The sequence below is a fragment of the Triticum aestivum genome, chromosome 6A, assembly GCF_018294505.1.
Source record: "Triticum aestivum cultivar Chinese Spring chromosome 6A, IWGSC CS RefSeq v2.1, whole genome shotgun sequence".
Lineage (NCBI taxonomy): Eukaryota > Viridiplantae > Streptophyta > Magnoliopsida > Poales > Poaceae > Triticum > Triticum aestivum.
In genome coordinates, this window is record NC_057809.1 from 364,607,448 (window position 1) to 364,679,536 (window position 72,089).

The window sequence follows — 72,089 nt, forward strand, 5'->3', positions numbered from 1 at the left end:
GCAGCCTAGGTGAGGCCGCTCCCTGAGGGGGTCTTGGTCGTTCTCCTCGCGAGGGCTAGCCCCCTCGCGAGGGTCTTGAGCAGACAGTCGATCAGCTGGGCCATACCGGGCCGTACGAGGAACGCGACATGGGCCGCAGACAGGCAAGTCTGGGTACCCTGGTTCCCAGTACGCCGACAGTAGCCCTCGGGCCCAAGGCGCGTGTGGAGTTGTCTTCTAGGCGAAGCCTAGGTGAGGACGATGCGCCACGGGCCCCAAAGACTGCGGGCCAGGCCAGCGCATGACGGTTGGATGGGATGTGTCGACTCCACTCCCCACGCAGCCTTGGTAACCGTGTGACTTGACAACTCCTTGTTGGCACGGGCGACAGAACCGGCATGCCCGCGCGCGAGTGGCTTGTGATTTTCCTTCTCAGTCTATAAATGGGGGACAAAACGCCACCCCCGCTCGTTTGACTGTTCCAGGCCAAAACCCCAGTTCCTCCTCCTCCGGCGAGGGCTTTTCGATGGCACCGATTCGTAGGTTTTCTGCCGTAGAGAAGGGGAACGACCCGGTGGTAGAGCCCGAGCAGCTCCCGCGGAAGAAGAGGCGCCGCGATTCGCTGAGGGCGCCTCGGAGACCGGCGGATGCTCGCACGTGGTGTATGCGGGCGCCACCACGGCTTCCGCCTCGTACGGCCGCCCCGGCGACGGTCGTGCGCGGCGCGGGCGACGGCAACGGGCGCGGCGCAGGTGACCGCCCGGCGGGGCGAGTGACGCCACGCCTCTCACCGCTGCCCCATGTTGAGGATGACGTCCGTGAGTTCGTCATGTGGGTGGGAGCTCCCCCGCACACTTAGATCCTCCTCCACCCGTGTCTTAGGGAGGTGCTTCCGGCCCGCGGACGAGTGACGATGCATCTTTGGCATGATGGATGTCATCTCCCCCATTCGTACGCCGACGTGGAGGTGATTTCCTCCGGCCAGGTCTACATGACCTATGGTTGGGGCGTGGTGCGCCGTGCATGCGCCCCTGCCGGGAGGCACGTTCTTCACTTCAGGCTGGATGGGATGGCTTCACTGACCTTCAAAGTCTTCGGGGAGGATGGCCGGCGACGAGCGTGCAGCGAAGAGAAGGGGCTTGCCGACGACCATTTCCGGTGTTGCCTAGGCGCCGAGGCCTGGGGGAAGTGTTCGCTGTTGGCTCCGCCCCCGACTCCCCTAGTAGCAGCTCCGCTTCTCCTGCGACGGCCTCGAGCTCTGACGAGAGCTACAAGCTGCCGAGCCGCCGCCCTCACCGCCGGAGGGATGCGGCGCCGTCCGACCGTTGTAGCCGCTGGCGGAGCTCGGGCGTCACTCCTCTGGAGGCGGTTTTGTTTTGCTTGGTCCCTGTGAGGCAACCATGAACGGCCCCCCGAGGGTGTGTAAATGTTTGCAACATTTGTTTGCGGTCGAACAAGCGTCATAAACCTGGGTTCCTCATGAGATCTTTTGTTAAAGCAAGACCTACCTTCTCTTCCGTCCCTGCGGTAGCTTAGTTCCCCATGCCTACGAGACCCAGTTTCTAGGCAGGCTTCGGCCGTCACTAGTATGCTAGGTCGTGATACCGTGGTCAAGGCCAGGAGGTGAGCGGCCCAGAATCCGGTAAGAGCCCCCGAGCCCTCAGCCAAGCGGCGATCATGGTGGCGCCCCCTCGTCAGCAGGTGAGATCTGGTCCCGAGGCCTTGGAGGCGGCCTTCGCTGCGCTGAACCAGATCCACGTTGTCTTTCGGAACGGTGATGACCGTGCGGTGGACGCCCACTTGGGCCTACTCTCGGGGTGGCTGCAAGCGGAGGAGTCCGTGCAGGCCACCTGGAGTCAGGCTTCGGCGGCCGCCGCCGAGGGTCGGGAGGAGGCTGCCTCGGCTACACGGGCACGGGAGACCGCGGAAGCCCAGGCAGCGTTCTCCGAGAAGCATCGTCAGGAGGTAGAGGACGAGCTTAAGACCCTTCGTGAGGAGAGCGCGAAGCACACCCTGGAGCTTGAGAGGTTGGAGTAGGAGCTCCAGGGCGAGAAGGCCGAGACATTGCGGTTGCAGGAGGAGCAGCTCACCGACCGTGCGAACCTAGAGAAGCTGAAGACAGAGGCCGAGGAAGCCAAGGCATCCGAAGCCAAGCGCAAGGACGAGCTGAAGGCCAGGGAGGACGCCCTCGCAGCCTCGGAGAAGGCGGCGACGGTGGGCCGTGAGGCCCTCGCCGCCTTCGAGCTCGAGGCCCGCAGGCTGCTGCGGATCGCCTATGAGGAGGGGTTCAAAGAGCCACTGGCCACCCTGGAGGATGGCGCCACCGGGCTCCTAGCTGCACTTGTGAAGGCCCTGGGCGACATGGCATCTGCAATCGGTCAATTAGCTGATACTGAGGGCCGGTCGCTTCTTACCTCTTCCTTGGCGCAGGTGTGCGGCCATTTCTTCCTTCGTGACCCCAGCTTCGACCTGGCCACGCTATCCCAGCCGCTGGCTACGAGCCTGGGGGGCGCGGCTGCTGAGTGTGTGGCGGAGAAGGTCAAAGAGCTGGTGGAGGCGTTCCTTCGGGCTACTGCTGATGTGTCTGAAGAGGCAGAAGCTGATGCCGGCGCGTCCGGCGATGCCTGACCTGTTCCTGCTGAGGAGAATGCGAGTTCCTCGAGGAGGTGTGAGACTTGTTTGAATTTGATGAACTTGAGCTTTATTGTAATATCTAGGCTTTGAATTCTGTGATTTCCGTGCTTGCTTCCATTCATGTTTGCTTAAGTGCTCTGTGTCTGCAGGGCCCAGCCCCGCGCATACCTCGTTCGCCATTGAGCCCTCGGGTCACCAGGGCAGGCTCAACGAATGAGGGGCTACGTGACTAGTGAGGCCCCTGGGTCGCGATGCCCAGGGGTCCCCCTTAACGCTCAAGCGACCCGTTTGCGTTCTGCATCGGCAGGGCCCAGCCCCGCGCATACCTCGACCACCGTTGAGCACCGGGCCCAAGGAGTGAGGCACTACATGACTAGTGAGGCCCCTGGGTCGCGATGTCCAGGGGTCCCCCTTAACGTACGAATGGCTCTCATGAGGGAGAACGAGCAACATACCTTGCTCACGAGCCTTCGCCTAGGATGGGGGCACGAGAAAGCCAGGTGTCTGGGCACCTGGTAGGGTGGGGTCTGCCAGGCGTGACCTGAGCATAGCCCCCGTGCCTAGCCCCCCTCGTGATACCCTTCCAAGGAGTAGTTGTGAGCGTCGTGAGCTGAAAAGCTCCCCGTGGGGGCCGCCCTCAGTTGTTTATAACTAGCGTGGAGCATAGAGCTACCATAGTTGCGTGGAGTGTGGGCATAACCGCTCCTCGGTCGTATTGGCCAGAGCGCGGAGCTTGGTGCTTCCACTGGTTCGTGGGCACAATCGCTCCTCGGTCTTGCCAGCGCGGAGCTAAGCACTTCCACTGGATCGTGGGAGGGGAGCCTCCCACCGGGAGAGACTCCCGGGCGTGTACAACCCGTCCGGACACGTGCCTTGCATGGCGGGATAGCCAAGGGTATATGGGCCCTCCTCTGGCAGAGCTGAACGACTCTGAGAAAGTTCTTGCGAGCTTACGCATCACTCACGAGACCCTACCCTGAGGCGGGTTGTGCCTAAGTCTTCTTCTGCAAAACGTGAAAAGAGATGGGTTGCCTAGATCTAGGCCGAATGCATCTCCAGAGGGCATTGCATGAGAAGGCAGCAGCACCAACGACCCCAGGAGGTGACGTTAGCAGGACCGACCCGTAAGACAAAGCTCAACCGCTGGATTTATCGATGCTGCAGGGACGGACCCGAGCACATACACCATCCCCAGTCTTCTCATGCTATAGTCCAAAATATGAACAACCGGCGCGCGGTTCCCGCGGGAGCGAGGCACCTGCCACGGGCCCCTACTTACCCACCAACGATTAGCCCATGGGTGAACAAGGCACCAAGGACCACGGGAGGTGACGTCACGGGAATGGCTCGCGAGACAGAGCTCAGCCCTTGGGTTTAGCGATGCTGCAGGGACGGACCCGAGCATAGATGTCGTGCCAGTCCTTAATCATGGGGCGGTCGCGGAGGGCTCACAAGGGCTCATGACCTTAGTAGTGGTGAGGGTGCCAACCATATAGATGATGCAAAATGAAGCAACCAGTTCTGATTCATGCGCAAAAAGAGACAACTTTGGGGGGGTAAGACCCTAGCAACTCGAGGATGATGCAGCCCGAGGGGCGCCCTCGACAGAGTACCTGAGACATCACCTGGTAGTTGCCGCTGAAGAGGAGTTGGGGTAGCTAGAGACGCGAGCCATGCAGGTTGCTCCTGAGGAGAACCGAGCTCCCAAGGCCCAGGGGCTCTGGAGGCCCTCAGCGGTCGCGGGGGTCCTGGTCATGCTCCATCAGGACCGCCTGCCACTGAGCCTCCTGGGGCCCCACGGCCTTTGTACGAAGTGCTGGTATGTGGCGACCGCGTTGCGAAGGCTAGAGGGGAAGGCCCTCCTCCAGCCGACCGCCATCGGCTGGAAGAGGCCCTGGGCGGCAGCCCTGTTGAGGCTCGGGATGTCTATGCAGACGCGAAACTGGTTGCTTGGGTCTTGAGTAGGTGGCTAAGGTTCCTTGGTAGCTTGGTCGATAGGGTCCCGAGCCCCCAGCGTTATGAGGCTCAAAGAGGGCTCATGACGACGCGTGGTGGGGCGTACCCGCGAGTGGTGCCCGGGCACCTCCCTCACGACCAGGTCTAGGGTCCCCCTGAGAGGAGCCCCCGAGCCCGTCCTGAGAGGGGCGCCGGGTGCGCCTCCCTATGCAGGGGCGGAGGGTGCCTCGTCAGCAGGCGCGGAGCTTGAAGTGGTGCCGTCGGGAGCCCCCGAGGCCTGAGAGTCGGGCAGTTGCTTCTTCTTCTTAGGGGCGGTCATCACAGCGAAGACGGCTCCGTCTCCGTCGGAGCTCTCGATCGCCGCAGTCTGGTAGGCGCGCTCCAGAGAACGCACTACTTCCTTCTCGTCGCAGGCGATCATGATGACTCCACCGCTTCTAGGCATCTTGAGGACGTTGTAGCCATGATGGGTCGCCGCCATAAACTTGGAGAGGGCCGGGTACCCTAGGATGGCGTTGTACGGGAGGTTGATGTTGGCGACGTCGAAGTCGATGAGCTCGGTGTGGTAGTTGTCACGGTCGTCGAAGGTGATGGGGAGGCGAACCTCCCATCGAGAGGGGTGGACCCATCTGTGACTCCATAAAATGGCTTGGTCAGGTGCAGCTGATCGTAGGGTACTTGAAGAGTCTCGAAGATCTGGACGGAGAGGACGTTGAGCCCTGCCCCACCGTCGATGAGGGTCTTGGTCATGCTGACGTTACTGATGGTCGGGGTGCAGAGCATCGGGAGAGTGCCCAGTGCGGCGGTGCACCTAAGCTGATCCTTGGGGTCAAAGACGATGATCTGCTTGGCCCACCTGAGGTTGCGCGCGGCGTCGGGCCTAGGGAGCGCCGCGTTCACCTCACGAGCGAACTTCTTGAAGATGCAGTGAGAAGCCGGAGCGTCGGCTCCTCCCAAGATGCACGCGACCCCGCCTGGCTCCTGGAAGCCCCCCGCCTCGTCTCCCTGGCGGTCGTTGTTGTTCTGTCTTGGCGATGGCGGGAGCGGAGGCAGGCCTGCGTTGCCCTGAGGGCGACCCTCACGAGGCTGGTCACTCCATGGGGCGTCACGAGGCTGCTCGTGCCAACGGTCTTCACGAGGCTGATCACACCATCCTTGGCGTGAGTTCCTGCCGTCCTATTGTCCTCCGCCACGGCCTCCACCGCGGCCGTAGCCACGGTTGTCGCACTGAGGGCGCTGCCCGCCGCGCATCACCCTAAGCCCTTGGCAGTCGTTGGTGTTATGGCAGTATGGATGGTTATCTCTTGGAGGGTCGTTGTAGCCGCAGCCACGCTTCACTTCTGGTTCCACGGACAGCACGGCTGGTCCCTTGCGCTTTGCTTCCTTGGCCCTGGTCTTCTTGTCGTCGGCCTCCGCCTCAGGCAGTTCCATGAGGGAGAGGCGGCCTTCCTCTGCCCTGGCGCACTTCGCCGCGAGATTGAACATCTCGAGGGCCGTGCACAGGTCCTCGTGGATGGCAAGCTCCTCCTTCATCCTGACGTCATGGACACCGTCAAAGAACGCCGAGATGATGGCCTCGTCGGAGACCCTGGGTATCTTGAGGAGCACGGTGTTCAAGTGTTGGATGTACTTCTGCAGGGTCTCCCCAGGCTGCTGCTTCACGCGGCGCAGGTCTGCGGCCGCCGGAGCTCGGTCGCGGGTACCTTGGAAGTTGGCGATCAAGCGCTCGCGAAGCTCCTCCCAGAAGGAGATGGATCCTGGAGGAAGGTTCAGGAGCCAGGAGCGTGCACCATCCTTGAGGGCCATGGGGAACCAATTCGCCATGACCTGCTCGGTGCCGTTCGCCGCCTCGATGTTGAGCTCGTAGAGCTGGAGGAACTCCGCCGGGTTGGCGGTGCCATCATAACACGGATGCAGATCCGGCTTGAACTTGCCGGGCCAGACAAGGGACGTAGCTCAGGAGCTAGGGCGCGGCATCCGGCCACGCTCATGATTGCTGGCGCCCCTTGCGCCTGCGGTGCTGGATCTTGGGGTGTGGGCGCCACCACCTCCTGTGGGGCGCGGTTCTGGTGCTGCTGAGCGGGGAGCACACGCGCTTCTGCTTCGAGGCGCGGGACCACCTGGCAGCTCTCCTCGTCGCGCGCAGGGGCCCTGCGGGGTTGTTCACGCTGTGGAGGCTCGCGCCTAAGCCCCTGGCCGGCGCCGCGCGGTGGAGGTGGGGGCGGAGCGCCATGGTCCTCGTTCCCCGCCATGGGCGACGGAGGGAGAGAGGAATGGGTCAGTGCGGGTGCCTCTCCGGCGGAATTAACAAGCTGGGTGATGCGGTGGAGCCACTCATCGTAGAGGTCGTCCGCCGGACGGTAGCGTAGGAGCTCCCGCACCATCAGTAGTGCAGGCTGCTTGTAGACCGGCCCGCGGCGGACCAGCGAGGACGACGCCACGGCCGGCGAAGGTGACGGGGTCACCGTGCGGCCTTCGCGCCACACGGACAACGGCAGCGACGAGTCCTGCTGCTCGTGAACGGCCGGGTCCGTGGCCGCGTTGGCGACCGGCGAGTTAGGGTGGAGTGGTGCGCCGTTACCCGCGGGCACCGTCTGAGCGACGTTGGCGGCGTGGCGGGCGGCACGTGCTCGGCGAGTGTCCACCATGGCGGTGAAACGAGGTCGACAGAGAAGAGCGGAGCAAGGTCGTCGGAGAAGCGAGATTTCGACACGCCCCCTGCCTGGCGCGCCAAATGTCGGATTTCGGGCTCCGCAAAACCCTTAAGATTCGAACACAGGGCCGTGACGAAGATCTCTCCCACTACACGTCTACCTAGCGCCTCGCTCTTCTCCTGGTGGTGGGAATGGAATGCAAGCCAGCAAACAAGTAGAGCACACAAGAGTTTACCCAGGTTCATGCCACCTTGCGGTGTAAAACCCTACGTCCTACTTTAGTGGATTACCTCACTAGGGCTCGAGTATGAACAAGTACAGTGGTTTCCTGAGCTCTGGAGGCGAGCTCAAGAAGGGTGAGGAGGCGGATGTTCTTGCTCCTTTGCTAGTCTAAGTCCCAATGGGTCGATCCTCTATGATGGAACCCTAGCTACTTATATAGGCGGCCAGGGTCCTCTTCCCCCCGAAATGTTTAGGCGGGAAGGGAATCCCACAACAGCCATTTGAGCAGGAACACAAGGACGCTCCTATCCTGACAAAAGGTAGTCTTCGCCTTCAAAGAGGGCATGCGTTGACGCAGTAGTGGGCTCGGTGATGACATCCTTCCTGCCGTCCTTGCGGTCTTCGGTCTTGTTGCACCAAAGGGGAAACCTTTGTCTCGCCCCTCGGGAACCTGCGCCTGTGCGGTCTCCTTTGCACCGATATGGAAACTGCGCCCGCTGGCGCGCGCTAGAGCCCGCTGGTACGGTTCGTCATGGCTTGCGTCACTGCCTCCTCCTGAGGTAGCCCTTGCCTTGAGATCTCCGCCCTCCTGAAGCAGCCTAGCCGAATCCACTCTAGGGAGTGGTCTTAGTCGCCCCTCCGGAGCAGCCTAGGTGAGGCTGCTCCCTGAGGGGGTCTTGGTCGTTCTCCTCGCGAGGGCTGGCCCCCTCGCGAGGGTCTTGAGCAGACGGTCGATCAGTTGGGCCCTTCCGGGCCGTACCAGGAATGCGACGTGGGCCACAGACAGGCAAGTCTGGGTACCCTGGTTCCCAGTACGCCGACACCTGGACCTAAAGGTGTCATCACCATTAACAGTAACACTGAGCGCTTGCTCCTAACTAAGGAGCATAGAATAGCACTAGCAGCCGAAGTACAGGCCGGCAAAGGGGCATCAAAAACCAAGGCTCACAGCAAGGCACTAGATGCACACAAACGAGCCTGAGCTAAAACACCACTTCTAGAGCCTTCAAATGCTCACCCTAAATAGGGATACGCCCCCCACAGCATGCACTGGTGCGCGTTGGTCCTAAACAAATGGTTTTTAACCACTTTCCACGATGGCATATGGAACCTTCGCCAAGTGAGTGTGGGCGATAGGGGGGTCCTTCCCACACAACCCAGAAATCATCGGGGATAGGCCCTCCTGGGACACAGGCTAGGGCCGTGTGCGATCGGGTGAGGCATCAAAACCCAATCATTTTTGTTCGTATGTACATCCCACACGGTAATCCGGGAAAATCATTTCCGTAGGTATGTACATCCCACACGGTGAATCCCAGAAAACATTTCCGTACGTATGTATATCACACACAGTCAATCCAAGGAATACGTTTCCGTTCTTATGTACATCCCACATAGTCAATCCAGGGAAAACATTTTCGTTCATATGTACATCCCACATAGTTTTATTTGTAGGCTCGTGTGTGAAAGGTGTAACTATCACACAGGGTCTGCCTTGGTTAACTATTTGCTTTTATCAACTATATCACACACGACTTGATGAAGAAAACTGTGTGTCATTGGGCTATCCATCGCAAGCGCTTTTACTGCTAGAACCGTTTGCAATGGTCCATGACATTTAGCAAGTTTATTAGTTTTCAATTCATAATTCTAGTATTACATAAATTCACATTTCATATCGAATAGTTGTTTGCCAATTTCATATCAGGCTCATAAATATATTATAACATCACAGTGCGGTAGCTACATGAAAACAGCACGGTACTGAAGGAAATATGCCCTAGAGGCAATAATAAAGTTATTATTTATTTCCTTATATCATGATAAATGTTTATTATTCATGCTAGAATTGTATTAACCGGAAACATAATACATGTGTGAATACATAGACAAACTTAGTGTCACTAGTATGCCTCTACTTAACTAGCTCGTTAATCAAAGATGGTTATGTTTCCTAACCATGAACAAAGTGTTGTTATTTGATTAACGAGGTCACATCATTAGTTGAATGATCTGATTGACATGACCCATTCCATTAGCTTAGCACCCGATCGTTTAGTATGTTGCTATTGCTTTCTTCATGACATATACATGTTCCTATGACTATGAGATTATGCAACTCCCGTTTGCCGGAGGAACACTTTGGGTGCTACCAAACGTCACAACGTAACTGGGTGATTATAAAGGAGCATTACAGGTGTCTCCAAAGGTAGATGTTGGGTTGGCGTATTTCGAGATTAGGATTTGTCACTCCGATTGTCGGAGAGGTATCTCTGGGCCCTCTCGGTAATGCACATCACATAAGCCTTGCAAGCATTGCAACTAATGAGGTAGTTGCGAGATGTTGTATTACGGAATGAGTAAAGAGACTTGCCGGTAACGAGATTGAACTAGGTATTGGAATACCGACGATTGAATCTTGGGCAAGTAACATACCGATGACAAAGGGAACAACGTATGCTGTTATGCGGTCTGACCGATAAAGATCTTCGTAGAATATGTAGGAGCCAATATGGGCATCCAGGTCCCGCTATTGGTTATTGACCGGAGACGTGTCTCGGTCATGTCTACATTGTTCTCGAACCCGTAGGGTCCGCACGCTTAAGGTTACGATGATAGTTATATTATGAGTTTATGCATTTTGATGTACCGAAGGTTGTTCGGAGTCCCGGATGTGATCACGGACATGACGAGGAGTCTCGAAATGGTCGAGACATAAAGATTGATATATTGGAAGCCTATGTTTGGATATCGGAAGTGTTCCGGGTGAAATCGGGATTTTACCGGAGTACCGGGAGGTTATGGGAACCCCCCGAGGAGCTATATGGGCCTTAGTGGGCCTTAGTGGAAAAGAGAAGGGGCTGCCCTAGATGGGCTGCGCGCCACCCTCCCTCCCCTAGTCCTATTAGGACAAGGAGAGGTGGCCGGCCCCCCCTCTCTCTTTTCCCCCTCCGCGAATCCTATTCCAACTAGGATTGGGGGGGGGGGGAATCCTACTCCCAGAGGGAGTAGGACTCTCCTGGCGCGCCAAGCTTGGCCGGCCAGCCTCCCCCCTCTAGTCCTTTATATACTGAGGCAGAGGCACCCCAGAAACACACAAGTTGATCCACGTGATCTATTCCTTAGCCGTGTGCGGTGCCCCAGCCACCATATTCCTCAATAATACTGTAGCGGAGTTTAGGCGAAGCCCTGCTGCTGTAGTGCATCAAGATCGTCACCACGCCGTCGTGCTGACGGAACTCTTCCCCGACACTTTGCTGGATTGTAGTCCGGGGATCGTCATCGAGCTGAACGTGTGCTCGAACTCGGAGGTGCCGTAGTTTCGGTGCTTGATCGGTCGGATCGGGAAGACGTACGACTACTTCCTCTACATTGCGTCAACGCTTCCGCAGTCGGTCTGCGTGGGTACGTAGACAGCACTCTCCCCTCTCATTGCTATGCATCACATGATCTTGCGTGAGCGTAGGAATTTTTTTGAAATTACTATGAATCCCAACAGTGGCATCAGAGCCTAGGTTATTTATGTTGATGTTATATGCACGAGTAGAACACAAGTGAGTTGTGGGCGATATAAGTCATACTGCCTACCACCATGTCATACTTTGGTTCGGCGGCATTGTTGGATGGGACGACCCGGACCAACATTATGCGTACGCTTACGCGAGACCGGTTCCCCCGACGTGCTTTGCACATAGGTGGCTTGCGGGCGACAGTCTCTCCAACTTTAGTTGAACCAAGTGTGGCTACGCCCGGTCCTTGCGAAGGTTAAAATGGAGTCTATTTGACAAACTATCGTTGTGGTTTTGATGCGTAGGTGAGATTGGTTCTTGCTTAAGCCCGTAGCAGCCACGTAAAACTTGCAACAACAAAGTAGAGGATGTCTAACTTGTTTTTGCAGGGCATGTTGTGATGTGATATGGTCAAGACATGATGCTGAATTTTATTGTATGAGTTGATCATGTTTTGTAACCGAGTTATCGGCAACTGGCAGGAGCCTTATGGTTGTCGCTTTATTGTATGCAATGAAATCGCGATGTAATGCTTTACTTTATCACTAAGCGGTAGCGATAGTCATGGAAGCACAAACTTGGCGAGACGCCAACGATGCTACAATGGAGATCAAGGTGTCACGCCGGTGACGATGGTGATCACAACGGTGCTTCGGAGATGGAGATCACAAGCACAAGATGATGATGGCCATATCATATCACTTATATTGATTGCATGTGATGTTTATCCTTTTGTGCATCTTATCTTGCTTTGATTGATGGTAGCATTATAAGATGATCTCTCACTAAATTATCAAGAAGTGTTCTCCCTGAGTATGCACCGTTGCTAAAGTTCTTCGTGCTGAGACACCACGTGATGATCGGGTGTGATAGGTTCTACGTTCAAATACAACGGGTGCAAAACAGTTGCACACGCGGAATACTCAGGTTATACTTGACGAGCCAAGCATATACAGATATGGCCTCGGAACACGGAGACCGAAAGGTCGAGCATCAATCATATAGTAGATATGATCAACATAACGATGTTCACCATTGAAAACTACTCCATCTCACGTGATGATCGGTTATAGTTTAGTTAATTTGGATCACGTAATCACTTAGAGGATTAGAGGGATGTCTATCTAAGTGGGAGTTCTTAAGTAATATGATTAATTGAACTTAAATTTATCATGAACTTAGTACCTGATAATATCTTGCTTGTTTATGTTGATTGTAGATAGATGGCTCGTGCTGTTGTTCCGTTGAATTTTAATGCGTTCCTTGAGAAAGCAAAGTTGAAAGATGATGGTAGCAATTACATGGACTGGGTCCGTAACTTGAGGATTATCCTCATTGCTGCACAGAAGAATTACGTCCTCGATGCACCGCTGGGTGCCAGGCCTGCTGCAGGAGCAACGCCGGATGTTATGAACGTCTGGCAGAGCAAAGCTGATGACTACTCGATAGTTCAGTGTGCCATGCTTTACGGCTTAGAATCGGGACTTCAACGACATTTTGAACGTCATGCAGCATATGAGATGTTCCAGGAGTTGAAGTTAATATTTCAAGCAAATGCTCAGATTGAGAGATATGAAGTCTCCAATAAGTTCTATAGCTGCAAGATGGAGGAGAACAGTTATGTCAGTGAGCATATACTCAAAATGTCTCGGTATAATAATCACTTGATTCAATTGGGAGTTAATCTTCCAGATGATTGCGTCATTGACAGAATTCTTCAATCACTGCCACCAAGCTACAAGAGCTTCGTGATGAACTATAATATGCAAGGGATGAACAAGACTATTCCTGAGCTCTTCGCGATGCTGTAAGCTGCGGAGGTAGAAATCAAAAAGGAGCATCAAGTGTTGATGGTCAACAAGACCACTAGTTTCAAGAAAAAGGGCAAAGGAAAGAAGAAGGGGAACTTCAAGAAGAATGGCAAGATAGTTGCTTCTCAAGAGAAGAAACCCAAGTCTGGACCTAAGCCTGAAACTGAGTGCTTCTACTGTAAGTAGACTGGTCACTGGAAGTGGAACTGCCCCAAGTATTTGGCGGATAAGAAGGATGGCAAAGTGAACAAAGGTATATGTGATATACATGTTATTGATGTGTACCTTACTAATGCTCGCAGTAGCACCTGGGTATTTGATACTGGTTCTGTTGCTAATATTTGCAACTCGAAAAAGGGGCTACGGATTAAGCGAAGATTGGCTAAGGACGAGGTGACGATGCGCATGGGAAACGGTTCCAAAGTCGATGTGATCGCGGTCGGCACGCTACCTCTACATCTACCTTCGGGATTAATATTAGACCTAAATAATTGTTATTTGGTGCCAGCGTTGAGCATGAACATTATATCTGGATCTTGTTTAATGCGAGACGGTTATTCATTTAAATCAGAGAATAATGGTTGTTCTATTTATATGAGTAATATCTTTTATGGTCATGCACCCTTGAAGAGTGGTCTATTCTTATTGAATCTCGATAGTAGTAACACACATATTCATAATGTTGAAGCCAAAAGATGCAGAGTTGATAATGAGAGTGCAACTTATTTGTGGCACTGCCGTTTAGGTCATATCGGTGTAAAGCGCATGAAGAAACTCCATACTGATGGACTTTTGGAACCACTTGATTATGAATCACTTGGTACTTGCGAACCGTGCCTCATGGGCAAGATGACTAAAACACCGTTCTCCGGTACTATGGAGAGAGCAACAGACTTGTTGGAAATCATACATACAGATGTATGTGGTCCGATGAATATTGAGGCTCGTGGCGGATATCGTTATTTTCTCACCTTCACAGATGATTTAAGCAGATATGGGTATACCTACTTAATGAAACATAAGTCTGAAACATTTGAAAAGTTCAAGGAATTTCAGAGTGAAGTTGAAAATCATCGTAACAAGAAAATAAAGTTTCTACGATCTGATCATGGAGGAGAATATTTGAGTTACGAGTTTGGTGTACATTTGAAAAATTGTGGAATAGTTTCGCAACTCACGCCACCCGGAACACCTTAGCGTAATGGTGTGTCCGAACGTCGTAATCGTACTTTACTGGATATGGTGCGATCTATGATGTCTCTTACTGATTTACCGCTATCGTTTTGGGGATACGCTCTAGAGACGGCCGCATTCACGTTAAATAGGGCACCATCAAAATCCGTTGAGATGACACCTTATGAACTATGGTTTTACAAGAAACCAAAGTTGTCGTTTCTAAAGGTTTGGGGCTGCGATGCTTATGTGAAAAAGCTTCAACCTGATAAGCTCAAACCCAAATCGGAGAAATGTGTCTTCATAGGATATCCAAAGGAAACTATTGGATACACCTTCTATCACAGATCCAAAGGCAAGACTTTTGTTGCTAAATTCGGAAACTTTCTAGAGAAGGAGTTTCTCTCGAAAGAAGTGAGTGGGAGGAAAGTAGAACTTGACGAGGTAACTGTACCTGCTCCCTTATTGGAAAGTAGTACATCACAGAAAACTGTTCCTGTGACACCTACACCAGTTAGTGAGGAAGTTAATGATAATGATTGTGAAACTTCAGAACAAGATACTACTGAACCTCGTAGATCAACCAGAGTAAGATCCGCGCTAGAGTGGTACGGTAATCCCGTTCTGGAAGTCATGATGCTTGATCATGATGAACCTACGAACTATGAAGAAGCAATGGTGAGCCCAGATTCCGCAAAGTGGCTTGAAGCCATGAAATCTGAGATGGGATCCATGTATTAGAACAAAGTATGGACTTTGGTTAACTTGCCCGATGATCGGCATGCAACTGAGAATAAATGGATCTTCAAGAAGAAGACTGATGCTGACGGTAATATTACTGTCTACAAAGCTCGACTTGTCGCAAAAGGTTTTCGGCAAGTTCAAGGGATTGACTACGATGAGACCTTCTCACCCGTAGCGATGCTTAAGTCTGTCCGAATCATGTTAGCAATTGCCGCATTTTATGATTATGAAATTTGGCAGATGGATGTCAAAACTGCATTCCTGAATGGATTTCTGGAAGAAGAGTTGTATATGATGCAACCAGAAGGTTTTGTCGATCCAAAGGGAGCTAACAAAGTGTGCAAGCTCCAGCAATCCATTTATGGACTGGTGCAAGCCTCTCGGAGTTGGCATAACCGTTTTGATAGTGTGATCAAAGCATTTGGTTTTATACAGACTTTTGGAGAAGCCTGTATTTACAAGAAAGTGAGTGGGAGCTCTGTAGCATTTCTGATATTATATGTGGATGACATATTATTAATTGGAAATGATATAGAATTTCTGGATAGCATAAAGGGATACTTGAATAAGAGTTTTTCAATGAAAGACCTCGGTGAAGCTGCTTACATATTAGGCATTAAGATCTATAGAGATAGATCAAGACGCTTAATTGGACTTTCACAAACAACATACCTTGACAAAATTTTGAAGAAGTTCAAAATGGATCAAGCAAAGAAAGGATTCTTGCCTGTGTTACAAGGTGTGAAATTGAGTAAGACTCAATGCCCGACCACTGCAGAAGATAGAGAGAATATGAAAGATGTTCCCTATGCATCAGCAATAGGATCTATCATGTATGCAATGCTGTGTACCAGACCTGATGTGTGCCTTGCTATAAGTCTAGCAGGGAGGTACCAAAGTAATCCAGGAGTGGATCACTGGACAGCGGTCAAGAACATCCTGAAATACCTGAAAAGGACTAAGGATATGCTTCTCGTATATGGAGGTGACAAAGAGCTCGTCGTAAATGGTTACGTTGATGCAAGCTTTGACACTGATCCGGACGATTCTAAATCGCAAACCGAATACGTGTTTACATTAAACGGTGGAGCTGTCAGTTGGTGCAGTTCTAAACAAAGCGTCGTAGCGGGATCTACATGTGAAGCGGAGTACATAGCTGCTTCGGAAGCAGCAAATGAAGGAGTCTGGATGAAGGAGTTCATATCCGATCTAGGTGTCATACCTAGTGCATCGGGTCCAATGAAAATCTTTTGTGACAATACTGGTGCAATTGCCTTGGCAAAGGAATCCAGATTTCACAAGAGAACCAAGCACATCAAGAGACGCTTCAATTCCATCTGGGATCTAGTCCAGGTGGGAGACATAGAGATTTGCAAGATACATACGGATCTGAATGTTGCAGACCCGTTGACTAAGCCTCTTCCACGAGCAAAACATGATCAGCACCAAGGCTCCATGGGTGTTAGAATCATTACTGTGTAATCTAGATTATTGACTCTAGTGCAAGTGGGAGACTGAAGGAAATATGCCCTAGAGGCAATAATAAAGTTATTATTTATTTCCTTATATCATGATAAATGTTTATTATTCATGCTAGAATTGTATTAACCGGAAACATAATACATATGTGAATACATAGACAAACTTAGTGTCACTAGTATGCCTCTACTTGACTAGCTCGTTAATCAAAGATGGTTATGTTTCCTAACCATGAACAAAGTGTTGTTATTTGATTAACGAGGTCACATCATTAGTTGAATGATCTGATTGACATGACCCATTCCATTAGCTTAGCACCCGATCATTTAGTATGTTGCTATTGCTTTCTTCATGACATATACATGTTCCTATGACTATGAGATTATGCAACTCCCGTTTGCCGGAGGAACACTTTGGGTGCTACCAAACGTCACAACGTAACTGGGTGATTATAAAGGAGCATTACAGGTGTCTCCAAAGGTAGATGTTGGGTTGGCATATTTCGAGATTAGGATTTGTCACTCCGATTATCGGAGAGGTATCTCTGGGCCCTCTCGGTAATGCACATCACATAAGCCTTGCAAGCATTGCAACTAATGAGGTAGTTGCGAGATGATGTATTACGGAACGAGTAAAGAGACTTGCTGGTAACGAGATTGAACTAGGTATTGGAATACCGACGATCGAATCTCGGGCAAGTAACATACCGATGACAAAGGGAACAACGTATGTTTTTATGCGGTCTGACCGATAAAGATCTTCGTAGAATATGTAGGAGCCAATATGGGCATCCAGGTCCCGCTATTGGTTATTGACCGGAGACGTGTCTCGGTCATGTCTACATTGTTCTCGAACCCGTAGGGTCCGCACGCTTAAGGTTACGATGACAGTTATATTATGAGTTTATGCATTTTGATGTACCGAAGGTTGTTCGGAGTCCCGGATGTGATCACGGACATGACGAGGAGTCTCGAAATGGTCGAGACATAAAGATTGATATATTGGAAGCCTATGTTTGGATATCGGAAGTGTTCCGGGTGAAATCAGGATTTTACCGGAGTACCGGGAGGTTACCGGAACCCCCCGGGGAGCTATATGGGCCTTAATGGGCCTTAGTGGAAAAGAGAAGGGGCTGCCCTAGATGGGCTACGCGCCACCCTCCCTCCCCTAGTCCTATTAGGACAAGGAGAGGTGGCCGGCCCCCCCTCTCTCTTTTCCCCCTCCGCGAATCCTATTCCAACTAGGATTGGGGGGGGGGGAATCCTACTCCCAGAGGGAGTAGGACTCTCCTGGCGCGCCAAGCTTGGCCGGCCAGCCTCCCCCCCTCTAGTCCTGTATATACTGAGGCAGAGGCACCCCAGAAACACACAAGTTGATCCACGTGATCTATTCCTTAGCCGTGTGCGGTGCCCCAGCCACCATATTCCTCGATAATACTGTAGCGGAGTTTAGGCGAAGCCCTGCTGCTGTAGTGCATCAAGATCGTCACCACGCCGTCGTGCTGACGGAACTCTTCCCCGACACTTTGCTGGATCGGAGTCCGGGGATCGTCATCGAGCTGAACGTGTGCTCGAACTCAGAGGTGCCGTAGTTTTGGTGTTTGATCGGTCGGATCGGGAAGACGTACGACTACTTCCTCTACATTGCGTCAACGCTTCCGTAGTCGATCTGCGTGGGTATGTAGACAGCACTCTCCCCTCTCGTTGCTATGCATCACATGCTCTTGCGTGAGCGTAGGAAATTTTTTGAAATTACTACGAATCCCAACAGGTACAACATATAGCTAGTTCAACTTCATAAGAACAATATATTCATTTCCCTAATCAAGATCATTTAGGCTTGTGTCATCCACCTGTTTTGCACGGGCCAACTGGGAAAGTGCCTCCTCCTTCGCCAACACCATCTTAGCAAAGTCTGATTTAAAAAATCTGAGCTCATTCTCCACCTTCAACTTTTTATCCCGCATCTTCAAATATTCTTCAGCATTGACAATAGTTTCTCTAAGCCTACGTCTGTTCTCTTCCTCATACATGCTCCAGAGATTCCCTAGGCACATCTTCAAAGACCGTGGCCACTCTTGATCAACCCACTCCAAGTAAGAATGCTTCCGTTCATCCTATAATATTTAAAACTAGATCAGTAACAATTGTAGGGGAAATGGGTTTATAGAAACATAGAAAATCACCAATGCTTATTTTGAAAAACTGAAGAAACATGTTAATTATGACATACCTTCTCAAAAAGATCAATGTGCAAATGAAATGATTGGTACTGAGACAACAACCAAATTCTGGAACATCAGAACTATAATTAACTACAACGACACTACAAGTTCTTACTCATGTACAATAAATAACAAATTGAACATTTTATGAGGAAGGTAAATATAACTGCAACAGTATAGCGACAGTGTTTGGATGACAGCAAATTGATACTAACAAGTGTGTATATGCACAATTTTAGTAACATAGAACTAATAACACTAAGGCCATCCACTATGTATGCCAAAACTGGGGTAAAGACAACTGTTGCTACATCTCGCACCGGTGCCATGCACTAGCGAGCCAATGAAGTGGGAAAAAATAGGGACCTGGACTCCAGAGCACGTAGTTGCTCCGATGCCCAATTCCTTCATGCCACAAAGATTTAGTATTTTACTGCTTGGCTGATCGGATGTGTGGACCAAAGTTGGCGGCACAAGCTGCTGAAGCAGTGCCAAATAATTTTCTAATGGCACCATCGATAAGATGGCAACAATTTAAGATACTAGGTACAAAGGATGACACTGTCTTAGGATGCGTTTGGTTCAAGGTGTGGTATGAATGGGTTGGGACTGTGACAGTGTCTCAATCACATCTAATAAATGATTTGTCACAACGAAAGAGGGTCTAACCTTCTCTACACTTGCCAGAAACTTCCCCCCACTGTCCATAGAATCAAACGCAACTAGCTTCATGCATGGAGATTGATGGTGACAATGAGCGGATAGATCTTTAGCCACTGATGGTCCTAGGGAGCCACAAGAGGAAGAAATGACTCAAATCGACCACCGGGTAAAAATCATTCATTCCAAGTCATAGCCCGAGAGAGAGAAGAGAGGCATGCCCGGGTGGTGAAGGAGTCGTCGCCGGAGGAGGAACCGCTGGAGAGGTCTTTGAAGAAGACCATGGCGACCCCAATGGTAGGATGCGAGACGGCGAGAGCGAGGAAGCAACTATAGCTTAGGAAGGAACGAAGGAAGGAAGGAAGGAGGAAACATGGGAAATGTGAGTTGTGGCCGGGGAGAAAAAGGGGGTGGGGAAGGGGGAAAGGGGCGGGGGTAGATATTTCGGCGGTAGAACAAAATTTTGGAAATGTGGAGGAAAACTTTGCGTACGGTACCGCCGGAGCTTTCACTTTGAACGATTGTGTGCATCACAAACGACTCTTCTGCTTTACGCACATGGGATGAGTTTGATAATTCAAATTTTTGTTGAAATTTCCCCGGGTACGTCATTGCATAATTTAACATCGCTTGCTAATTTGGGCACACAAAAGAGCGTACAACAGATAGACCACACTTACTGAATCGACCAATTTTAGTAATTAAACAGAGCCAATTGACCTAAACATTACTCTACAAAAGACCAGCATTAAAAACATAGCCCAAGTACACATAATTTTAACAAATCGGCCACCGTGGCGGCCTATGCATCGCCGGTGTGAGATGAGACGTCGATTACTTGTCCTGGCGACATGCCGCCGTTGGTGGACTCTGCGTCCCCCTGCTGAAGTCGACCTCATCCTCGTCCTCGTCCTCGGTGCTGCCGTCAAAGTTGTAGTACTCGTAGTAGTGGCTGCGCCAGAGCTCGCGTTGGTACTCCACCGCTCGACGAACAGACTCTTCGCTACCTCGACATCGGCCACGCGCAACTCCTCCTCCCGGCACTCCTCGATCTCTGCCGCCTCCTACATCTCCAACTCCCACTCGGTGACCTCATGAGGAAGCAGGTGCTCCATGACCACCGCCGCCTCAGACGTGGGTTGCATGCTGGAGTCCAAGGTGTCCTGGAATATCTTGGCGTGTGCAAACTTGATCTTGGCATGGATAGCCTCGGCCTGGGCCAGGGCGACATCGGCGGCATGGACAGCAGCTCGAGCGCTCTCGGCATTTGCTACCGCCGTTGCAGTAGCAGCTGCAGCTGTAACACCCTCGATGCGACTATATCTCCCACGTGTCGAGGCACGACTTAGAGGCATAATCGCATTGAAGGCATATGTCGCAAGTGAGGTAATCTTCACACAACCCATGTAATACAATAAGGGAAAGAGATGCATAGTTGGCTTACAATCGCCACTTCACACAATTACATGAATAAAGCATTACATCATCCAGATACAATCAAGGTCCGACTACGGAACCAAAATAAAAGAAGAACCCCAAATGCGACAAAGGTCCCCGATCGACCCCAACTGGGCTCACAACACAAAGGGCAAGATCTTCATCGAGCTCCTCCTGAGCTTGGTTGCGTCAACTGCACAAACTCATCGGCACCTGCAAACTGGTTTTGGAAGTATCTGTGAGCCACAGAGACTCAGCAATCTCGCACCCGCGAGATCAAGACTATTTAAGCTTATAGGAAGGCTAGGGTAATAAGGTGGAGCTGCAGCAAGCGACTAGCATATATGGTGGCTAACATACGCAAATGAGAGCGAGAAGAGAAGGCAAAGCACGGTCGATAAAAGTATGATCAAGAAGTGATCCTATAGAAACCTACGTCAAGCATAACTCCAACAACCATGTTCACTTCCCGGACCCCGCCGGAAAGAGACCATCATGGTTACACACGCGGTTGATGTATTTTAATTAAGGTCAACTTCGGGTTTTCTACAACCGGACGTTAACAAATTCCCATCTGCCCATAACCGCGGGCACGGCTTTCAAAAGATAATACCCTGCAGGGGTGTCCCAACTTAGCCCATCACAAGCTCTCACGGTCAACGAAGGAATAGACCTCCACCCGAGACACTCCGATCAGACTCGGTATCCCGGTACAACAAGACATTTCGACAGGGTAAAACTAAACCAGCAACACCGCCCGAATGTGCCGACAAATCCCGATAGGAGCTGCACATATCTCTTTCTCAGGGCACACTCAGATTGTCTTAGGTACGGGTAGGCCAACCCAGAGTTGCCCCTGGTGGTCACCGGTAGCTGACAGTTGGACCAACACTCAGAGGAGCACTGGCCCGGGGGGGGTTAAAATAATGATGACCCTTGAGTCCGCGAAACCCAAGGGAAAAAGAGGCTAGGTGGCGAATGGTAAAACCAATGTTGGGCATTGCTGGAAGAGCTTTACTTAAGGCGAACTGTCAAGGGGTTCCCATTATAGCCCAACCGCGTAAGGGACGCAAAATCCGGGAACATAACACCGATATGACGGAAACTAGGGCGGCAAGAGTGGAACAAAACACCAGGCATAAGGCCGAGCCTTCCACCCTTTACCAGTATATAGATGCATTAATTAAATAAGATATATTGTGATATCCCAACAAGTAAACATGTTCCAACAAGGAACAACATCTCCATGTTCCAACAAGGAACAAACTTCAATCTTCACCTGCAACTAACAACGCTATAAGAGGGGCTGAGCAAAGCGGTAACATAGCCAAACAACGGTTTGCTAGGACATGGTGGGTTAGAGGTTTGACATGGCAATTTGGGAGGCTGACAAGCAAATGGTAGGCATCGTAGCATTGGCATGGCAAAAGAGCGAGCAAACTAGCATAGCAAAGATAGTAGTGATTTCGAGGGTATGATCATCTTGCCTGAAATCCCGCAAGGAAGAAGAACGAGTCCATGAAGAAGACAAACGGACGTAGTCGAACGAATCCTCACAACTCCGGAACGAAACCGAAGCTAACAAGAGAAGCAAACCGGAAAGAAGCAAACAACCATGGTAAACACACAAGCATAGTCAAGGCATGATGCACAATCAAGTATGATGCATGTCCAGTTTAATGAAGCATGGCATGGCAAAGTGCACAAGCAGTTCTACAAATTAAGTGGAGATCAATATGCAACGAGTTGCATATTGACGAAACACCACAACAAGTTATTTAGTTTGATCTCGTTTATGTACTCAACAATATTAAATGTTGGTTAACATGGCAAGAGGGTGAAACAAAGTAAAACTACCTATCTAGTCAAGTTTAAATGAGGCCGGAAGCAACAAACAACAATTCCGGAAACTCCCCATATGCATATTTTAGATTAGGTCCTGTTCTGCCCTAAACACAATTTTAGAGTTGTTTAATATGCAAATAAAGGTCACCATGATAAACTAGGCAAAATTCTACCCCATTTACATATAAAGTTTATTAAAATTGGAGTTACGGTTATTTAGTTATGAATTAAATCATTTTAGCATGGCATAGGAGTAAATTAATGCAAACAACATTTTTAACATTTAAAACATGGGTGAAAGTTGGATATTATTAATCTACACAAAATTCTGAGCAAGTTTCATATATAAAACATATTAATCCGATGCACGGTTAGTGAGTTATTAAATGCATGAACTAGAGGGACTATTCTGCAAAACTGGCAATCTCTGGAATAATAGACAAATCGCCGATCTGGAAAAAAAAACGATGCGGGCCGAATCTGGGGCAAGCCCATCAGCAGGGAAGAAAAAACAACAGGGGGCGCTGGGGGGTGGCTCACCCTGGGCCTTGGAGGCGCGGCCCAAAATGAAGAGGACGGAGGCCGAGGCGAGGCCGGTTGGGGAGGTCGGACGCGGGCCAGCTGGAGCCTGGCGTGGCTGGGCTTGGGTCTTGACTCGATCGAACGAGAAGGAGAAGGGGGCACGGTCAACGCTCGAGGACGAGCGGGCGAGCGGGCGCCTCATCCTGGAAGAAGCAGAGGACGCAAGGCAGAGGCAGGTGTTCGGCGGCGCTCCTCCGCGCGGATCGGGACGACGGCGATGGCTTGGCGTGTCTCCGGCGAAGGAGGGAGGCGGATCCCATCGGAGATGGAAGGATCCGGGCGGTGGGGGCCGGATCCCGCCGGATCCGTCGTCGGAGCAGGGCGGCAGCAGGGAGCCAACGACGAACTCCATGGCGGTGGCGGCGAGGAGCACTGCAGGGGAGAGGAGAGAGGTAAGGGAGAGGCAGGGATATGAAGAGGAGGGCGGCGGAGCTGTCCTGAGGCTCGGCAGCGGCGGAGATGACCGGCTGGGCTGCCACTCGGGTTGGCGTGGCAGCGAGGCAAAGGAGCTCGTGCCCCTTGGCGACGGGAGGCTCGGGCACGGCGTCGCTGCACCGACGGGATGCAGGCGTGGCTCGCAGATCGAGGAGGGCCAAGGGGAGCTCCTCGCTCGGGCGTCGGGTGAGCACGGGGATGGAGGTGAGGGGGCCGGCCTGGAGCTTTGCCAGAGACGTCCGGGCACAGCTGCGCTGGATCTGCTGCTGCTTGCGGCACGGGGACGAGGACGAGGGAGCTCGTGCTCCTGCCGGGCTCCGGCGAGGCTGGCTCGTGGTCGCTGCGGGACAGCTGGATCCAGGGCCTCGGTGGGATTGGTTGGCTGGAAATGACTGCGCGAGAGGATTGGGCAGATGGATCGGGATGGATCCCGAGGTGAAAGAGGACTGGCGGCGGCGGCTGGGAGGATGGGACAAGGGCCCTCGGTTTTAGGGTTTTGTCCAAAGAGCACTAGGAGTATATATATAAAAAGGAAAAGGAAGACATTTAGGGGCTAAACCGTCCCTCCAAATAAATCGAGCGGTCGAGAAAAAAATAGGGTAGGAAGTCCAATTAACAAAACGGAGACGTTTTGTAGATGTTTGGAGATGATCCGGACATAGCGGTAACGACTGTCCGAGTCGGGTCCGGGACAACTTTCGGACGCGCGCGCGAGGAGGTCCGCGGGCATACGAGAGAGGTTAGGTAGGGCCTGGTGGTGAGAGGTAGTGAGTTGTGCGGACGGTCTCGGGCTGAGAGAAGAGAAGAGAGGGAGGCCCGGCGACTGTTTCCGGAGACCGAAAACGTCCGACGTTAGACCGGCTATAATGCCGCTATAGTTTAACGGTTGGGCTATCAAACGAACTCCGAACGCGATGAAACTTGGCAGGCGGTCTACCTACACTATAATAAGACCGCACGTCAACTCTCATCCCATTCTGAGAACATTTTCCGGCCACTTATAAAATACTATTTCGGACATGCCGCGGGCGCGTGCAAGTCTGTCTGGGATCAGAACGGATAACGGAAGGAACGAGGAGACCGGGACGGATGCAAGTTTTGAAAACATGATGATGCAATGCACATGATGACATGATGAAATGCAACACGCAAGCCAATGACAAGACAACAACAACGAATAACTGAACGACACCTGGCACATCGGTCTCGGGGCGTTACAACACTCCACCACTACGAGAGGATCTCGTCCCGAGATCTAGAATGACACCGGAGGGAAAACAGAAGAGAAAGAGAAGAGGTAAAACTAAGTTGCTTCTTCGACCAATGAGTGAAACCAAAGAACCTTGAGAGGTTGAAAAGTTGAAATAAAGAACACAACGGAGTTAAACACAATTGAGAGCACTGCAGTAGAAAAGAGAAACAAGGAACACCATGTGAACCTTGGAGGTTGCAAGGCTATGAATGACGAGTATAATGGACAAGAAGGAATTGGAACCACTCTGGTTAAAACAAGATGAGAGGGGAAGAATTTGGGCAGCACTCCGGTTGAAGATGGAAGGAAAGAACATGAATTCAAATTATCAAGAATGACATAATACCGCCTCCAAAATATGGTAGAAAGAATTGCACTCAGGATTACCATATGAAGAAAGCTTGAGCTCCTTAGGAAAGAATCTCGATGAAAACTTTGAGAAGGGAATTAAATCCTTGATGAACTATCATGTAGAACCTCCATGAAGAACTCCGGTAAACAAAAGGAATGAACAGAAAGAGAAATTGAAAACACAAGGTGAATCCTTGCAATGATTTAGATGGATCTCCGTGATAATTAGAGCTTGGAACTCCGGGAAAAAGAGAAGATGAAACAAATGAAACCGAGAATTTGATGAGCCTCAGGAATAAGGAATTAATATCTTGGATGAAACAAGAATAAGGATTACATTATGCTTATCCTTCACCATTTTAAAATTGATGACAAGCAACGGATTTGGCATACTACTTATTCTCGTAGAAAGGATTAAAAGAGATATAGCGTAAACTTGAGAAGGTCTTCAACGAACCACCGGTAGGATTGGAACAACAAATGAATTGATATGATAAGAAAGAAGAAAAAATCTTGAACGAACCATCGTACGAATTGACAATGAATTAAGGGAAGACAAAGAAACACCGGGAAGAATGGAGAAATGAACGAAGATACATGAGACAATCTAGATACATGAGAACGAAGAGAGCACGAGCCGATTAAAGATCACTTGAACAAGGCACCGGTAAGATCGGAGAATGATAACTGCAAACTGAGAATGAATAAATCTTCGATGATGGGCTCCGGATATTCAAACTGAGAAGACTCTTGAATATCTCCTGATGGGTGAAAAAGATTCTCACAATCGAAAACAATTATGAGAGGATGGCAACAAGCTAGCACCATGAATCTTGAAGAGAATAGAGCAAGATTAAAGAGAAACTCTTCTTCGGTCTTGAAATGATGAGAATGACGACGAGAAACACCACCAAGAATTATTGAGGCACACCGGAAGAATCAAAAGCGAAGAGGTTTAGCCAACTATGAAAAGAATTTGAAAGATCTTGGAGAAAAAGCATTTGACTGATGATAACTCATTCTTACGTCAAACTTGGAGAAGAATTTAGGATAGCTCTGGGAAAATAGAAGAGTCAGGTAAGATCCTGGGAAAAAACCTGTGGCTTAGAGCCCACTCAAAAGAACGCCGTTGAAAAGATTTAAAAGAGATGTTGCACCGGTTGAATTAAATGACTTGAATGAGATACCAATCTCGAAAGAGCTTGAACGAATGCAGAGTGGAAACACGAATCTTCGAGATATCTTGAGCACTCCGGAATAACAAATAGCGAGAAGTAGAATGATAATGAGGTGCACCGGTATGAGAAGACATTGAAATGAGGAAAAAGGTATGATCAACAAAACTTGACTTGAATCCACCGGAGAAGAGAAAGGAATGAGGAATGACGAACTACTAGAACATCTTCTTGAGAACCACCGGGTAAGAACATTGACGGAAAAGAATGGAGAAACTTCACAAAAATAAAAGGATACTTGGTAAAGAAATCTTAGTCCTTGAGGAAAAAGGGTGGGTGGGCGGGAAAAAACAAAGGCAACTTGGAGACGGATGAAACAAGCACCGTTGAGAAGAAGTGATAAATGATCTTGCAAATGTTGACGTGAACGGATCCACTTGAAGAGAGACACACTGGTTGAAAAGGACTGGCAAGACAATCTCGATTGTCGAGAAGGATTAGTATTCACATAGCAATATGAGAACACCATTTAGGAAAGGTATGGATTCAACATTTGACTTCGAAGCAACTCGAATACCACAAATAAAACAAAACAAAAGATTGGCTTGCAAAATAAGCCGGAACAAACATATGATAGAGATTTCGTCCGAAGTTTTTGTGGTGGGGCCTACACGGGCTCGATCGTACAGCACCATCATGTACAAGGCAGTGCACATGACATACGAAGCGTCCCCGAGTCGGCATAGCCAAGGACTCTTTAAGACACAACGAGACCACTGTGAAACCAACCGTGAATAGGCGGACCACTAGACGTCGAACCCCAATTTCATATCATACATCCGTCGGAAAGATATCCTAAGAGCTACTTGAATTCCCACCTATGAAACTCCCGAAATTTTCCGGTTATGCAATCAGGTGTTGGGGATACAGGGGAAGCATAATATCTCACCCAAACTAGCAAATCCTACATCCAGCTGTATCCATCCTTCAACACATAACCAAGAAACCTTCGGAAATCGTCTACCTCAACCTTCGAAAAGCATCCGTTATACAAGTTATGGCGATACTCCCGTACTCACCTCAGTACTGGGTTATCGGGGTTATCTCACCAACGAACTGCATAAAAGAGATTTTCGATGTCGGCGTACTAAACTCAGGTATTCCAGAACTGCAACGATAAAATTATGATGACAACACCTCAGAGCTCAACTCCCCGGGACACTTCCACAAAACCCCTGACAGGAGGCACCAAGACAATGATCTCATCATAAAACCATCGGAACGATTCCAAGATACCCGCGTGATCCTAAAAATTTTAGTGAAATTTGAGAAGAGAAAAGTCAAAACTCTACGTCAGGATGCCTTACCAGAGCGATGAAGAGACTGGGGAGTAAAAAGAATTCCTAAGCTCTCCGATATATAATTCCTAAGGACTCAAAACATTTTTCTAGACACAACTCGGCTGCTAAAACGATCAAGCAATGGGGCTCCTAAGGTCGGGGAAGGCTCTGATTACCAACTTGTAACACCCTCGATGCGACTATATCTCCCACGTGTCGAGGCACGACTTAGAGGCATAATCGCATTGAAGGCATATGTCGCAAGTGAGGTAATCTTCACACAACCCATGTAATACAATAAGGGAAAGAGATGCATAGTTGGCTTACAATCGCCACTTCACACAATTACATGAATAAAGCATTACATCATCCAGATACAATCAAGGTCCGACTACGGAACCAAAATAAAAGAAGAACCCCAAATGCGACAAAGGTCCCCGATCGACCCCAACTGGGCTCCACTACTGATCAACTAGAACGAAACAACACAAAGGGCAAGATCTTCATCGAGCTCCTCCTGAGCTTGGTTGCGTCAACTGCACAAACTCATCGGCACCTGCAAACTGGTTTTGGAAGTATCTGTGAGCCACAGAGACTCAGCAATCTCGCACCCACGAGATCAAGACTATTTAAGCTTATAGGAAGGCTAGCGTAATAAGGTGGAGCTGCAGCAAGCGACTAGCATATATGGTGGCTAACATACGCAAATGAGAGCGAGAAGAGAAGGCAAAGCACGGTCGATAAAAGTATGATCAAGAAGTGATCCTATAGCAACCTACGTCAAGCATAACTCCAACAACCATGTTCACTTCCCGGACCCCGCCGGAAAGAGACCATCATGGTTACACACGCGGTTGATGTATTTTAATTAAGGTCAACTTCGGGTTTTCTACAACCGGACGTTAACAAATTCCCATCTGCCCATAACCGCGGGCACGGCTTTCGAAAGATAATACCCTGCAGGGGTGTCCCAACTTAGCCCATCACAAGCTCTCACGGTCAACGAAGGAATAGACCTCCACCCGAGACACTCCGATCAGACTCGGTATCCCGGTACAACAAGACATTTCGACAGGGTAAAACTAAACCAGCAACACCTCCCGAATGTGCCGACAAATCCCGATAGGAGCTGCACATATCTCTTTCTCAGGGCACACTCAGATTGTCTTAGGTACGGGTAGGCCAACCCAGAGTTGCCCCTGGTGGTCACCGGTAGCTGACAGTTGGACCAACACTCAGAGGAGCACTGGCCCGGGGGGGTTAAAATAATGATGACCCTTGAGTCCGCGAAACCCAAGGGAAAAAGAGGCTAGGTGGCGAATGGTAAAACCAATGTTGGGCATTGCTGGAAGAGCTTTACTTAAGGCGAACTGTCAAGGGGTTCCCATTATAGCCCAACCGCGTAAGGGACGCAAAATCCGGGAACATAACACCGATATGACGGAAACTAGGGCGGCAAGAGTGGAACAAAACACCAGGCATAAGGCCGAGCCTTCCACCCTTTACCAGTATATAGATGCATTAATTAAATAAGATATATTGTGATATCCCAACAAGTAACATGTTCCAACAAGGAACAACATCTCCATGTTCCAACAAGGAACAAACTTCAATCTTCACCTGCAACTAACAACGCTATAAGAGGGGCTGAGCAAAGCGGTAACATAGCCAAACAACGGTTTGCTAGGACATGGTGGGTTAGAGGTTTGACATGGCAATTTGGGAGGCTGATAAGCAAATGGTAGGCATCGTAGCATTGGCATGGCAAAAGAGCGAGCAAACTAGCATAGCAAAGATAGTAGTGATTTCGAGGGTATGATCATCTTGCCTGAAATCCCGCAAGGAAGAAGAACGAGTCCATGAAGAAGACAAACGGACGTAGTCGAACGAATCCTCACAACTCCGGAACGAACCGAAGCTAACAAGAGAAGCAAACCGGAAAGAAGCAAACAACCATGGTAAACACACAAGCATAGTCAAGGCATGATGCACAATCAAGTATGATGCATGTCCGGTTTAATGAAGCATGGCATGGCAAAGTGCACAAGCAGTTCTACAAATTAAGTGGAGATCAATATGCAACGAGTTGCATATTGACGAAACACCACAACAAGTTATTTAGTTTGATCTCGTTTATGTACTCAACAATATTAAATGTTGGTTAACATGGCAAGAGGGTGAAACAAAGTAAAACTACCTATCTAGTCAAGTTTAAATGAGGCCGGAAGCAACGAACAACAATTCCGGAAACTCCCCATATGCATATTTTAGATTAGGTCCTGTTCTGCCCTAAACACAATTTTAGAGTTGCTTAATATGCAAATAAAGGTCACCATGATAAACTAGGCAAAATTCTACCCCATTTACATATAAAGTTTATTAAAATTGGAGTTACGGTTATTTAGTTATGAATTAAATCATTTTAGCATGGCATAGGAGTAAATTAATGCAAACAACATTTTTAACATTTAAAACATGGGTGAAAGTTGGATATTATTAATCTACACAAAATTCTGAGCAAGTTTCATATATAAAACATATTAATCCGATGCATGGTTAGTGAGTTATTAAATGCATGAACTAGAGGGACTATTCTGCAAAACTGGCAATCTCTGGAATAATAGACAAATCGCCGATCTGGAAAAAAACGATGCGGGCCGAATCTGGGGCAAGCCCATCAGCAGGGAAGAAAAAAACAACAGGGGGCGCTGGGGGGTGGCTCACCCTGGGCCTTGGAGGCACGGCCCAAAATGAAGAGGACGGAGGCCGAGGCGAGGCCGGTTGGGGAGGTCGGACACGGGCCAGCTGGAGCCTGGCGCGACTGGGCTTGGGTCTTGACTCGATCGAACGAGAAGGAGAAGGGGGCACGGTCAACGCTCGAGGACGAGCGGGCGAGCGGGCGCCTCATCCTGGAAGAAGCAGAGGACGCAGGCAGAGGCAGGTGTTCGGCGGCGCTCCTCCGCGCGGATCGGGACGACGGCGATGGCTTGGCGTGTCTCCGGCGAAGGGGGGAGGCGGATCCCATCGGAGATGGAAGGATCCGGGAGGTGGGGGCCGGATCCCGCCGGATCCGTCGTCGGAGCAGGGCGGCAGCAGGAAGCCAACGACGAACTCCATGGCGGTGGCGGCGAGGAGCACTTCAGGGGAGAGGAGAGAGGTAAGGGAGAGGCAGGGATATGAAGAGGAGGGCGGCGGAGCTGTCCTGAGGCTCGGCAGCGGCGGAGATGACCGGCTGGGCTGCCACTCGGGTTGGCGTGGCAGCGAGGCAAAGGAGCTCGTGCCCCTTGGCGACGGGAGGCTCGGGCACGGCGTCGCTGCACCGACGGGATGCAGGCGTGGCTCGCAGATCGAGGAGGGTCAAGGGGAGCTCCTCGCTCGGGCGTCGGGTGAGCACGGGGATGGAGGTGAGGGGGCCGGCCTGGAGCTTTGCCAGAGACGTCCGGGCACAGCTGCGCTGGATCTGCTGCTGCTTGCGGCACGGGGACGAGGACGAGGGAGCTCGTGCTCCTGCCGGGCTCCGGCGAGGCTGGCTCGTGGTCGCTGCGGGACAGCTGGATCCAGGGCCTCGGTGGGATTGGTTGGCTGGAAATGACTGCGCGAGAGGATTGGGCAGATGGATCGGGATGGATCCCGAGGTGAAAGACGACTGGCGGCGGTGGCTGGGAGGATGGGACAAGGGCCCTCGGTTTTAGGGTTTTGTCCAAAGAGCACTAGGAGTATATATATAAAAAGGAAAAGGAAGACATTTAGGGGCTAAACCGTCCCTCCAAATAAATCGAGCGGTCGAGAAAAAAATAGGGTAGGAAGTCCAATTAACAAAACGGAGACGTTTTGTAGATGTTTGGAGATGATCCGGACATAGCGGTAACGACTGTCCGAGTCGGGTCCGGGACAACTTTCGGACGCGCGCGCGAGGAGGTCCGCGGGCATACGAGAGAGGTTAGGTAGGGCCTGGTGGTGAGAGGTAGTGAGTTGTGCGGACGGTCTCGGGCTGAGAGAAGAGAAGAGAGGGAGGCCCGGCGACTGTTTCCGGAGACCGAAAACGTCCGACGTTAGACCGGCTATAATGCCGCTATAGTTTAACGGTTGGGCTATCAAACGAACTCCGAACGCGATGAAACTTGGCAAGCGGTCTACCTACACTATAATAAGACCGCACGTCAACTCTCATCCCATTCCGAGAACATTTTCCGGCCACTTATAAAATACTATTTCGGACATGCCGCGGGCGCGTGCAAGTGTGTCTGGGCTCAGAACGGACAACGGAAGGAACGAGGAGACCGGGACGGATGCAAGTTTTGAAAACATGATGATGCAATGCACATGATGACATGATGAAATGCAACACGCAAGCCAATGACAAGACAACAACAACGAATAACTGAACGACACCTGGCACATCGGTCTCGGGGCGTTACAGCAGCCGTCTCGGCTGCTGCAGCTGCCCTATCGGCTACCGCAGACGCCCTCTCGGCGGAAGCAGCCACGCTCAATGCGGATGGGGCGGCACTCTCGGCGCAGGCGGCGATGCTCGGGGGGGGGGGGGGACGTGGCCATCGTACGGGCCTTCACGAAGCGTTTCCACGGCGTCATCTTTGCAAGAAGAGGGAGCGGGAATGGGGGTCGGGATTCGTGGATTCGGGGGTTGCTGGCACTGGAGTAGATGAGCCGGCGATGCTTAAGGAGGGATACTTAATTAGACCCCGTATTTTCATCGCAAACGGTTCCTAGAAAAAAACTATGTGCGATGTTGTAGATATTTTTTATTAGCTGTGAAAGACGAATTTGGAGTACAGTGGCAACGGATGGTGTTTTAAATGTACGAGAAATTTTGTAGTACTGATACAACTGTCATGTCAAATTTTTGAAAATTTCAGTGGTCATTTGACCTTTTAAGACATTTAAGTGATTTTCTAGCCATTTAATAACCGTAATTGAAATTTGAACTACATGTACATGCAATAGCTAATGATAACGGTTTGAAAACTCATATTTTGTGTACTTGTGTGTGATTTAATTCCATGTGCAGTAAATTAGAAGGAATTATTAGACATATTGGTCTAACGGCTATGACACAATTAAGCATGGAGTGCCATGGCATTTTAATTCCAAAAAATTAAAAAAAATGATCAAAAAAACATGAAACCTTGGTTGATGTAATGTCATGCGACCAAGATGATGTGGAAAAAAAATTGGCATGTTTGACGAAAGTTTGGACACACACCCCTCACAAACCGGAGAAACTCACTAGAAGGCTCCTGGTTCCGAGAGGGAACAATGCATGTTTGATGAAGAACGGGAGATAGCTTCCTCTTACGGCCTTCAATTTTTTTCTACGTCTCATGTGCACTACTACAACTGTAATGTGATTTTTTTAAAAAATTCTAGGGGTCATTTGACCTTTTAAAGACATTGAAGTGATTTTCTTGCCATTTTATGATCGTAATTCAAATTTGAACTACATCTACATGCAAAGCCTAACCAAAACGGTTTGAAAAATCATATCTGTGTACTTGTGTGCGAGTTAATACCATGTGCAGTAAATTAGAAGGAATTTTCAAACATATTGGTCTCACGACATGGACACATGCATACGTATGCATGGAGTGACATGGCGTTTTAATTCCAAAAAATAAAAAAATGATCAGAAAAACATGAAACCTTGGTTGATGTAATGTCATTCCACCAAGATGATGTGATAAAGAAATTGGCATGTTTGACGAAAGTTTGGACGCACACCCCTCAGAAACTGGAGCAACTCACCAGAAGGCTCGTGGTTCCGAGAGGGAACAATGCATGTTTGATGACAAACGGGAGATAGCTTCCTCTTACGGCCTTCAATTTTTTTTCTATCTCTAACATGCACTACTACAACTGCAATGTGAAAATTTTGGAAATTCTAGGGATCATTTGACCTTTTAAAGACATTTAAGTGAATTTCTACCCATTTAATGATCGTAATTCAAATTTTAACTACATCTACATGCAACGCCTAACCAAAATGTGTGTGCTTGTGTGCGAGTTAATTCCATGTGTAGTAAATTAGAAGGAATTTTCAAACATATTGGTCTCACGACATGGACACATGCATACGTATACATGGAGTGACATGGCATTTTAATTCCAAAAAATAAAAAAAATGATCAGAAAAACATGAAACCTTGGTTGATGTAATGTCATGCCACCAACATGATGTGGTAAAGAAATTGGCATGTTTGACGAAAGTTTGGACACACAGCCCTCACAAACCGGAGCAACTCACTAGAAGGCTCGTGGTTCCGAGAGGGAACAATGCATGTTTGATGACGAACGGGAGATAGCTTCCTCTTACGGCCTTCAATTTTTTTCTACTTCTAACATACAGTACTACAACTATTATGTGATTTTTTTTAAATTCTAGGTGCCATTTGATCTTTTAAAGACATTTAAGTGATTTTCTAGCCATTTAATGCATGTAATTCAAATTTGAAATACATCTACATATGACGCCTAATGAAAACGGTTTGAAAAATCATATTTGCGTACTTGTGTGCGAGTTAATTCCATGTGCAGTAAATTAGAAGGAATTTTCAAAATATTGGTCTCACGACATGGACACATGCATACGTATGCATGGAGTGACATGGCATTTTAATTCCAAAAAATAAAATAAAATGATCGTAAAAACATGAAACCTTGGTTGATGTAATGTCATGCCACCAAGATGATGTGGTAAAAAAATTGGCATGTTTGACGAAAGTTTGGACACACACCCCTCCCAAACCGGAGTAACTCACTAGAAGGCTCGTGGTTCTGACAAGGAACAATGCATGTTTGATGACAAACGGGAGATAGCTTCCTCTTACGCCCTTGAATTTTTTGTTCTACGTCTCACGTGTAGTACTACAACTGTAATATTATTATTTCTTTAAATTCTAAGGGTCATTTGACCTTTTAAAGACATTTAAGTGAATTTCTAGCCATTTAATGACCGTAATTCAAATTTGAACTACATCTACATTCAACGCCTAACCAAAACTATTTGAAAAATCATATTTGTGTACTTGTGTGTGAGTTAATTCCATGTGTAGTAAATTAGAAGGAATTTTCAAACATATCGGTCTCACGACATGGACACAAGCATACGTATGCATGGAGTGACATGGCGTTTTAATTCCAAAAAATAAAAAATATCAGAAAAACATGAAACCTTGGTTGATGTAATGTCATGCCACCAACATGATGTGGTAAAGAAATTGGCATGTTTGACGAAAGTTTGGACACACACCCCTTACAAACCGGAGCAACTCACTAGAAGGCTCGTGGTTCCTAGAGGGAACAATGCATGTTTGATGATGAACGGGAGATAGCTTCCTCTTACGGCCTTCAATTTTTTTCTACGTCTAACATGCACTACTACAACTGTAATGTCATTTTTTTTTGGAAATTATAGGGGTCATTTGACCTTTTAAAGACATTTAAGTGATTTTCTGGCCATTTAATGACCATAATTCAAATTTGAACTACATCTACATGCAACGCCTAACCAAAACGGTTTGAAAAATCATATTTTTGTACTTGTGTGCAATTTTCAAACGTATTGGTCTCACGACATGGACACATGCATATGTATGCATGGAGTGACATGGCATTTTAATTCCAAAAAATTAAAAAATGTTCAGAAAATCATGAAACCATGGTTGATTTAATGTCATGCCACTAAGATGATGTAATAAAAAATTGGCATATTTGACGAAAGTTTGGACACACACACCTCACAAACCGGAGCAACTCAGTAGAAGGTTCGTGGTTCCGAGAGGGAACAATGCATGTTTGATGACGAATGGGAGATATCTTCCTCTTACGGCCTTCAATTTTTGTTCTACGTCTAACATGCGCTAATGCATCTGTCATGTGAATATTTTGAAAATTTCAAGTGTCATTTGACCTTTTAAAGACATTTAAGTGATATTCTAGGCATTTAATTACCGTAATTCAAATTTGAGCTACATCTACATGCAACACCTAACCATAACGGTTTGAAAATTTTAATTTTTGTGTACTTGTGTGCGAGTTAATTCCATGTGCAGTAAAGTAGAAGGAATTTTCAAACATATTGGTCTCAAGGCATGTGCACACATGCATGGAGTGCCATGGCATTTTAGTTCCAAAGAAATTAAAAAATGATCAGAAAACATGAAACCTTGCTTGATTTAATGTCATGCCACCAAGTTGATGTGGTAAAAAAATTGGTCTGTTTGACGAAAGTTTGGACACACATCCCTCACAAACCGGAGCAACTTACTAGAAGGTTCGTGGTTCCGGGAGGGAATAATGCATGTTTGATGACGAATGGGAGATAGCTTCCTCTTACGACCTTCAAATTTTTTTTCTAGGTTTAATGTGCACTAATACAACTGTCATGTGGAAATTTGGAAAGTTTTAGGGGTCATTTGACCTTTTAAAGATAGTTATGTGATTTTCCAACCATTTAATGACCGTAATTCAATTTTGAACTACATCTACATGCAACACCTAACCATAATGGTCGGAAAAAATCATATTTTTGTGTACTTGTGTGCAAGTTAAAAAATCATCAGACGATGTAAATATCTGGTGTTCAAAAAAGAAAATGTAAAGATATGGCAAGACAACCGCACCCATACGATTGGCACTCTATCTCGCGGCTCGAGGTTTGGTAGGTGAGTGGCAGGGATCATTAATCAGACACGGTTCTGCATTGGAAACCGTTAGCTATTATGTTCACATATGGATTTTGGCTATTATGTTCACACACGGATTTTGCTGCGGGAATCGTGCGTAATTCAATCTACAGTACTTGTAAATTCCGGTGACCAGCGTGTGTACTATCCCCGCCGATCTAGATTCCAGCTGCCAATAAATACTACCTTGCTCACGTTGTCCCGCCTGCATTCTCATCTACATCCTCCCCTCGCTAGCCCTCTCTCTCTCATATCACTTCCATGGCACCGCCGGTCTGCCCACGTGCCGACGAGGAGTCACCGCCCCCCGAGGACGCTCGATTAGCAGCGACGAGGACCCCTATGCGCCGCGTGACGAGGTTGCGCCGGCCCCTCAACTTTGGATTGGTTTGGGGCCAGTACAATCTTTGTCTGTGGAAGTCGCTACCGCCGGTGAGAAAGCCAGGCAAGTGGCGTTCAAGAAGGAGATGGCCGAGGAGGAAGCCAGGTACCAGGCAGCCTGTTAAGCCCGTCATGCCGCCTGGAAAAAGGAGGCGGCGGAGCTTTGGGGGCGGGCACGTCGTCATGCCGAGGAAGTGTACCAAAACGGGTACTTTGCGAGGAAAGTCATAGGCGCTGGGCGCCTCGTCACTTCGTGAAGGTGGACCGATAAGCTCAAGCGTGCCACCGACGAGGAGCTCCAGTGGGCACCCAATGAAATGGCAAGATCGGCCGCGCGCGTCCACCAGCAAGAGGCAGCTCGGTACGTGAAGCGCTACGAGGTGGAGGAGGCGGAGTAGTGCCTCCGCACTGGGAAGACGCCGCGCACCAGGGAGCTACTAGCGAGGGGCTGCCGAAATACTAGCCCTAGGAGGGATTATTAGTTTTAGTATTGTTCATTTTCAATTTTATGCATTGTACCTAGTAGTTAAGTATCATCCCATATATGTGATGATATTATATATATATATATATTCTGTGATGATGTAATGAACAATTAATATATATATATATTATGAATTCTATTTTCTATCTGTTTTGTGTACTAATTTGAATCTAGCTGTTATCATCCACATATACATAATGGAAAGTGTATATACACACATTGAAACAGAACATATAAGAATGGAAAAGAGAGTACACACATTGAAACAGAGCAATACTATGATTGCTATGAATACATAGCTATCCACGTCGAAATAACTTTTCAAAATAAAACGTGCCCATGAGACCATGACCAACAGCCCTTGCCTATGGTAGCTCTTGGCTCTTCCTGAACTCGTGCAGGCATTCGTCCAAGCGGTCGACAGGCTCGCGGTACATCTGGAGCGCGATGTCGAGCTCCAAATTGGCAATTTCATCGGAGATCACCAGATCAAGGATGCGACGGCAATGTTCCTCTACCGCGCCCAGGTGGACACCTGGGCGAAGGAGGCGGTCGAGCCTACGGACCAGCGTGTTGGCATCCAGCAGGCCACGGACAAGGCGAACGGTGGCACCCCAGTGAACGGCACGGCGGGCGTCTGGTGCAAGTACGGCGTGGCCGACCTCTGGTGCAAGTACGATGCCGAGGGCCTTTGCCCACTCCTGGCAAGGATTGGGGGTACTGACTGGACGTGTACCTAGCTGCGATGCCGTGTCAACAACAGGCAAGCGTCGATGGATCCTCTCTTGCTGTGCGGCGCGCCACGCCTCTCACTCTACGGTGCTCCAATGGTCTCGCCGTGCGGTGAGCCGCAGCCTATCGGCGTGATGCGCCTAGCTTGCTCTGTGGTGCACCATCGATCATGTTGTGCGGCGAGCTGCAGCCTGCCGGCGCTGACATGCCTATCTTGATCCGCGGCGCTCAAGCGCCATGCGCCAAAGGTCTGCTCAACCCAGGCTATGATGCGCATCACGGCATCATCCATCGCGTTGCCGGGGAGTGCCTCGGCCTCGATGGGTCATGGCGCCTGCTCGTTTTCCAAGTCGACGAGGTTAATGGCAGAGGGCGGCACTTTGGTGGGTTGGCATGCTTAGAAAAGGTGGATGTGCTACAGGTTGTGCTTGTCGCCTCCGTGTGTTGCGCGCCGCCTATGCGCAATATCGCTGGGCGGTGGGAAACAGGTGAGGAAATGGCAGGAGACGGTGGCGTGTTCATAAAACGCCATCAATTAATGGAAACTTAGCATAGAAAGAACGTCGAGCTAGCTCAAGAAGGAGATGATGATCAGATGAACACGGACCACACTAGGGAACCATTTCTGTTATTATTGGCATTCGCACAAATTTCTGATTACAGACCTGTTTGCCGCGTATCACACACTTCTTTTTATATTGAACCGTTTCTGTTCTCTTGTCTCAACACAAACAGTTCATCCGAGTGAACTGCATGCCGTATATCGCACACACCTTCATCTGGCTGCCCATTGCTTTTGTGTTGCCTAATCACAAATAGTTCATCCGAGTGAAGCGTATGCTGTATATCGCACACACCTTCATCTAGCTGCCCGTTTCATTTGTGTTACCCAATCACAAACAGTTCATCCGAGTGAATCGTATATTGTATATCGCACACACCTTCATCTGGCTGCCCATTTCTTTTGTTCCTCCTCATCGCAAATAGTTAATTGAGCTAAACCATATGCCTTGTATCACACACGCAACTAAAATCTGAATCGTGTTTGATGCATCCTCCATCGCAAATGTTTTGCACCTTTTTTGAAGGTTTTTTTACACCACTGTTTGCGATTATGGCATCGCACACAGTTTCGTCGAAGGGTCTCTGATGGTAGTGTTGTGTTAGCAGCAACCTGCAGTAGTGATGGCTTCTTCAGCCACAAAATACGTACCTCAGGTACACCATTTCTAACTTAAAATTCCATGAGCGGCTATGGGGGCAAACCATCAAAGGGTCAAGTATTCGGCTCGACCAAACTATGGCCAAATATGTCTTAGGACCATTACCAGGTACCATCTGGGGCCTGATTAGCGTAAAGCTGATATACTGCGGTAGATTCTCAAGACCCTCTCTCAAGGGCCCGTCCGCCGGTCTCCATTTCTCCTGTCTACGGAACCCTCCCATAGAGCGAAGGCGCAGTAGGGACGTCAAACCACTCATAGAGGGCCTCTGTAAACCTTTCCTATATCATCTATATTTTTACAAAGTATCTGTAATAGTTGCTTCAGCAGTTTGAATTGTATGGTTGGACGTCACACATTCATCAGAAATAAAGACTATCATTACGGGCCCATTGCATACCTTTATGTTGCATATCTCTTTCCGCTCTTTCACGCCGAAAAAACCTTGTTCGATACATGTTTCCTTTAGATGCGATCGGCCAATAAATCAGGGGCTCGACTATAAAACTCGCCCCAAGCATCATTCCGGCACTATCTTACGTGCTCGGCATCTCGGGTATTGCATTATATGAATCGGCTGCGAATTATGTCTTTGCTCAATAGTTGGGTTGCCCAGCTCCTGTGCTTGCCCTTTTATGTTCCACATTGTTTGGCTTGGAGGGTAAAGGGAGAACCACTGCGATTGTACTTCTGCCTCATCTGGTTAAGTACCTCAGTCGAGAAATGGTAGGCGATACGATGACAAGTGTCAAACTAAAAATCGATGGAGGTTATTCCATGTCATATGAAGGGTTGCTGTCATAGAAACCAAGTGATGATGGTGTTAACCCCGACATAGCCGAACATCACGCTCCACTAGGGGCTAGTGATTAGCTCGCTCAGTCAAGCTCCTATTGCTAAGTGAAAGCATTAAAGCCGCATAGTTTCATTGCCTCGTTTCTCCTACACACTACCGCCTATGGGCACCGAGACATCGCTGACAGTTAAAGTGTTAAAGAAGAAACACCCTTTGTAGTATCTACAAAGGGGTTGAAGCCGACAACTGGTAACTTTGAGTTTAAAACGACCTCACATGAGTCAAAATAATTAAACAAGAGCATAGTAAATCATGCCAACTTATTGCATTATAAAGCACAAAAAGTTTCAACTTGCTCGGTTAAACAGCAGTACATTCACTCATAAATTACATCCTTACATCACTGGGCCTCTATCGCCCAAGCACCATCCATCATGACGGGAAAATATTGCTCGGGGTGCCTATGCTCCTTCCCAGAGGCAGCTGCTCGGTGGCCATCTCGGCTGGCTTGATCTTCTGCCAGTGCACCATGCTCTTGCTGAAGGCCATCTGAGCTCCCTCGATGCACAAAGAGTGCTTCCATACGTCAATCTAGGGTGTGGCGTCGCACAACCTCTGCACCATGCCGAAGTAGCTGCTCCGCAGTGACTCCGAAGGCCACAATTTGCCGTAGAGGTCCTTCATCGCGGCTCCGCCGTCCGATGCAACTCCATCAGATGCTTCATCTGGTTGTTGGGGAGGGGAGGGTGCTTGGGGGCTTGAAACTGTGCCCAAAACAACCTCTAGTTGGCGCAACCATGGGACGCGAAGTACTTAGTTGCGTCGGACGCACTCCTCGGGAGATCCTCAAAAGCACATGTGGAAAGCCATACTTGTGTGAGCAAGGCAAACCTGCTACCACCAAAGGAACACTCTAGTAAGTACGACTTACCATCTGCAATAAGCTTGACTTGGCGGAGCTCCTCTTGGCAGCCTCGCGCCTCCACCCGGGCCTCCTGGATCGTCGACCTCAATGTGGTCAGCTCGGAGGCCTGATCCTTGCTCTTTTGCTCAAGGTCCTCACATTTTGTGACGGCATTCTTGAGCTCCTGCTGCACCTTGGCCACTTTGGCCTCGTGGTGCTGGCTGGAGGTTTTCATCTTTGCTAGTCTAGTGACTGCTTGTTCGGTCGCCGCCTTCTGCTCTGCAACCACGTGTTGAGCGTTCTGCAGCTCGGCCTTAAGGCTCTAGACCTTCACGGCGACAGCTACAACAATACCAACTGCAACCATTTCAGGTTACAGTCCAGAAAAAAATTCATCACACACATGAGTATTGTCAATAGCCGAGTTCGGACTCATCTTGCGCATCGTCGAACCACATGTTAATCCGATCGATCTCATCATCATAGCTCTTGACCTTCCAATTGAGCTCGGCCCATTCCTTGTCCTGAGCAGCCACCACCAAAGACGATGCCTACACATTACACTTAACATGTCAGACGCCCGAACATTTGAATGTCGATCCTCTGTTGGCGTTCCCTAAATCCGACCACGGTCTCGGGGGCTTCAGTATGGCTATGATCTATACTCCTAAACTATTCGACCCCCGCATGAGTTTTTTCAAACTCACTCGGGGCCTAGGGGCTACTGTACATATGAACTCATAATCATATAAGCGTAAAAAATAAGAGACAAAGGGTATCACATGGCTTACCTTGAAGCCCGCCAGAAGGCCGCTGAAAGCCTCTTTTAGCCTATTGTCCACAGTTTGGATGCTTTGCAAAACCGTGCCCATCAAGTTACGGTGCTCCTCGGTGACGGTGGAGTTGGTCTGCGCCTCCTCCACCACATCCATCCACCGAATTGGAGCCCGCTCTGAAGCAGACAGGGGTGGCGGAGTTACCTCGGCTCCTCCCACACTGGCGGCTGGAGTATTCGGCTCATGGTGCCTTAGTGGCTCTAGAACCATCTTCGAGGAGAGCTCGGATCGACCAAACTCCCCCTCTTCATTCTCCAGAGGGGTCGTCCCCTCCTGGTTCTTGGCGGTTGAGGTATTCACCTCGACCATAATGTCATCACCCCCGCGCCCCATGTTCGGCCCGAAAGGGGTCTTCCGGGACAACACCTTCCCAGTATCCTCAACGACCAGTGGAGGCATGGTGCATGACGCAGTACCGCACTCTGCTAGCGGAGAATCCCCTGATAACCCACAAGTATAGGGGATCGCAACAGTTTTCAAGGGTAGAGTATTCAACCCAAATTTATTGATTCGACACAAGGGGAGCCATAGAATATTCACGAGTATTAGAAATTGAGTTGTCAATTCAACCACACCTGAAAGACTTAATATCTACAGCAAAGTAATATGGAAGTAGCGGTAACAGTGGAAAAGTAACAGTAGCAATTTTGTAGTGATTGTAACAGTAGAAGCAATGGAAGTAACTGAGCAAAGATTAATATGTGAAAAGCTTGTAGGCAATGGATCGACAATGATAATTATGTTGGAGGATATTCATCCTGTAGCAGTCATAACCTAGGGTCACACAGAACTAGCTCCAATTCATCTATACCAATATAAAAAGAACTAAATGGGCATATCCAATTAATCTCGGCCATCAAATCATGTCAATCCAACGATCTAGACTGCTTTTATGTCGAGCGCTCAACACGTTTAGTGTGTAGTCAATTTCATGCCAAATATAGTGCTAATCACATAATAACACGCAAATAATATCCTACTTAATATCTGAATACACTGAATATACTTCCAAATTAACGTGCATTGCACGTACACATTGACTAGTCAATATAAGTAGTCATGTATTCTTCATATAGTCATATGTGCTTCTGGAAAAGAACTTGCATGACATATTTTGTCCTACCCTCCCAGGGTAGCGGGGTCCAAATGGAAACTAAGGGATATTAAGGCCTACATGTAATAGAGAACCAGACCCAATCATTAGCACTTAGTGAATACATGAATCTTCAAACTACGGTAATCACCGGAAAGAATCCCAATTATTGTCACCTTGGGGTATGCGGATCATAACTCGTAATAGGTTTCTACAACTTGCAAGATAGGATAAAGAACATAAATATATTCATGAAAACATAATAGGTACATATCTGAAATCATGGCACTCGGGCCCTAATGACACACATTAAGCATAGCAAAGCCATAGCAACATCAGTTTCAGAACATAGTGGATACTAGGGATCAAACCCTAACAAAACTAACTCGGTTACATGATAAATCTCATCCAACCCATCACCGTCAAGCAAGCCTACGATGGAATTACTCACGCACGGCGGTGAGCATCATGAAATTGGTCATGGAAGAAGGTTAGTGATGATGATGGAGACAAACTGATAGGTCTCCAATGTATCTATAATTTTTGATTGTTCCATGCTCTTATATTATCAATCTTGGATTTTTTATAACCATTTCATAGTCATTTTATATCATTTTTTGGTACTAACCTATTGACATAGTGTCAAGCGCCAGTTGCTATTTTCTGCATGTTTCTTTCATCACAGGAAATCAATACCAAACAGAGCCCACACACAGCGTAGCTTTTTGGAGATTTATTTGGACCAGAGGACAACCAATGGGCCGAAGAAGCACCTGGGGGGTGCTCCGAGGGGAGCACAACACACCAGGGTATCCCAGGAGGCATAGGCGCACCCTGGTCGGTTGTGCCCACCTCAGGTGGCCCCTGAACCGCCTCTTTGCTTTATAAATACCCCAATATTCCAGAAACCCTAGGGGAGATGAGATAATCAATTCCAGTCGCCGCCGAGTCCAGAACCACCAGATCCATTCTAGACACCATCACAGAGGGGTTCACCACTTCCATTGGTGCCTCTCCAATGATGCATGAGTAGTTCTTTCTAGACCTTCGGGTCCGTATTTAGTAGCTAGATGGCTTCCTCTCTCTCGTTTAATTCTCAATACAATGGTGATGTCGCTTGAAGCTACATCGGTATTTCCCCAGAGATGAAGAGATGATGCAGCACAGTGGCGGTAGGTATTTCCTCAGATGTGAAACCAAGGTTATCGAACCATTAGGAGAACCAAGCAACACAACATAAATAACACCTATACACAAATAACAACTTCTCGCAACCCGACATGTTAAAGGGGTTGTCAATCCCTTCCGGGTACGACGCCTCAAGATAGGCAAACGGACGTGAGGTATATTTGTAGTACATTAATAGATCGAACGCCAAATAAAATAAATAAGAATAAATTACAGCAAAGTATTTTTTTGGTTTTTGGTTTAATAGATATGAAAATAAAAGCAAAGGAAACTAGATTGCAAAGGCAAATAATATGAGAAAGAGACCCGGGGGTTGTAGGTTTCACTAGTGGCTTCTCTCGAGAAAAATAGCAAACGGTGGGTGAACAAATTACTGTTGGGCTTTGATAGAACTTCAAATAATCATGACGATATCTAGGCAATGATCATTACATAGGCATCACGTCCAAGATTAGTAGACTGACTCCTGCCTGCATCTACTACTATTACTCCACACATCGACCGCTATCCAGCATGCATCTAGTGTGTTAAGTTCATGGAGAAACGAAGTAATGCAATAAGAACGATGAAATGATGTAGACAAGATATATCTATGTAGAGATATACCCCATCGTTTTATCCTTAGTTGCAACGATACATACGTGTCGGTTCCCCTTTTGTCACTAGGATCAAGCACCGTAATATCAAACCCACTACAAAGCACCTCTTCCAGTTGCAAGATAGATAGATCAAGTTGGCCATACAAAACCCAAATATCGGAGAAGAAATACGAGGCTATAAGAAATCATGAATAAAAGATATCAAAGAAACTTAAATACTTTCATGGATATAAAAAGATAGATCTGATCATAAACTCAAAGTTCATCGGATCCCAACAAACACACCGCAAAAGAGTTACATCATATGGACCTCCAAGAGACCGTTGTACTAAGAATCAAGAGAGAGAGAGAGAGAGGAAGCCATCTAGCTACTAACTACGGACCTGAAGGTCTACAAAGAACTACTCATGCATCATCGGAGAGCCGCCAATGGAGGTGGTGAACCCCATCCGAGATGGTGTCTAGATTGGATCTGGTGGTTCTGGACTCGGCGGAGGATTTCGTCGACTCCCCTAGGGTTTTGGGAATATTGGGGTATTTATAGAGCAAAGAGGTGGTCCGAGGGGCACCCGAGGTGGGCACAACCCACCAGGGCATGCCTGGGCCTCCTGGTGCGCCCAGGTGGGTTGTGCTCTCCTTCGAGCACCCCCAGGCGCAGTTAGGGCCCATAAAGTTCCTTCTGTTCCAAAAAAATCTCCATAAAGTTCCGTTGCATTCGGACTCCGTTTGTTATTGATTTTATGCGATGTAAAAAACATGGAAAAAACAACAACTCGCACTTGACACTATGCCAATAGGTTAGTACAAAAAATGATATAAAATGATTATAAAACATATAAGATTGATAATATAATAGCATGGAACAATAAAAAATTATAGATACGCTGGAGACGTATCAGCATCCCCAAGCTTAACTCCTACTCGTCCTTGAGTAGGTAAGTGATAAAAATAGAATTTTTGATGTGGAATGCTGCCTAACATGTCATATCATATTCTTTTCCTTATAGCATGGACATTTGGACTTTTATATTGTTCATAGCAATAGTCTAGTTTTGACATGATAATTTAAATACTCAAGCATATCAACAAGCAACCATTTCTTTCAAAATACGAACGCTATAATAAGTTATCCGTAGCCCATGATGCTCAACCATTGATCCATTCATGAAACACACTTGCATATTAGCTACACCCGATACTCAAGTACGATCATATTGCCTCCTAGTTGGTGCTTTTATAAGAGAAGATGGAGAATCAAATTCAAAATAAAAATTGCATAAAGTAAAAGAAAGGCCCTTCGTAGAGGGAAGTTGGGATTTGTAGAGGTGTCAGAGCTCAAAGCAAAAAACTTAGCGATAAAAACATGTTGGGAGGTGTATCCATCCCACCGATGAAAATGACTTAGAGTTCCCAATACTTTCCATGCTTAGATATATCATAGGCGGTTCCCAAATAGAAAAATAAAGTTTATTCCTTTTTCCACTATACTTTCACTTTCCATGGCTAGTCGTATCCACGGTTGCCCTCCATACCAACACTTCCCAAGGAATTTATTATTTGACAACATAAAGTAAATTCATTTTTCATTTTGGGACTGGGCATCCCTAATTCCTTTGCCTTACTATCGTGCAATGACAAGTGAATAAACACTCATCATGAGAATAACACATCTAGCATGGAAAATATTAGCCACCCCTCACCGCTCCCCGAGTGAAACGAACACATAAAAGAGAAGTTTATTTTGAAAATTAGAGATGGCACATGCAAATTTTCTTAGAACGGCAAAAGAATACCGCATATAGGTAGGTATAGTGGACTCATGTGGCAAAACTGCTTTAAAGGATTTTGGATGCACAGGTAGAGATCATGCTTAGTGCAAAATGAAGGCTAGCAAAAGATTGAGAAGCGACCAACCAAGAAATAGATAATCTCGTAAGCAAGGATTAAGCATAATTAACACCGAATAATGCACCACAAGTAGGATATAATTTCATTGCATGACTATTGACTTTTGTGCTTGCCTAGGGAATCACAAACCTTAACACCAATATTCTTACTAAAGCATAATTACTCATCAAGATGACTCACATATCACATCATCATATCTCAAAACTATTACTAAGCATCAAGTTTATTTTGTCCAGTGATCTTCATGAAAGTTTTTATTATATCCTTCTTGGATATCTATCACTTTGGGACTAATTTTCATTTGTTGCTTTTCATAAGCTCAAACAAATATAAGTGAAGATTGTGAGCATAATATTTCTTTTTTCTCTCAAATTAATTAAAGTGAAGCAAGAGAGAATTTCTTGAAAATTTTACTAACTCTCAAATAAATCTAAGTGAAGCAAGACAACATTTCTTCAAAAATACTAAAGCACACTGTGTTCAAAAAGATGTAAGTGAAGCAGTAGAGCAAGTCCATAGCTCATTAAAAATTTAAGTGAAGCATAGAGAGCAATTCTAACAAGTCATGAAATAATTTTGGCTCTCTCAAATAGGTGTGTCCAGCAAGGAATCAAGACTTAAAACACAAAATAAAACAAGAAAAGACTCATATCATACAAGACGCTCCAAGCAAAACACATAGTATGTGACGAATAAAAATATAGTTTTGAGTGAAATACTGATGGTCGTTAGAAGAAAGAGGGGATGCCACCCGGATGCATCCCCAAGCTTAGTTGGTTGCTCAGTTTTGGATACTAGCTTGGGATGCCAGGGCATCCCCAAGCTTAGGCTCTTCTACTCCTTATTCCTTCATCCGTCGTAAGATAACCCAAAACTTGAAAACTTCAATCACACAAAACTCAACAAAACCTTTGTGAGATCCGTTAGTATAAGAAAATAATAAATCACTACTATAAGTGCTCTATAAAACCAATTCATATTTTGTTCTTGCATTATATATAATGTATTCCAACTTTTATATGGCAAAAAATCATGAAAGAAAACCATAGATCCATCAAAACAAGCACACAATGCAAAGAAAACAGAATCTGTTAAAACAGAACAGTCTGTAGCAATCTGACTTTTTCGAATACTTCTGTAACTCCAAAAATTCTAAAAATTAGGAAGACCTGAGAAATTTGTATATAGATCTACTTCAAGTGGCATGGGTATTTTATCGCTCTTTGGTAAAAAATGTGAATTATATTCGTGATCGCAAAAGTTTATATTTTTTCAGCAAGATCAAACAACTATCACCCAAGAAGATCCTAAAGGCTTTACTTGGCACAAACACTAATTAAAACATAAAAAAACACAATCATAATAGTAGCATAATTGTTATGACACTCAAAAACAGGAAGAAAAAACAAAAAATAAATTTTATTCATTGGGTTGCCTCCCAACAAGCGATATCGTTTTGTGCCCCTAGCTAGGCATAAGATTTCAAGGATGCTCACATGGAAGATAGTAATTGAAACACAAAGAGAGCATCATGAAACATGTGAAAAACATATTTAAGTCTAACATACTTCCTATGCATAGGAATTTTATAGGAAAACAAATTGTCAAGACAAGAAATATCTAGCATACGCAAAGGAGAGAAATAAAATATTGACAATCTCAACATAACGAGAGGAAATTTAATAACATGAAAATTTCTACAACATATTTTCTTTCTCATAATAATTATATGTAGAATCATAATCAAATTCAATAATATAGCTATCTCATAAAATTTCCTCTTCACGATCCACATGCATAAAAATTTTACGATCTTCCAGGATAGTGGGATTAACATCAACTAAAGTTATGACCTCTCCAGACCCACTTTATCAAAAAAATTCATAAGATTGAACACTCTCCAAATATGAGGATTATTTTTACCTAAAGTTGACACTCTTCCAAACCCACTTTCAAAATTATTTCAAATAACATAGTCATCATGAGGCTTAAATAAATTTTGAAGATCATAAGAAGAATCACCTCAATCATGATCATCACAATAAATAGTGGTCATAGAAAAATTAGCATCCCCAAGCTTGGGGTTTTGCATATTATTAGCACAATTGTCATTAATATAATTTATAGTAAAATCATTGCAATCATGCTTTTCATTCAAGGAGCTATCATGAATCACTTCATAAAAAAATTCAACACAATTTTCAGATTCATGAATCTCAAGCAAAACTTCATAAAGATAATCTAGTGCACTCAACTCACTAGAAATTGGTTCATCATGATTGGATCTTTTAAAAAGATTAGCAAGTGGATGGGGATCCATATAAATAGATTTTTAGCAAGCGAAGATGCAAGCATATAGAAGGAACATGGCAACACAAGCAAACAAAAGATTTGACAAGAAAAAGACGAATGAAAAAGAGTGCGAATAAAACGGCAAATTTTGTGAAGTGGGGGAGATGAAAACGAGAGGCAAATGGCAAATAATGTAAATTGAGAGGAGATGAGATTTGTGATTAGGAACTTGGTATATGTTGAAGATCCTCCCCGGCAACGGCGCCAGAAATTCCTTTTGATGTCGCTTGAAGCTACGTCGGTATTTCCCTAAAGAGGAAGGGATGATGCAGCACAGCGGCGGTAGGCATTTCCCTCAGATGTGAAACCAAGGTTATCGAACCAGTAGGAGAACCAAGAAACACAATGTAATCAACACATGCACACAAATAACAACTTCTCGCAACCTGACGTGTTAAAAGGGTTATCAATCCCTTCCGGTGTATGGCGCCTCAATATAGGCAAACGGACGTGAGGTAAATTTGTAGTAGATTGATAGATCGAACACAAAATAAAATAAATAAGAATAAATTGCATCAAGGTATTTTTGGGTTTTTGGTTTAATAGGTTTGGAACTAAAAGCAAAGGAAAATAGATCGCAAAGGCAAATAATACGAGAAAGAGACCCGGGGGTCGTAGGTTTCACTAGTGGCTTCTCTCGAGAAAAATAACAAATGGTGGGTGAACAAATATTGTTGGGCAATTGATAGAACTTCAAATAATCATGAAGATATCCAGGCAATGATCACTACATAGGCATCACGTCCAAGATTAGTAGACCGACTCCTGCCTGCATCTACTACTATTACTCCACACATCGACCGCTATCCAGCATGCATCTAGTGTATTTAGTTCATGGAGAAATGGAGTAATGCAATAAGAACGATGACATGATGTATACAAGATCTATCTATGTAGAGATAGACCCCATCGTTTTATCCTTAGCAGCAACGATACATACGTGTCGGTTCCCCTTCTGTCACTGGGATCAAGCACCATAAGATCAAACCCACTACAAAGCATCTCTTCCCATTGCAAGATAAATAGATCAAGTTGGCCAAACAAAACCCAAATATCGGAGAATAAATACGAGGCTATAAGCAATCATGCATGAAAGAGATCAAAGAAACTCAAATACTTTCATGAATATAAGAAGATAGATCTGATCATAAACTCAAAGTTCATCGGATCCCACCAAACACACCGCAAAAGAGTTACATCATATGGATCTCCAAGAGACCATTGTATTGAGAATCAAGAGAGAGAGAGGAAGCCATCTAGCTACTAACTACGGGCCCGAAGGTCTACAAAGAACTACTCATGCATCATCGGAGAGGCACCCATGGAGGTGGTGAACCCCATCCGAGATGGTGTCTAGATTGGATCTGGTGGTTTTGGAATCTGGGCGGCTGGATCAATATTTCGTCGACTCCCATAGGGTTTTGGGATTATTATGGTATTTATAGAGAAAAGAGGCGGTCCAGGAGCAGCGGAGGTGGGCACAACCCACCAGGGCGCGCCTGGGCCTCCTGGCGTGCCCTGGTGGGTTGTGCTCTCCTTGGAGCACCCCCTACGCGCAGCTAGGGCCCATTATGTTCCTTCTTGTCCAAAAAATATCTCCTTAAAGTTTCATTGCGTTCGGACTCCGTTTGTTTTTGATTTTCTGCGATGTAAAAACATGGAAAAACATCAACTGGCACTTGGCACTATGTCAATAGGTTAGTACCAAAAAATGATATAAAATGATTATAAAACATCCAAGATTGATAACATAACAGCATGGAACAATCAAAAATTATAGATATGTTGGAGACGCATCAAATGGTCTCTTGGAGATCCATATGATGTAACACTTTTTGCGATGTGTTTGTTGGGATCGGATGAACTTTGAGTTTATGATCAGATCTATCTTTTTATCCATGAAAGTTATTTGAATCTTCCTTGATCTCTTATATGCATGATTGCTAATAGCCTCGTATTTCTTCTCCGATATTTGGGATTTATTTGGCCAACTTGATCTATTTATCTTGCAATGGGAAGAGGTGCTTTATAGTGGGTTCGATCTTATGGTGCTTGATCCCAGTGACAGAAGAGGAACCCACACGTATCTATTGTTTCTACTAAGGACAAAACGATGGGGTCTATCTCTACATAGATAGATTTTGTCTACATCATGTCATCGTTCTTATTGCATTACTCCATTTCCCCATGAACTTAATACACTAGATGCATGCTGGATAGCGGTCGATGTGTGGAGTAATAGTAGTAGATGCAGGCAGGAATCAGTCTACTAATCTTGGATGTGATGCCTATATAATGATCATTTCCTGGATATCGTCATTACTATTTGAAGTTCTATCAATTGCCAAACAGTAATTTGTTTACCCACCATTTGCTATTTTTCTCGAGAGAAGCCACTAGTGAAACCTACGGCCCCCGGGTATCTTCTTTAATATATTTGCTTTCGCAATCTATTTTATTTGCCTTTTATTTTTAGATCTATGAAACCCAAAAATACAAAAATACCTTGCTGCAATTTATTCTTATTTATTTTATTTGGCATTCGATCTATCAATCTACTACAATTTATTCATGTCCGTTTTGCCAATTTTTGGCACCATTACCCGAAAGGGATTGACAACCCCTTTAATACGTCGGGTTGCGAGTAGTTGTTATTTGTGTGCAGGTGTCGTTTACATGTTTTTGTTTGATTCTCCTACTGGTTCGATAAGCTAGTTTTCATCACTGAGGTAAATACCTACCATCGTTGTGCTGCATCATCCCTTCCTCTTTGGGGAAATACTGTCGTAGCTTCAAGCCGCATCACGAACCCCCTCTCCGGAGCCCTGAACGGACTCCAGACCAGCCCTCCCGAAGAAGAACAGGAGGCGGCGGCGGCTTCGTATCGTTAAACGCGATGAATCCTTCTCCTTGATTTTTTCTCCCTAAGTAGAGTTATATAGAGTTGGAGTCAGGGTCGGAGGAGGTCCAGGGGCCCACAAGCCCTCTAGGCGCGCCCCAGGGGGGCGCCCCTAGGCTTGTGGCCGGTGGGTGGACCCCCTCTGGTTAATTCTTGCGCCAGTATTTTTTATATATTCCACAAATATTCTTTGTAAATTTTAAGGTCAATCCGAGAACTCCTATTTCTGCACAAAAATAACACCATAGCAATTCTGGTGAAAACAGTGTCAGTCCGGGTTAGTTCAAATCAAATCATGCAAATTAGAGTCCAAAACAAGGGCAAAAGAGTTTGGAAAAGTAGATACGATGGAGACGTATCATCCCCCCTCCAAGACTTAATCGGTGGGGAAGTCGCGCGGCGGGCTGCAATAAGGTAGGCATATGGTTAATAATTAACTTAGTTCTCACACACTGGAGAGTCTTCGGATATATACCTCTAGGCTGGGGGCTTGAGCCTGGGGCTCCTTTGGGGAACCTCTTCAGAAGTCTCAAACTCCTCGGCAGAGTCCGAGCTGTCATCGGACAAGGCCACCTTGGCGTTGCATTGCCTCTTCAGGGTGGGAGGAGGTTGATCCTCCTCGGCATCTTCGGACGCTGCCCTCTTCTTTGTTTGGGAGGAGTCAGTCTCCTCACCATCTTCACCCTACCACGGCTCCCCGTTAAGAGAAGATGGGGCCTGGGTTTCCCCGGATCTAGTGCCCAGGGGTCCTCTGGGACGGAGACCTTCTCTGGCCTCCTTCTCCCCTTCTTTCTTCTTCTCCTTCTTCTCCAGCGCCTCGTGCGGCATCACGGCCAGCATCTCTATCAACAAAGCTATCCTGGAGCCCTCGGGTAGCGGGGCCCGAACTTGGGTAAATATTGTCCCCGCATTCACTGTTCCCCATTGATCCAAGATCCACAGCTCGAGACCCCCAACCCGAGATCCACCAGTTTTGACACTGACATTCACCACCCTTCCTGAGTTTACTAAAAGGGGGATGAAGTCTATGAAGCACATATAATAAGTGCTTGTTTGATGAATTATTCTGGAGAGCCTACTTAGTACATTATACATCGAGCTTTCTTGAGAAGTGTTTGTAGTAATATGAATAAAATAAAATAATTACACTTGGAGTATCACATGGATCAAACTCACTTTGATCCAAACTCAACTTAAACTTATTAGTGATTAATTCAAATTCACCTTTATTATGCCATGCTTTGTTATGTTTGTGCAATATGCCATGCCTTGTTTGTTTACCGTATCATTTGCTTGTTTTTGGTTTGGTTCTTATCAATAAAGTCCAAAAACGTTATGGAGTTCAAGGAACCGAGGGACGACTACTCTGAGGAGCAGACCTATAATCAACTTAAGGAGACAACAAGCAAGGATGATCATTACCGTGGATACTATTACTATCTTTGCTTGTTAGATGTCTTGATGCCATTGTTTGATCTCATTACCTACCACATTGTTCAAGCCTTCCAAATTGTGATACAACCTTTAACGTCCACTACCTAGCAAAACCTTTTGATTGGCCATGTAGCTTGCTCAACCCCTTTTATAGATTTGCTAGTTGTAGGTGCAGGTGTTTCCATGTGGCAACATGGATATCTTTGGGATATCATTTTTATTATGCTTAATTGTTTAGTCTTGATTATATACTTCACTAAGGGTGGAAAGCTCAAGCATATGCCCCAGTTATTTTGTTCCACTCTAGTCAACAATAAGCACCGAGTAACTGGTTGTTATGTTCCTTGATTATCGCATCCAACCGTGTTTGGCGGTATCATGCCCCCCTTGAACTCCTTTATCTAGCATTAAGATCTTCTATATGACCCAACATTGGCACAACAAGTTGACATTACACGAGGCATCTTCGAAACAACTTGGGCCAGTTCCCCAAAAGCGTTGGTCGAAACTAAGCAATCTTTGGTGCCACCAGAGGAAATCATGTTTGGCTACCGTATCCTTTGCCCATCTAGCTGGGATCGGATCTAGAGATATGTCGGCTTTGGTTCGGGTGTTGACCCGCCAGAAGGTCTTTTGGATTAGTTTGATGTTATCTAGAGGAACTTGTTGCCTCCGAACTTCCGGATCACATTCGTGTTTACACAGTGGTTCTAAATGCCATGTACCGGTTGGAATTGGCTATGCGTGCGGAATCTATAATGGAAAGCTGGAGCACCCCTGCAAGGCTAAATCCTTCCGAAATTTGTGATCGTGGTTACAGACGACTTCAAAATTTATTATGCCTGTCATAGAAAAATTAAACTAGTAAATGAAACTTGATCAACATGTGTGTACCATGATTATCTCTTCTTGTGGGTATGTAAACAAGAAGAGGACATGGTGAGGTGATGATTGAAATCGTAGGCAAGTGTTAAGGATAACTTAGTGATCAACTAGTCTGCGGCCCCTTTTATGTAGATTGATTTCATCTTGTTCTAAATACTAATAGGACTAGTTGATTTACATTGTTTGGCTGTTTGCTGCAACCTCACCACTTATCGTAGGCAAGTGTTAAGGATAACTTAGTGATCAACTAGTTTTGTGGCCCCTTTTCATCTTAGTAACCTTGATAATGTACTTGCCATGTCCAAAAGACTCACCCTTGCCAGAATAACCTAGATGCAGGTTTCGATGAGACAGGTGATAACCCACAAGTATAGGGGATCGCAACAGTTTTCGAGGGTAGAGTATTGAACCCAAATTTATAGATTCGACACAAGGGGGCCAAAGAATATTTGAAGGTATTAGCAGCTGAGTTGTCAATTCAACCACACCTGGAGATTAATTATCTGCAGCAAAGTGATCAGTAGCAAAGTAGTATGATAGTTTTGATAATAGTAGCAGCAGTAACAGTAACGCTGACGGTAACAGTGAAGATAAAAGTAGTAACTTAGCAAGAACAATATAAGATAAATTCGTAGGCATTGGATCAGTGACTTGTTGGATGATATTCATCATGAGACAGTTATAACCTAGGGCGATAAGGCACTAGCTCCAGTTCATCAATATAATGTAGGCATGTATTCCGTAAATAGTCATACGTGCTTATGGAAAGAACTTACATGACATCTTTTGTCCTACCCTCCCGTGGCAGCGGGGTCCTATTAGAAACTAAGGGATATTAAGGCCTCCTTTTAACAGAGAACCAGAACAAAGCATTAACACATAGTGAATACATGGACTACACAAACTACGGTCATCACCGGGAGTGGTCCCGACTATTGTCACTCTGGGGTTGCCGGATCATAACACGTAGTAGGTGACTATAACTTGCAAGATCGGATCTAGAACATGGATATAATGGTGATAACATAAACGGTTCAGATCTGAAATCATGGCACCCGGGCCCAAAGTGACAAGCATTAAGCATGACAAAATGATTGCAACATCCATCTTAGAACATAGTTGATACTAGGGACCAAGCCCTAACAAAACTAACGCGATTACATGATGAATCTCATCCAACTCCTCACCAACCAGCGAGCCTACGAAGGAATTACTCACTCCAGGTGGGGAGCATCATGGAATTGGCGATGGACAAGGGTTGGTGATGACGAAATGAAGATCCCCCTCTCCGGAGCCCCAAACAGACTCCAGATCTGGCTTCCAGATGAAGAACAGGCGGTGATGGCGGCTGCATCTCATGGATTGCGATAATTCTTTCTCCCCCTTTTCTTCTGGGAAAATAGAATTTTATAGCATCAGTTTCAGGGTCTGCGGGGCCACCAGATGGGGACAACCCACCTGGGCGCGCCGGGAGGGGGTGCACCCTGGTGGGTTGTGCCCACCCAGGTGCCCCCCTCCGGTGGGTCTTGGCTCCATTAATTCTTATTTATTGTATAAAAAATCCTCGCAAAGTTTCATTCCATTCCGAGAACTTTTATTTCTGCACGAAAACAACACCATGGTAGTTCTGCTAAAAACAGCGTCAGTCAGAGATTAGTTTCATTCAAATCATGCAAATTAGAGTCCAAAACAAGAGGGAAAGCGTTAGTAAAAGTAGATACGTTGGAGACGTATTAACTCCCCCAAGCTTAAACCTTTGCTTGTATTGAAGCAATTCAGTTAATAAACTAAAAGTGAAAAAGAAAAACTTTTACGAACTCTTTTGCTCTTGTTTGCATAAATAAGCTTAAACAGCACCCAGGTTTTTAGCCAACATTATTACTAACCATGTTGACAATAACTTTTAAAGATTATATTAACTCAAATCAATGACATAATCAGCTAGCAAGCAATAATAAGATATCTCAAACAGCAACACATCAAAACAACCATGATATAATATGACAATAGTGGTATCTCGCTAGCCCTTTCTGAGACCGCAAAACATAAATGCAGAGCACCTCCAAAGTTCAAGCAGTGACTAAACATTGTAAGTCATGGTAGAAAAGATCCAGTCATGATGCACACAACATTAGCTACATACAATGCATAAGTCATGACAGTAGTGCTCTCAGGTTCTGGCACTTGTTTTAGAAGGTGATGACAAAACATGAAAGTAAATAGATAGTCCCTTCGCAGAGGGAAGCAGTGATTTGCAGAGGTGCCAGAGCTCAAGTTTTTAAAATAGAGGTAAATGATATTTTGAGACATACGTCGTTTTCATATACTTCATGACTATAAATTATCAATATCTTCCATGCTAAGAATGCTAGTGGCGGTTCACAAGCGATAAAGGTAAATGTTTACTTCCCCTCCACCAACAATCACATTCCACGGCTTATCCGAAACAATGGGTGCCGTCCAAACCAACAACAGTCCCGGGGGAGTTTTGTTTAATTATTTGCGTTTTTGAGTTCGGGACTAGGAATCCCTATTACCGCCCTTTTCTCGTGCGATGGCGAGTGAATAAACACTTGACCTGAGAATAATCCGCTTATCATGGAAGATATCGACCACCTCTTGTTGTTCCATGAACGATCCAGGCACACAAAAAAGGATATTTATTAGAAGTTTTTAGAGGTGGCACATGCAAATTTACTTAGGACGGCAGGGTAATACCGCATATGGGTAGGTATGGTGGACTCATCTGTAATAACTTTTGGGTTCAAGGTTTTTGATGTAGAAGCAGAATTCCCACTTAGTACAGGCAAAGGCTAGCAATTAGATTGAGAAGCGGCCAGCTAGAGAGCAACAACGGTCATCAACATGCATTATGCATAAGTAACATTGGACACTAGCATGAGTAGGATATGAACACCATGAACATAAATATCATAGAGGCTATGTTGGTTTTGATTCAACTACATGCATGAACATGTGCCAAGTCAAGCCACTCGAACATTTAGAGGAGGATATCATATCATCATACTACATCACAATCATTTTAACTCAATATTGATATCCAAGATAAATCATTATCCACTCCTAGCTACTTATATATGCATGGCATGAGAAACTATGATCTCTAATGGTCATAATGGGATGAATCATGGATACTAGGTTAAACATATTTACACAAACAGAACAAGTCGAGTTCATGCCAGTTTCTCTCTGCCACGGCTAGTTCATCGAATATTGTCATTATTGCCTTTCACTTGCATGACAGAACGATGTGAAAATAATAATAGTGCAAGAGTGTCGTGGACTCAACTGGAATCTGCAAAACATTTTATTCAATAGGAGAAGACAAGGAAAAATGTGCTCTTCATTAGATCAACAATTATTCATATGACAACCACTCAACATTTTCATCATGGTCTTCTCCTCGGTACAACTCAAATAAAAACAAAAGAAATTTAGAGAAACACACTGAAATATTTTTGGAGTTTTTGGTTTTCTGGAACAAGCAAATAAAAGGGAAAAGAAAAAACGAGAAAAAAACTAATTACACGGGAAAGCTTCCAACAAGCAAAAGAAGAACAAGGAAATCTTTTTGGATTTTATTTTTAATATTACAACTAAGCATGCATAGAAAGTAAACTAACTACAACTAATTTTTTTGGTTTTTCTAAGGTTTTACAAACACACAAGAAGAAAGCAAGAAAAATAAAATTAAGCATGGATGATACAATGAAAAAGTGTGAGCACAGACAACTGGAATAAGTGGACATGAATGTAATGTTGGTGAGAAACATGTACTCCCCCAAGCTTAGGCTTTTGGCCTAACTTGGTAATCAATCAGAAGCCTGGATAGTAGTTGGCATGGTAGCTCACAGAGGCTCTCGGTGCGGATGCCTCGGCCTGCCGTGCTGCCTCCACTACTACGTTCTGAGCTCGGACCTCGCTCTCAAGAACAAAATATCTTCCTTTGTTGTGATAGTCAAAAAGAGCAGGCACATGCAAATATGTGTGCACAACAGATGTTTGGTTAAACAACATATTGTAAGTGAAGTTATGAATTTTTCCTTTAAGGATCTTATGATATTTTAAGGTGTCAAAATATAAATACTGTGTGTGCAGGATAGGGTCAAAGGGAAAAGGAAAAACACCCAACCCTCATGCTAAACGCGTGGCATATATTCCACCATAGAAATAGCCACTGTTAGCGTTATGCTGAAGTCTGCGTGCAACAATCGCTCCAAGGTTATAACTCCTTTCACCGGTGAGAGCGGTCCATATGACGCTCAAGTCTGGAGCACAAAAGCGTACTACAGTCTTGCTTGCCTACTATACATTTCCCGTTAAATAATGCAAAGTACTGAATTGCAGGAAAATGAATGCTCTTTATTCTACCTTGTGTCACTCCCCTGGTCTCACCGTAACAAAGACTAGTCAAGAATGATTGGAACTCGGCCCTTGGTGGTTCGTCAAGCGAACCCCGGAATGGGAGTTTGCGGTGATAAGCAAAATTTTCTAGTGAGATGGTAAATGGATTATCATAAAGCATAAACGACACCCTAGACTCACGGGGATGGAATTTAAATCCTTTGACAAACGATTCAGTGAGAATGTGGCGTTGTTCGCACTTATCTGAAATGTAGGGACCGAGACCAAATTCCTCCTTAGTGCCCACATGCATCATATAGTCATTGAAAGGTCATAAGCATGTGTTGGTTGTGGCATCTCGTGTAGAACTTTCACTTGATTCAACATAAGACCGGCAAGCGGAGCTGTCACTAGAAGATGCCCCTGAGGATCGCCTCTTCTAAGAACTCCTCATAAAAAGGTTCATCGTGTTCATGTACAATTTTCTGAAAATTTTTGAGTGACAAAAATTTATCAACAAAACTTTATAAGATTGATAGCAGCTACTCATAGGGATACATAAAGGCCATAGCAAGCATTCAAACTACTTAGAACTCTAAGAATTCAACATGCAGGCTCATCTACAGCAGCACCAAGCGTAGCTATTGTTCAAAATATACACCACTAAAACAAAAACTAATTGGACAAACTGTGGAGTCACATACCAAGCAACAATCCCCCAAAACAGTTTCCAAAACGTTGCTTCGAGCAAAGAGATCAAAATCTGCAGGTTTGAGAGCAAGAACACGAGAGAGAGAGAGAGAGAGAGAGAGAGAGAGAGAGAGAGAGCAATGGAGAATTTTTTCTGGAGGTAAGTGGTGATGTGGTGTAAAGAGATAAGTGAGGGGGCCCACGTGGGGACCACAACCCGCTAGGGCGCGCTTGGGGGTCCTGGCGCACCAAGGTGGTTTGTCCCCACCTGGTGCACCTCCCTCTGATATTATTTGCACCAAAAATTCAGAAATCTTCAGAAAAAATTGTATTAAATTTTCAGGGCATTCTGAGAACTTTTATTTTTGGGTCATTTTTGTATTGCACGGGAAATTCAGAAAATAGACAAAACATCGCGTTTTATTTTATTTAACTAATAAAAACAGAAAACAAAAATTAGGGACAAAAGGTAGTGCTTACTAAAATCATCAACTTCGTACCGCTCAAAAATGATCCATTAATAAGGTTGATCAAGTCTTGTTAACAATCACTTTCGATTAGCATGAAATCGAAGAACTATCGTGAATCACTAAGTTACCTCAATGGGGATATGAATGTCCCCAACAATAAGAAGTTCATATTTCTTTTTGACAGTAGGTAGAGGTATTTGAAAACTTCCAATAGTGATTGTTGGAGATTTTTCAATAACATTAATACCATTCACTTGGAATTGTTTCTTCAGGAAGTGCGCCGTATGCTCATTACCATTGATATGAAAAGTGACCTTGCTTTTATTGAAATCAATAACAGCCCCTAGAGTATTCAAGAAGGGTCTACCGAGGATAATCGACATGTTGTCATCCTCGGGCATCTCAAGTATAGCAAAGTCAGTCCAAATAGTAACATTAGCAACAACAACGGGCACATCCTCACAGATACCAATACGTATGGCAGTTGATTTGTCAGCCATTTGCAAAAATATCTCAATAGGTGTGAGTTTATTCAAATCAAGTCTTTTATATAAAGAGAAAGGCATAACACTAACACCAGCTCCTAAATCACATAAAGCAGTTTTCACATAATTCTTTTTGATAGAGCAAGGTATAGTTGGTATTCCTAGATCTCCAAGTTTTTTAGGTACTCCATCTTTAAAAGTATAATTAACAAGCATAGTGGAGATTTCAGCTTCCGGTATTTTTCTCTTATTAGTTATGATGTCTTTCATATACTTTGCATAAGGAGGCATTTTCAAGATACTAGTTGACCCGTTGCGCCAAATGGCGCAGAGACCCGATGAATACATGTTGTCGATGAAAATAGTTTCATGCTGCAAGAACCGTCGCGCCAAATGGCGTAGAGACCCGCTAAAGCCATGTTGTCGATGCAAATAGTTTCATTTTGCAAGGACATGTTTGATATTGGTAGTAGAAAACCGATGTGTTAAATCTTGTTATATTGAAAACATTTCATGTGCACGATGAAAAGAAATTCATGGTTTAATTGGTTTAGTTTGGGCAAGTACATGTGGCAATAAATTTAATCTCCTTTAGTCAGGAAAAATGGTGGCTTGTTGTTTATAATGAGATGTATATCTATACACATTTTAATTTGGTAGCATAGAGTCCCATTTAAAATAAAATCTATGTTTTACTTTGTTTAGTTGTGGGCAAGCACATATGGTAACAAATCTAATCGCTTTTAGCGGAAAAAGTGGCTTGTTATCTACAATGAGATGTATATACACATTATAATTTGGTAGCACAAAGTTCCATTCAAAATCATGGCCCGTTGAAAATATTTCCATTTTTCTGCAACTCTGTCCTTTAGAAACTACACTCATCAATAGTTTAGATCTTAGTCACATTGGAAACCACATGGCATTAGTTATGCTGTTTACAGAGACATAAATGTTGCAGGCAGCAAGTAATAGAATCATCATCAGCTCTCACAATGTGGGTATGTCTCAGTTCTGCACCTACTCTAAACAAAAGGATCATAATAAATTGAGGCTAACCTATGTGCCTATGGTAAACAAAAGGAATGAATTGTAACCCTTTTTATATGAAAATTTAAGAAAGACTTCTCTTTCAAAATATATACATGAGCATGCAGTTATCGGAAAAGGTTAAGATGAAAAAAAAGCATAGATATAGTTATACTAAAAAATAACCCCTTTGGTAGGCAATCCTTAGAGCATAGAATTCAATAGTAGACTCGGTTTTCTAATAAAAAAGTGCTTAGAAACCATTTAAGTTGTCTAGTATTTGTTTTGTGTCTGCAGATTTTTAATTTAATGTAGGTTGGTCATTGTTTGTTGAATTTCAAGTTAGCATTTCTTATAGGCACAAACACCTACTCCCTTTGTAACTAAATATAAGATGTTTTTGAAGTTCATCTTATATTTAGTTATAGTAACAATAGAGAATTCTTGTGTCATGACTCACAAACTTTTTTCAGACAGTAGAATAAAAGGCAAAGCACATTATTGCAAGTAAGAAAATAGACCTGTTGTGCCAAATGGCTCAAGTTACTCATTTCAACAAGGAGTTATTTGCATATAAAGGCCTACTTTGTCCTCCCATAATTTATATAGTACAATCTCACAACAGGAGTGTAAATACATACTATGGTTGAACTATAATTCCATAACATAAAAATCAGCGAGTGGGCTAGTAGTGGATTACATTGACTCTATACGGCAAGCAATTTTTGTGCACTACCACTATCCAGACGCCCAACTGGTCAACGCTGGTGGTTCTTGTTCCACATGTAGTTCCCTTCTGCCATCTTCATGAGCATAGATCTTTTTCTTGTACTATGTTTTTGCAACAAATATACAAACCATGGAAGAAACATAACATCAGCTTGAAGATCATATGTAACATAACACCAGCTTCTCTGAACTCCTCCATGCATCAAGTAGTCAGTTGGAAACATTCTGTATGATTAAGCATGGAGCTTTAGAAACATAACTTGAAGAAGTATGTCAGCCATACATAGGTGAATTTACCAAATGTAGAGAATAAACATAATCATGCACATCTGTAACTTGTATGTACACTGAAGAAAAGAACTCAATTATTTGACTGAAATTATCCATTCTAATAAACCACCGATGTAATGCACTTTTAGATGTGATATAACATAATGAAGCATGTCAGCCATACATTGGTAAAGTTAACAAATGAAGAATATTATCTCAAGCATACACATCTCTAACATATATACACACTGAGAAAAGATACGATTCAGCTATGGGGCAGAAATTTATTTCTAATAATACCATTGGTCTAATGCACTTTCAGTTATGTGATATAATAATAATTTGGAATTTAGGAAGAGCATATACCTTTTCCATGAGTGTTAAAAATACTGAATAAGCAGCTTGTTTGCTTCGAGCAACCCTGTTTTCAGCTATGTAACTCTGAATTTCTAGCCATTAATTCAACCCTAGAGATGTAACATGGCCCCAATACAGAAATCACTAACATCTGTCATGATAGCTTTGTAAGTCTACACAATTGCTTAGCTAAAAATTCTACATGGCATAATAGATGCACCTTTTTCATACAATGTACATAAATTCAGTACAACGAAACATATTTACTCTTTGAATGTAGTAGCTCTAACTAAGACATCGTCACTCATGGCCTGAAAGAAAATAGAACCTGGATAAGATCAAATCAACTGATAAGAGACACATCTCCTTGTTTTTTTTGCTGTCACATGACTTACCTTGAAAAATGGAGCTCACCCACTTGATAGAAATTTTTTACCATATTATCTCTTAGCTCTCTCAGCTAACTGAAGCCTGAAATAAAATAATACTGAAAAAAATACAAAACATAGGCATACCCAATCTCATCATCGGAAAGAAAATTCATCTCAATGTTATTCTTTATCTCAGAAAAAATATGACTAGAATGGCAACTGCAAAGAGGAGAAACAATTATTAGGAGCTCTTAGGTTAAAACTTATATGTGAAGTATATTAATCAGTATAACACAAAATATCGATAAACATACACTATATTAGAACCTTTAACTTGCATAGCCATGTAAAACGTAATATTACTACAGCTAGCTTAGTTAAAGTACTCAGTGGTGTCACACATGGCGAAGTGAAGATCATGTTTGGTAATTTCAGTATTCAGATACTAAAATGTTCAGATATGGTTCAAATTACGTGGACTATTTTTATTTTTATTTTGCAGCTCAGATCGCGAATAAAAGAACTCAAGCTAGGTCATAACATGGCCCCATAGAGTAAATCATCACATACAGGAGAGTGATCTAACATGTTCAGATATGGTTCAAACTTATGTGGGCTAATTTTGGTGTGTATAGCTCAAATCACAAAATAAAAGAAGTCAAGATGGGTTGCAAAATGGCTCGAAATGAGTAAATAATCACATACAGGAGAGTGATCTTGAATCTTGCATTTCGTCTTCTGTACTTGACCCAGCTGAGGAAAAAATATAACATGTCAATATGATCACAAAGGCATTTCAGTTAAGAACGCATCACTCAAACAAAACGTGTGCAACAAGGCTATCAAATACCCGAAACATCAGAGTAGAGAAGGCAAGGCACCCTTGCGTATTCACAAACAAAAATGGCTAGCAAGCTGTAACAGAGGGCCTGCTTCCCTTAGAACACCACAAAAATATATCCATCCATTTTGGCTGCTTGGGTCAAATTAGTAACTAATGTATACCTTTTTTAAACTAAAAACTAACAAAATTCTTCGCACATGAACAACTAATTTTGAAAATACATGTTGTGCAAACATAATCAATTAAACAGGAAGGTATAGGTCCTTCACAGTAATGCTAACCTAAAGAACATGCTCTCCTGAGTGATATCTATTTAAAACAATAAAAAATATGGAAACATAGGACATTGCATAAGCTTGCCGAGCTGCAGAGTTAGATGGAATTAGAGAGGGAGAGAGAGAGGAGTGAAAAGGGATTGGGTGAAACTCACCTTCACGTGTTGACATTAGCCAAGCTCGTCGTGGTCGACTCTCCACACCTATGAGCATTAACACCGAATTATTCACCATAATATCCTTCATTGATTTACTTCTATTATTCAACGAGACATGGTGACAATACAAAGTAGAAACTGAAAACATGTAGGCTATGGGCAACCGTTTTTCAAGATGAAGGTACATAAAAAATATGGAGCGCACAACATGGACCAAGTGGTGTGATGTGTTTTGATCTTCGAACATAGTGTAAGTGCATCTAGTGCCACCCCTAGTTGGTTTTGGAGTATTGATGACAAACCTAGTTGAGGGACTAATGTGTTTGTGAGAATTGCAGGATAACACAGGTAGAAGTCCCTCATTGATTCGGTTTTCCTACCAGAGATGACCCCTAAAAATGTATGAAGACATTGAAGTCAGAGGTGGTATGTGAAGACATTCACATTGAAGACTATGATAAGAGAGGACATCGCGTGAAGACTATGGAGCGCGAAGACTTAGCAGTTTTGTCATTTTGTGTTTTTCTTTGTTGAGTCATAGGAACCACCGTACTGTTAAGTGGGGTCCAAGAGAACCAGTCAGAATGACTGAAGTGATGCTTAACCAAAATCCTATGTCTTCGAGTGAAGACTATGAGAGCAAATCTTGTCCAGAGTTGGATAAGTCAGCTTTGCTTGTAGTCCAAGTAAAGTTGTCGTGTGTGTTTGAAATCTGACCGTTGGAACACGTGTCAGTTCCTTAGTGACCAAGGGTCATTTCGGACAAACCAGGTCGGGTTGCCCAGTGGCTATAAATAGCCCACCCCCTACAACCATAAACGGTTGGCTGCTCAGAGTTAGAGTACGGCTTTTGTCGTTTGAGAGCAACCCACCTCGAAGCCTTTGAGAGAGAATTCCTTGCGAGGATAAAGCCCTAAACACCCAGAGCCAAAGAGTGTTAGGCATCACTTAAGTCTTCCTGTCTGTGTGATCTGAAGACTTATTACACTTGAGGACTGTGAATCCTCCAGCCGGTTAGGCGTCGCGTTCTGAGCATCCAAGAGTCATTGTGGATCGCCGGTGAACGAAGTCTGTGAAGGTTTGGAAGTCTACCTTGAAGACTTACCAGAGTGATTGGGCGAGGTCTGTGTGACCTTAGCTCAAGGGGAATACGGTGAGGACTGAGTGTCCTGAGCTGCGTGTTCAGGACTGGGTGTCCGGGACTGTGTGTCATCGGGTTTAAATACCTAGCCGCCCTAACCAGACGTACAACTGTCACCGCAGTTGGAACTGGTCTACCAAACCTTTGTCTTCACCAAGCTCACTGGTTCTATCCTTCCCATCTCTTTATTTACAGTTGGTCCTTGTGAAGTCATTGCCTATTTGCATTGTCCATTTGTCTTCACTGTGTGACTGTTTGTTCAGATTGGTTTCATATTATCTTCCATCCTGATCCGTACTGCCTAGCTGCTGTTAGTCTTTGTGCTTTCACTTCATTGAATACTTGATTATGGCTTGTCTAGGGTGGTCTACCTTCCGTTGCATGGTTATAGGTTCATTTCTATCATTTGTCTTCAAAACTCCCCTATTTTGAAGACTTTCATAAAAATCGCCTATTCACCCCCCTCTAGTCGATATAACGCACTTTCAATTGGTATCAGAGCAAGGTACTCCCTTGTTCTGTGTGATTTTGGTTTAACCGCCTGGAGTTTTAGTTATGTCGACCACAGGAATGAAGACTGTGTCATGCCCCATCTTTGACGGTCACGAGTATCCCAAGTGGAAGGCCATGATGAAGAAGCGCCTCATGGCGATGAACAGCGAGCTGTGGACCGTCACTGAGATTGGTCTGACCGATCTGTGCAAGATGGCGGAAGCTGATGACATTCGCAAGTACACTCTTCTCAACCTCACGGCGAAGGACGTCATCTGCTCCTGTCTGTCTCAAAATCAGTTCAGGAATATCATGCATCTCGATCATGCGAAGCTTATCTGGGACCGTCTCTCTGAGGTCTATGAAGGTCATCGAACTCGTCATGATCCTTGGTTTGAGGACTTTAAGGAATCTCTCAAAGCGATGACATTCGAACCAGAATCATCATCTTCTGCATCATGCCTTATGGCAAAAGATGCTAAGGTAACTGAATGCTATCTATCTGAATCCAGTGATGATGAATCTGGTGATGAATTTGGACCCAGCTATGCAAAACTTGCTTCCCTTGCCACTAAACAACAGAAAGCTATGGAACATATTCAAAAACTGTTAGACAAAAGCGATGACCTGTTGGACGCTGAAATGACTCGATCTCAGTCCTTAATTGAAGACATAAAAAATCTTCATGTTAAGTATGAGGAACTTGAAAGTCGTCATGAAACGCTCTCAACAACTCATGAAAAGCTTTCCTATGATTATCTTCAAAGGAAGCAAGAACTCGAGAAATTGAGAGCGGCTCATGAAGATCTTCAAAAGGAAAACGAGTCACTTCGCGCTGAACAGATCAGTCCCGCTCAGGAAGGATTTGAACCACCATGTCTTAAATGCCTTGAGCGTGATAACGCTACTTCTGTTGCTGAATGTTCTACTGCTGCTACTGTTGCAATATCTTCAACTGTTGATGTGGTAACTAACCCCTCTGCTGAGGATGCCACTGCTATTGCTGATGAGAATGCTAGGTTGAAGACATTGCTTGAAACAGGGATGTTCAAAAGTCTCAAAGGGCATCAGACACTATGTGATGTCCTCAAAAGGCAGATCCTGAACCGAAACCCTAGGAAAGAGGGTGTTGGGTTCGAAAGGAAAATGAATGCTGATGGCTCTTACTGGAAACCTGAGCAGTACCCCAAAACCACATGGGTTGCTGCAAAGGAACCTTCAGCGGATCCATCCACCCTATCTGGCTTCACTTGTGCTAATCCCATTGTTATTGATGAATCCTTTGATGCAAACTATAAACTGTTTAAGAATCAGAATGGTGAAGTGTTTGCCAGGTATATTGGTACTAACTGCAGGAATGGGCCGCCTATGAAGAAAGTCTGGGTGCCGAAAAGATGTTTGGAGAATCTTCCTGTGAATGTCGTCATGACACCACACATGAAGAAGACAAACCCCAGACCACAGGCTTCATACGGTCCAAAGGCTTCATACAGACAGAGGACTCACCTGAGTCGCACTAACGCAAATGTTTTGCAGGGAAACCTTACTCAGGCCTATGAATATGAGCGTGTTTCATCAAACCGCCATGTTCATAAGACCAAGAACTACTCTGCTTATTCTTATGAGTACTATTGTCCACCTGCAAGACTTTTTGCTAGGGCTCCAAAGCCAAAGTTCTCAGATGCTGCACTTAGACTCATTGCTTCGAAGCCACCCTTGAAGATGTGGGTGGCTAAGAAAGCTTAACTCTCTTTTGCAGGGAAAGGTCTCCAGCCGAAAACCAAAATCGTCTGAAGCTATTGCTGGGGACCTTAAACATCTTGTAGGGCGCAAGATCAAATGCCCAAATGGTCTTATTATGTATTTTGTTCCTGAGTCGCTTGCCACTTGCCCTATCAGTCCTAACCTCGATCTAAGCTTTCATAATCCACTTGCTCGTCAAATGTTTATGCTTCACAATTCTCTTCGTGAAGCCTATCCCCCTAACTGCACTGTAGGGTACGACACCAGCTGCTTCAGAATGGATTATTGATAGTGGGTGTACTAATCACATGACTGGCAAGCGAAGCCTTCTCATGGACTCAACCTTACGTCCATCTGACAAAAGTCACATCACATTTGCTGACACTGGTAAAAGCAAGGTATTGGGTCTAGGTAGAGTTGCAATCTCAAAGGATCAACACATGGATAAAGTCATGCTTGTTGAATCCCTTGGTTTCAACTTAATGTCTGTCTCAATGCTTTGCGATTTAAACATGATTGTGATGTTTGGAAAATATCGTTGCCTTGTTCTAATGGAATCTGACAAGTCTCTAGTGTTTGAAGGGTATCGGAAAGATGATTTGTACGTGGTAGATTTCTCAGCAGGACCACAACTTGCCGTATGTCTTCTAGCAAAAGCTTCTGAATGCTGGCTCTGGCATCGGAGGCTAGGGCATGCTGGCATGAGGAACCTCCACACCCTTGCAAGGAAGAAGCATGTCATAGGCATCGAGGGCGTCAAGTTCAAGAAGGATCACTTATGCGGTGCCTGTGAAGCAGGAAAGATGACGAGGGCCAAGCATCCCTCGAAGACAATCATGACAACGACTCAACCCTTCGAACTGCTCCACATGGACCTTTTTGGTCCCACTCATTACTCAACTCTTACTACTACTGCTTGTCTCTATGGCTTTGTCATTGTTGATGATTATTCAAGATATACTTGGGTGCATATAATCCTCTACAAGACTGAAGTGCAGGATGTCTTCAGACGCTTCGCCAATCGAGCCATGAACAACTATGGCGTCAAGATCAAGCACATCAGAAGTGACAATGGCACTGAATTCAAGAACACTGGTCTAGACACTTATCTTGATACTTTGGGCATTACACATGAATTCTCAGCTCCGTACACACCGCAGCAGAATGGCGTCGTGGAACGCAAGAACAGAACACTTATTGAGATGGCCCGGACGATGCTTGATGAATACAAGACTCCAAGAAAGTTCTGGCCTGAAGCCATTGATACTGCATGCCATATCATCAACCGTGTTTATCTTCACAAGCTTCTCAACAAGACATCCTATGAGCTCCTTACTGGCAAGAAGCCAAATGTCAGTTACTTCAGAGTATTTGGTGCCAGGTGCTGGATCAAGGATCCACATCACACTTCAAAATTTGCACCAAAAGCACATGAAGGTTTTATGCTTGGATATGGAAAGGATTCGCACTCCTACAGAGTCTTCAACCTTTTTCACTATAAAGTGGTTGAAACAGTGGATGTGCGGTTCGATGAGACTAATGGCTCACAAAGAGAGCACCTGCCAAACGTGCTAGATGAAGTTCCATCCAGTGAATCAATCAAACTTATGGGAACTGGAGAAATCATACCATCTGAATCTCAGCCTGAAGAGGAACTTATCATCTCCGCACCTGATCAAACTGAAGACAATGCTCAGCCTGAAGACAATCCTTCTAACGATGACAATGATCAGCAAGAGCAAAATCTTCGTCCTGTACATCCTCGTGTTGCAAATGAAGTACAGATTGAGAGAATAATTGATAGCATCAATGCACCAGGTCCACTCACTCGTTCGAGGGCAACACAGCTAGCAAATTTCTGTGGGCACTTCGCATTCGTCTCAATATCTGAACCCAAGAAAGTTGAAGAAGCCTTCATGGAACCTGAATGGATTCAAGCTATGCAAGAAGAGCTTCAACAGTTTGAGCTGAATAATGTATGGGAACTGGTTAAGCGTCCTGATCCTCGCAAGCACAATATAATAGGCACCAAATGGATATATCGCAACAAGCAAGATGAGCATGGTCAAGTTGTCAGAAACAAAGCTCGTCTCGTTGCTCAAGGGTACACTCAAGTTGAAGGGATTGACTTCGATGAAACATTTGCTCCTGTGGCTAGACTTGAAGCCATACGCATACTGCTGGCCTATGCAAATCATCATAACATTCTTCTGTATCAAATGGATGTGAAGAGCGCTTTTCTCAATGGCAAGATTGAAGAAGAAGTGTATGTTGCACAACCGCCTGGCTTTGAAGATCCAAAACATCCTGACATGGTGTACAAGCTCAACAAGGCACTGTATGGCCTCAAACAAGCCCCTCGGGCTTGGTATGACACACTCAAAGACTTCTTGAAGAGCAAAGGCTTCAAACCTGGTTCCCTCGACCCCACTCTCTTCACGAAGACATATGATGGTGAACTGTTTGTGTTCCAAATATATGTGGATGACATTATCTTCGGCTGCACCAATCAGAAATACAGTGAAGAGTTTGGATATATGATGCAAGAGCAATATCAGATGTCCATGATGGGTGAGCTGAAGTTCTTCCTTGGTCTTCAAATACGTCAGCAACGCAATGACATCTTCATATCTCAAGAGAAGTACCTCAAAGATTGCCTGAAGAAATTTGGGATGCAAGACTGCAAAGGCTTCATGATGCCAATGCCAGCCAAACATCATCTGGGTCCCGACGACAATGGTAAAGAGTTCGATCAAAAGGTATACCGCTCCATGATTGGTTCTTTACTTTATCTATGTGCATCTAGGCCAGATATTATGCTTAGTGTTTGCATGTGTGCTCGATTCCAAGCGGCACCAAAGGAATCGCATCACTTAGCTGTGAAGCAATTCTTCGATATTTGTCTTACACCCCAACATTAGGATTATGGTATCCAAAGGGCTCAGAGTTTGATCTGGTTGGATTCTCGGATGCTGATTATGCTGGTGACAAGGTGGATCGCAAGTCTACATCAGGCACATGTCATTTTCTGGGACGATCACTTGTATGTTGGTCTTCAAAGAAGCAGAACTGTGTATCTCTCTCCACTGCTGAATCTGAATACATTGCTACTGGATCTTGCTGCGCTCAGCTTCTATGGATGAAGCAAACACTCAAAGACTATGGCATTCACCTGAAGCAAGTGCCACTCTACTGCGACAACGAAAGCGCCATCAAGATTGCCAACAACCCAGTTCAGCACTCAAAGACAAAGCACATTGAAATTCGTCATCACTTTCTCAGAGATCATGTTGTGAAGGAAGATATTAATATCATACACGTCAACACTGAAGAGCAATTGGCAGATATCTTCACCAAGCCCTTGGATCAGAAGAGGTTTTGCAAGTTATGGTGTGAGCTAAATATCTTGGAATCCTCAAATGTCCTATGATCAGGCACACATCCTAACACTTATGCATGTTGATGACTTAGAAACACACGAAGTAAAGTATATCTTCAATCAATGAAGACTTACATTCTGAGTGTGAATACATTAACGTGGAATTTGACTTCGGAGCACCACGATAATTGTGCGCCGTGTCTGGGTCTAATACTTCCTATACGGTGGGTAACGCCACCACCAAATTCTTCTGTTTGAAGTGTTTTACCCATGGCGTTACATTTGCTATGTCTTCGCATTTTGTTTGTCTTCATTTTCAACTTGTCTTCATGATTATCTTCACTATGTTGACTTGATTGTCTTCTGATATATATATACTAGTGTTCTGTCCTCTACAACATTCACTTATAGCTATGTCTTCTTGTTGAATCTTTTGAACTAAGTGAATGTGATCAGACCCTAACCTCTCTATGCTTTCTATCTCAAACTCTATCTCTCCAAATCATATGCATTCTATTGAAACTGTCGAATATCTTCTCTGCATCCTTGTTAGCAGAAGATACAGAGATAAACATTAAGTCTGTTTTCAATGCTAAATCCTTTCACCTGAAACCCGGAGAAGTGGGAACGACCACCCGACAATCCAGGCGTGTGTGGGAACGTGGAACAACCTCCGATATGTTGCATGATAGCCACGTGCCCTTCAGATGTGAATCGCCAGGGGCACCTGTGTAATAACACTGTGTCGTCCCTGTCCCTATAAATACACGCCTCACCATAGTCATTATCCTTTCTTCCACTGTCGCACAAACCCTAGCGCCACCGCTAGACCTCGACGACGTAGGTGACGAAGCGCTTAGCTGCCGCGACCTCACCGACGCCGTCTTCACGCCGGCCACGGACATCGTCTTCTCCGCCGTCGCCTTAGGTGTCCTCCGTCACCAAGTTAGGGCACGGACGATTGAACTGCTCGGCCTCCTCTCCCACTCCGTCTAGCAGTTCTTTGTGTGGTAAATAAAACTTCCTTTTTACGGCCCCTTTGATCCTATAGATTCATTACTTTCTACCACAAGCAGTTTCTGTTCACACAAGTTGGATCTATTTAATACTGCATCTCATAATATGCCTAGTATGTTCACTTATGCTTCACAAAGTAGTTAGATTCCTCACTTGTACTTATTCATGGATTCGTACAAATCTGGAACCAACTCTCTATCTATGAGTGAATGTCTTCGCACTATGAGGTCAATGTCTTCTAAACTGATTTATCTTCAAAATCTTCTGAGAATGCATATGACCTCTTCCCCTTCCCTCGCACCTTAATGCTGTCACAGGTACATGTCCGTGGGAGAATCCCTTGGTTCTCATAGTCTGCATTCATTTGCAGAATTCTTACAGCATCATATAAATTCT